We start from the raw sequence: 54,753 nt of genomic DNA, 5'->3' as shown, positions 1-54,753 counted from the left end.
GAGGCAAAGTGTGTAATCTGCAATGAATGTGTATTCATTAATTCCTACACACTAATTCATTACTGCTTGAATATTAGTCAATTAGGAGAGAATTGTAATGTCTGACTTTATCACTGTCTCTCATATCAGTGTATGTTTGACTTTGAGCTTCTTGACAGAGCCCTCTTGGCTCCAGCAGATGGGATCGGACCCACCTGAGTCCAGTCTCACGTGTCTGCTTCACATTACTGTTCCCAGCATCTGACAATGTGGCTCACATTATGGGAAGCTGAGCAGTACTGCGGTGAGATCGGAAATTGATTCAGATAGTGTGCATTGAAGGGAATGACCTAATTACTTGGCAATTCATCAGTTGCAGCAACCTCCCCAAGAGCAACTCACAAATAGACCCCCAATTGTTTTATTACATTTTAAGGGGTATCCCCAAAAATTGAATTTCCGTTGACAGATTAGAGGCCTTTGTGAGGTTTCCTTTGCTCCAATACCTGACATGAAGCTGAATGGTCCTGTAGTTTTGTGTTACAGCCCGTCCCAGAGTGCAGTGGGCCAAACTGTCAGTTAGTCCTAATTCATTTTCATGATCGATACTGCACCAGGAAAAGTTCCTGAATTAGGAAAGTAATTTCATTTTAAGGAGACATGGCATTAGTAGAGTATGGACGTGCAACAATGACTGTCCTGTTAGGGGAAAACTTGGAAACGGTCAGTACATATAGCTTGGAACCACTTCAAAATGGGCCATAATTGTGTCTTACAGAAAGATTTTTTTTACCAGTGATTCATTTTCTAATCCCCCTTTTCTATAGACTTCAATGCTGGGGGTAGAGATTCTTCATATCAGCAGTGCTTTGCCTATCTGACCATATGGTGCAATTTAAACATGCAGGTAAAGTTCATGTTTTGAGTATTGCTATTGTAGCTGATCTTGGTTCTTTTCATGTTACGCCCTCAATCAAAGTAGAGAGGGATAAGCTGTATTAGCGTTCTATGGGAAAGACTGTAAGAAAGAAAATGCTCTCCTTTCGCTGGATGTGGACAGACCAAGGGTGAAAAGGGTGACCGAGATCTTATCAGAAATAACCAACAGGAAGGAACAAAGCCTTGTCGACAGCGTTAACATTTGCCATTAGATTGGACACACACAGTCATAGACATAAAGTATGTACACACAAATGCACGCACACATACACACACACAGCACATACACAGATCACACAGACAGATTAATACTCTTGTGCACTAGGAAAACAATACATCTCAGTTGCAGCGGAAAAGATAATTGCCTGGCAACTCAGAGATTTCAGCATTGCTTCATTCAACCTCAGGGTCAGCGAGTGCATGTGGATTTAATTTCTGTGTGGCATCTTTAAGCATAAGAGTCACTATATGCCAACACAGCAGAAATACCTTGTTTTAAAACGGTCCGTCTCACCCCAGGAGAGACTCCCAACACAGTCCCCCTCCCTTCTCCTTGAGCTTGACGGGGCCCAGGGAAGGAGCCCCCAGAATGCTGATAAGTCCCCCCACCATTCACCGGCACTCTGGTTCATATTTTTGTGGAGGTCCATTGACTTTCTCCTTTTCAGGCTCCCTTTAATCCCTGGGTCTGTGTCCTCGGTGGCTCTCCACAGAAGGGCTATTATTCAGGGCCTTATTACTGCGCCCCTCGCGGCTTATCTCCTTCCTGGTGACAGTCTTTTCAAGCCTCTCCCTAATGACCTGGGGAAGCTCACATGCTCAACTTCCCAGGGCTGCGGGGCCCCGCTGATGTCAGAGGGGGCGGCCCCCACGCAGGGGCTCCTGGTCCAGCCAAAGAAAGGAGAGAGGCACGGAAAGGTCCTGCCACGGCCGCCAACGCATCACACATTCACACTTTCCACGCGTCCTCTTCCTCGTTCTCCTCGTCATGCAGGTGTAGAAAGCCGAGCCCAGGTGCAGCGTGGAGGAGGCGTCCTGCAAGAGGCTGGGGCTCCGGGGGACTCGGCCCATTCTGATTCAAATGAGTTCAGAAGCTCAGCTCCTCAAAGGTGGCGGCTGAGTTGCCATGGGACGGATGGGGTGTAGATGTGGTGCGTTTGTTTGTGATTTTGTTTGTCGTTTAGAGAGAATGAAGTCAGGGCTGGATGTGCCGCATCAAAGTGATGTCAGGAAAGTTTGCTGGCTGTAAAACAGTCCTTCTCGCAGTGTTTTTGCGCAACTCCCAGACAAATCAAATGATGCAATTTCGTTAGAAGTTCCAGACCTCATTGTGATATTCAGGAGTGTTCTGCTGGCCTGCGACGTGGTACATTCTGTATTCCTAAGCCTTGATTAAAAGTCTTCTATAGCCAACCATTCATCTTTGTCAAGGAGAGTAAGGGGATTGGATTGCATTTATATGAGTGAATGCTTTTCATTCTGCTTACATGGAATTCCTTGTCCCAGTAAATCAAAAGAATGGATCCCCAGACGGGACCTCTCCTGCTATTCAATCCATAGAACATACTAGATTACCTCCAACAACTCCTTCCAACGTGTACAAAACATTGCATCACAATCTACAGCAAATATCATGCGTGGAGGCTATTGAAACACAGAAACCTCCAGCTGCTTTTAGCCCGGCTTGCTCATTCAGATGCAATTTCACATCACATGGACGGTATAGGAATCAGTGAGGAGGAATGAACACTCCTTTTGGTGAGTGTGAGTGAACACGGTATCCTACGGGTGCACCTTCTAATTATCATCACAATCTTCCTGCCTAACCCCACAGGGGCCTTGGAGAGGTTCGAATAGGACATGGCTGTCCATTATGCGTTCAATTTGAGATGGGCCCCTGGGTGACAATGAGTGGACCGGCATTTCGGTCATCATAGGAGACATGCCACTGTCTCCCTTACACAGAGATCATGGGAAATGTGACACAGGTGTCTCCTGCCTCACATGGCATGCAGGCCTCTGGCCCTGAGGGCAGGGAGAAACGACGGTCCTTAGTGTTTGTGTCTCTGAATCGTAAACTACTTAAGACCTTGGGAAAACATGTTGGATTGGTCCAATTAAGAAAGTAATGACTTTAGTGAAGCTATTTACAGCACAAAAGGCTGGAGACATGCAAGGCAAGCCCTGGAGGACATAATGTAGGCTTCTGCTGAGATTTGCCTACATCCTCCTCCCCCTCCCTATGTCCCCATCTGGTTCATCTTTAGAGCTGTGAGAAAAAAACACTGCACTACTGTACTGTTCTGTGAGTGTGCTATAAAACATCTGAATGGGGAGGGTTAATGGGCACTTATTAATATCTATGAAAACAAACATATAAGATTTTGTGAAATTTGGAAACAGCTCAAGCAAAGGCGATCAGTTTGGTATGTGTGAAATAAGAGTGCGAGAGTGCAATTTGAAAGTATTAGCATTGTGTATGATCAGTTTTTGAGGTTCAACCCAAAACCCAGAACGACCACCATCAGCGTTTTAAACACATTAAACTATCATTTCACCCACTGAAAGCTTCCTGTCAGCAGAACTTGTGGAATCTGCAAAGCCTTTTGGTGTGGACCCACCGATGCCCTTTAACCCTTCGCTTTGAGTCTTCGTTGGTGCTTTTAGCCGTGCCTAAACCCGCTTTTAATTACCCCAAAACACTCAACCCCCCCCCCCACCCCCCCTCCATCAACAAGGTTGCTGGGGGGACAAAAGAATGCACAAGCACAAAAGTGAGGTAACACGGCAAATGCACCAAAATCTGCTCAGTGAAAGAACAGCCCATCGGTTGAAACCCAATCAACGGCAGCTCAAACCACACACCCAAAACTCCAACAAAGCATCTCCACATTGATGAAAAGAGAAGGATTATGCTCAGAGTGCTAAACGGGCCGTCAAATTTGGTGGCAATCCATTTACTGATGGGAATCATTGTAGCCTTGTACAAACTAAGTACCTTCCCTTTAGACTGTGTAAGTGCCACATTTGTAAGTGCTGTTAGTTCAGCCATATGCATCAGTGGTTGCATTTACGAGACGCACAAGACAGTAAAAAGGCTTAAATGTTGAATGAGGCCTCCAATGCCTAAAGGTATTTTCCACCATTTGCAATGACAGTTACATAAATACACAGTAAATAATGCTGTGTTACTATTATAGGAAGAATGTTCAAAACAATGATCCCTTTCGTAGAAAAACCTAAAAAAAAAATCTCACATGGAACACAGAAATTTGTTTGTTTATTTCTTTAAAGCGGATTTATATTTAGTGCGAGTAGGAAAAAAATTATCAAAACATCCTCATCATCTTGTCTTTCAGTTATTTATAACTGATTTTACTGACGTGAAAAGCCCAATACGGCACAAAACTGCGGTTTGTTTTCTGTAAATAAACGCAGCCTCTGAAGAACGTGATTATGAATGAAACTTACATATTCTGTTACCTTAATCCTGCCAAGTCAGCAATATATCCTGAGATCAGAGACACATCCAGTCTGTCCCCTGGGATGGACTTAACTGTTGTGGTTATGGATCCTGACAAGTCAGGTTGAGCTAACAAAGGCCTAGGGACTGCGTTCCTGCACTGTAACAACTGGCATCAAAGAAAAGGGGGGAAAGGGGGCGTTGGGAATAATGGAAAGTGTTTTGACATCCAGGTTTAAGTAATTATTGGATTTAGATAAGAGGGGAATTCCATCCGATGTGAGGTAAAACAAACAGGAGATTGCACTTTATTCCACCGACAGCAGAAGTCCCCCTCTAGCCAGGGGTGGGTGCTGCATGCTCACATTACATCATGGATGTAATCACACAGGGAACAATGGAAAAATGCATGTTGGTACAGTACTGTACAACCTTATAGCCTCCCTGCAGGGTCAGCATCAGGGCACAAGGATTTTATTGCACATGAGAAAAGTATCATTCTGTAATTTGTTACATTTTAACAAAATGTTAGTGTTAGTAACAAAAAAGTTAGTGACTAAACCATGGACTAAACCAATGGACTGTAAGTGAATGAATGTGTAGCCACGCAATGGTCTCTTCCTGACACCAAACCAACTGTGACTCAACTTGTTCCATATCCTCTGTGTCTGTGTGTTCTCTAATTAGAAATCTTAAGGCAAAATGCAACATGTAATCATGGCCTGGGAGGCACTGGTCTTTTTTTCCAGATGCAGGTGGAGACAAATACAAATTCTGTTAAAGCAAACAGTGAGTTTGAACATGCAGCTGCACAAACTGCATGCATGTAACTGAAATGAATGTTGCACTGTGTGAATTACTTTTGTAACATCTAATAGCTGTACTATAACTAACACTGTCAACATTATGGTTGGCTTCGCATATGGCCTTCATCCATTCTGCTTCTTTTGCCAATGCTCTGCTTTGCAATGAGCAGAATCTGCACAGCTGGTGCTCTCCCCTCCGACAGCAAGATGTGGGAAACATGACCTGCTGCTTTAGTTGAGGTCGGGACGACCCAAACACAGATCAACAAGTAAAGACACTCATCCGGGAAGTAGATAGCCGGAGAATAACATGTATACAAATGGTTGATTCAGGATGATCCATTTTAACCAGTTCAAACGCAAACTATTTACTTTCTTCAAAAAAAGGGGAAAGAATTGCTGTTCTTGGGCAATTCAAAGCAAAGAGTCTGGGTCAGCGAGTCCTGCACTCCTCTCTCTATCTCTCTTTCTCTCATGCTCTCTCTCTCTCTAACACTGTGTTGTGTCCCCCCCTCTGTTTAAACTGCCCAAAACTGTGTCTGTCTTCTCCCAGTCCCCAAGCTATCTTTCTTCTCCTCTAGCAATACATCAGTCTATATCTCCAGTCTGGCGCAGAGGGAGACAACAAAGTGTACTCTGTGCCCTTTGACCCGTCTGAATGGACATCAGAGGTAATGGCCTAATAACACCTCTCCAGACATCACAAGAAATCACTGCTCAGTTATCCACAGACATTATCCCTCACACACAGAACGACCCTCAAACTCTTTCCCCTCCATCCCACCTACAAAAACACACACTGTGAGCAAACGCACCAGCCCCCTCCTTCCATCACACTTAAAATATATGACCCATAAATGCTCTGGTGAGTATCTCTCTCTCCATCGGTTAACTCCGCGTTGATGGCATCTGTCTGAAACACCTCAATTTGTCTTCCTTAGCCCTGAGGACTGGTGTTACGGCTATGTGTTTATGGAGAGAATATAGCTTTACAACTGCCGATGAGTCCTCAGGATTATTTATGTACCTCTTGTCCCTTTGCACATCAGTCAATTATCACAATTTGCATCAGTGTCCTAGAAGAGCACCTGATTTTGATGATACAGACACTCCACAGCGGCATCAGATGTTTCTTCTTACTTGTGTCGGTGGTCCAGGCTGTCTGGTTGAAACATTGTGTTATCTGGGGCCCAGATCTGGCTCTCCCTCTCTCCCTCCCTCCCTCCCTCCTCTGTTGGCTGACTGGCTGTAATGGTCGCAGAGAAAAGGAGGTGTCCAGTGCACCAGAGAGACAGCAAACACAATCTTATCCAGCCTCCTTCAGAGCCGGCGGCATGCGTCCCTGATAGCATCTGTACACTATCAATGACAGACAGGGTGTGGCAAATCCAGGGCTTTGGGATTTGTGTGTGTGTGTGTGTGTGTGCATCTTGGAGGGGTTAGGGGCTGCTGGACGAACACTCAAGGTGATCTGTCAGGAATGGAATGGAAATGGCCGACCTCAGTTCACCTACACTATTTTTGTGAATGGGACCAGTGATGCTTTCCGAGAAGTCTGAGAGCGCGTGTTGAGACAACTTCTGCAAAATCCCATAACATTGCTTTTAAGATCTTATCACTGTATTAGAGGGCTTTTAGGGCATATGTATACATTGTTATGTCCTGCTGATAATCACAATATGTAAAAATTTTATTGTAAAATACATAAGATGTATAGCTTCAGCTGAGTTGCATTAGGGGCTTGAGTTGCATCAGATCTCATCTGGAATCGTGATAAGAAATCTTACTTCATAGTAGGCCTATCTAATCTCACTTGTCAATAATGTAAATTTATTTGCAACAGGATTACCAATATACGCCACCAAACCAAGATTATTATAGACTCCAAGCCGTGTGTATTGTTAAACTCATTTGCAGATCAGTCGACTCTGAGCAGGATTTGCTTCTCATCCAGTGACTGTTGTAATGATAATCCCAGGCCTATAATCTGTAGGATTCTGTTTCCCAACAGTGTCACAGTCTATACTTGCAGCTCTGTCCGCACACTGAGCCTGACACTTCTGCTGCAAGCACTTCTGCCTCGGCTTTTGATCTACTCTTCAATTACACCATGTAGCAATCATCTCACATCCCAAAGATGGTGATTGAAGTTAAAAGGATTCATACTGATAATTTAGCAACATACTTGGCTATTTTAGGCGGCTACACATGGGTACATTGAGATTTAAGGGGATTTACAACTTTGTTGCTTCTTGATTCTTTAATGTAATCTGTAATTCTACATATTTAATTTTTCCTGTTACTTTCCCCTGCGTATTAACTGCATTGAGCTACATACAACACAACATGCAATCACATTATGCCTTGTAATAGGCGGTGTTACAGCCCAACACCATGTGCGTTGCTTTATGATGACACCCTTGGATTTACATGACAGCTAAGTACTGGAAAATGGGGCCCCAGTGCTGAACATCCACAAGCCTCCCTTTATGTGCTAGCTTTTCCAGAGGTGCAAAGGTGAAGCGTGAGTGACTTGAAGCCTATTGAAAGACGCTGACCTTTTCTTGAGGGAAACACTACATGGGTTTAACATACAGACACAGAAAACATGACTGGATTAGCACATTTCTGAGTATTGCATATGAATGATGAAATATGTCAACCTGCCAAGGATCCCCAGGTTCAACTTCAAAGCATTACATACATGTTTGAATTTGGCGTTGGACTCTCAGTTGGCCAGAAGTTACACTGGCTGTGCTGTTTTGATCCAACTGTCAGAGAGAACAGACTCCCCATATGGACACACTGGGGGGTCAACAGAAAACAGTTTATTGCCATGCCTTTCACACACACGAACACACACAACCATCCTGTTCACCATTGTTGTGCTGTTTAATCCATAGAGTCAGTCCGAGGTGGATGTGCTCAATCCTCCATATCATCCACAGCCACCATTATTCTCAGCTGTTCTTATTTATAGTCCACTACACATTGCCACCAACGCAGTTTTCCCTATGGATAAAGGATAAATCTACAGGATTAGGATGACTCAGCATTTTAGGTGTTCTTATAAGAGCTTGCCAGGCGTTAACCCCAAGTGTTAACAATACACAAGAAAAGGCTTTGCTGTTGGGGATTGGGAGGGATGAATCGCGTGATAAACACTCACAATCTTCTCTGCGGTGAATAGAAATTCAATGTTCGTGCCTATGAGGGTCAATTATAAGATTTATGACTTAATTAAATAGAGAGAACACACTCCTGGATGGTTGCGGAGTTGTAGCCTTGATACTAATAATTTCCTGTATATTTATTATTTAATTCAATGCATTAAATACGTTTTCACAATGTATTTGTCAGGGCCAGAGCGCATATAGAGTGATTCTATGACCATAGACCTATAACTATCAAGGGTAAATTATAAAGATTTACTGTCCACTGAAGGCATTCACTACTTGTTCATTTTATTTGTTTGTATCAGCACAGAATCATGAACAGTAAACAGTAAGTACACTATGTATACAGTAAGACATGTTACTGTAATTGGACAGAGATATCTTGTTCAGTTAAGTGTACAGTACTCTATTGTACAGCACCAGTACTTTAAACAGATGTTTCTGGATAATTTCTAGTCACATTCACCTCACTCTACTGTAGCAGACAGACAACATGTAATTACAAACATTCAATGTGTATCATCAAATGAATACTACAGTATGTGTCATAGTATTGTATATTTTGTGTCTAAGGAAATTTATTCACACATAATTTCAGACACCAAAAAGCATACAGGCAAACTTTAGAACCAAGAAAGTTACAGTGTACGTCTTTGTGTCAAGCCCTTCAGTAATCTTCTTTACCCTTCCCTTTGTATAGCCCTTTACCTAATCCATCAACATGTCCTAGCAGGTTTTCAAGAAAAAGTGAGGAACAAATAAGGCGGAGCATTGTTTTATAGTCTGAAGAATAAACCACCTGTGGCTGTCTTTTGTCATTTGTGAGCCGAGCATATTCTCAAGGCCTCAGAGCTGGTTTCTTAGATCTGCTTTGAAGTTTGAGAGAAGCTCATTGTGAGTGATTGGAGTAACCACTCCAATTCACCTTGGGTTATTTATCCAACCAAAGACAGCTATCTTTTCAAAGTATTTACAGGATGACAATGTAAGGCAAAGGAAAAGGGAAAAAACCTAGAAAGAGAAAGATTAGAAAACAAACAAATTAGGAATCAGTGAACCATTAAGACAAAAAAAAATCTTTTGTATTTAGTAATGCCAGCAGCTTAGTAGCCCAGCCCACCTGGGGTTGAAACCCCCTCCACATCCTGAAACCTCTCAATGAAGGTTCCTCTCAAATATCTAGGTATTCCGGAAACCTCATGAAAACTTGCATGGCACAACGAGTGAGAAAGAAAAGGAGAGACCAACTCAGATGTCAATGACTTGACCCTTGATCTCTCACTGGCCACAGGCAGCCAATCAGAGTCAACCATTGTCAGTGAGGAAAAATACAACTTTTCTTGTCAGAATCTCGGGTCAAAAGATGAATTAATTAACAATCCTGTTTGCTGTGTCTTACATCTTGTGTTGAGGTTCCTTGTTGATGTCAGGGGAATGTTAGCAATTGCAACACATGTGTTGCTGGTCATTTTGTGTCTGTGAAACTGTGGATTAGCACTGACGAGCGTTGGATTACAGGGTCCCTGCTGGGATGTCAAAGGGCCACGCTGGCTGCTTTCACCTCCGCCCTCGGCGGAGCAAAGCATCAGTGGCAGGGGTTACCTACTATCAATGATTTGCTTAAAGAAGATCAGAAGGCCTTTTCAACATTCGGCGGTCACTATTGACCTGCACCACCCCCCATTCCCATGAATTACGCCCCAGTTATATCTTGGCGAGCCCCTACAAAAGGACCCCCCATAGAAATCTGACTCCAAACAATGGAGGTTATAGACTCAACGAGAATCACAATGCATCTCTCTGCAGCTCTGACCCTCGGGAAGTGAGGCATTGTGTACATACAAAAGAAAGTGGCAACTCTCATTATAAAACAGATATATGTTTGTAGCGGCAAGACAAAAAATGAGGCCATGCTCACTTTAAAATAGATCTACCAACCAGTATTACTTTGTACAAGTGTCTAGTGTATCTGTTGCCCATGTCTCTTGCCATGTTGAATTCAGGTGCTTGAGTGCATTTATGATCTCAAGGCTTTTTGCCAGATATCCCAGACTACACCAGAGTAACAAGTAGCCGCCAAGCAGTAGAGATGCCAGGGACTCAGGGAGGGTGTTCTTTTTTTTCATGTTGGTGCGCTCCACTGGACAGATAATTTGGGATTGTGGCCAGAGATTTCTGAGGAAATATGAGAGGGCAACCTCCTGCAATCAGGCAGTGTCGGTGACCACTCGAGTGCAACGTAACAGCGAGCTGCCACTCAAGATGCCGCCAGATCATTCTTTGGAAGCAGACTCCTGATGAGCTGTGTGTTTGTGTGCGTGCGTGTGTGTGCGTGTGTGTTTTTGCATGTGCATGTTGCATAGGCACAGGAAGAAGCCCATCCACCAAAACAGCTGCTCCAGATGTTTTCCTAGACATGCTACAGTCCACAGAAGAGGACTGGAGAGCTAGTGAGTCTTTACTGCCCATAACCTACTCCAGTTAGTATTTTTCAACACACAAGTGACCCTAATTTCTGGTTGTCATATCACCTCATATTACATGAATCCCAGTAATTTTTAAGGTCTGCACAACACTGTTTGTTTTCTAGAAATGTTTGTCATCATTTCAAATGTTTCTTTTCTTTCATTTGCTATGTAAACTGCTTTCATATTTGACGCATATCTACTTTCCATCATGTCACAGCATAGGTGCTAATTTTGACCACGTTGGTCAATTAGAGTTGTTGCAGGCTACTACTGCCCTCTATGTGTCCCATGGGCAACTACAATTCACTGATGTTTTCTCATTTGAACAAGATCTGCATTACTAAACCCATCGGTACAGTGTGGCAGGGCTCTTAAAAGTGGCAATAAACATTCTGAAGGCATACCAATAAAACACATTCCAAAACAAAAACTAATAAAAATCAATATATTCACCAAGCTGGAGTCTGAATGCTGACAGGGTTTTTCCATGAAGAAACTACATTCCTGTGGCCAAACAGTGTTCCAGTTTGAGAGGAGACCTCCTGCGGTGAACCCTCAATGTCCGTCAGTGCCACACTGCCAAGGGCCTTGTATGGACAGACAGTGGGCACACAGGCATACATTGAAGCTCCTCTATTAGCCCCTGCTGCTGTGCCCTTACCCCCTGTTGCTCCTCTCTCTGCCCAAGTGGGTCCTCCCATTCATTTGGCTCATTTGAATTCCAACATGGGAGACCTCTGATGAGCCGGGTGAACTGTTACGCTACATGACAAGACTTCTAATTAATCACAGGAACTGTACACATTGCCTCTTTCGGGTTGACTTGTGAACATAAATCTGACCCTTTTTTGCATTAGCGAGTTAGATGCGCCTGTACAAGACTAGTAGCCGCTCAAAGTACTACAGAGTATTTTGCTTTGTTGTCTTATTTTAGGTGTATATTTATGCATTCAAGCCTCACATGTTAAGCAAAAAAGCTTTATGTGCAGGAGAGAGAAGATGGCAGTGACAAATTCTGCATATTGTCGCTGTCAGGTGAAAACCCTGTATCTCCAAAATGTAAGAAAGTAAGAAAAACAGCCTTGTTTTAGCTTGATCACAATGCATTTTTTTACTTTAACCTGTGAATTTTCTTTTCTTTTTCTTTTCTTTCATAAAGCCCAAGAGGTCGGACAATTTTCTCAACCCTCTGACGAGCATGTAATCCTTCAACTGAAGTGAAAACATGAAAATCACCATAATTGGAGTTACATGGTTTTCACAGGACAGCAGTGTAGTGACGTTAGCAGTCTTTGTATCTCACCTATAGGGTAGCTAGTACTGTACTTTCCCTCATGTTTAACCGCTGTGGTTCCCTGGACATCACATGACTTCCTCTGATCACTTCCTCCACCTGCAGAGCTTCTCCCTGCTGATTTAAGCCACTCTGGCACTTCTATCCCCCCTGACCTTGTTCCCAAACGGCAGGGGATCTCCCTTCTGCTCTCCCTCTCTACCGTCCTCCCCTCCCTCCCTCCCTCCTTTCCACCCTCCCGGATGCCTCCCTATTCCTCCTCTCTCATGGCTATATTGTGAATCCCTGTGTTTTGAGACATAGTCGATTGCTTTTCTGTCTTGTTCCCTCATTGTCTCTCTCTTAAACTGTCTCTCTCTCTCTCGCTCTCTCTCTCAGGAGAACCCAAAGCTGGCCTTGCTCCCTGTCTCTGCGTGTGAACTCGTGTGTGCAGTGTAGGGATCCTTCCACTAAGGTTAGGGAGGCATGCAGGAGACTATTAGGCACTTCAAAGAGCCCCCTGTGTGCAGGTGTGAGGGCTGTCCCACACCAGTGCATGCAATGACACACACACACCCACACGCACACACATATAGACACACACACACACACACACACACACACACACACACACACACACACGCAACATTAATCTGAGGGCTAGGCGGCTTGTCAGTTGCATGCCCCTGTCAAACGTGGAACTCCTTTGAAGGTCCCTCAGGCACCATGCAATATCTTTACAATACAAACATCACACCTAACTGCTCACAACCTCGGGCTTGTATTTACACACTGATACAGCACACACACACACACACACACACACACACACACATACACGCACAAGGGGCAGGCACACTTCACCGCTTAGCAAGCACACACAATCACTTTGAGAAACTAACACAGATGCTCACAAATGCACTCACACACACAGTTACACACATAACTGTACACACACAGACACACTTAGACGCACATTTTTCACAAGAAACAACCCGATGAGCCCCTAGTAAGCTCATAAATTCAGTGTTATGTGTTCGTGAAAGCCTGTATCCAACGTCAGGAATAAAGGGGATACACACTTTTGGCCACCACAATTGCACTAATGGCTTTAATTATGCTGTTCCATACAAAATGACTTAATTGCAGTTTGTTTACACATGTGGAGAGGTCTCCTTTTCATGTAATTCAGACCATGTGTATGCATTGTCAGAAGATATAAAAAGTCCATTAGGGAAAAATGCAGTGTCTCTTAGTTCATGAATCACTAACGCATTAACAATGTGTGTTTATTATAAAGAGTGTCATAGTGTCATCCACCTATCCTAGAAACATAATAAACAAGCCTGTGTGTGACACTTGACTCTTGGTTTAGATTAGCCGTCCTCCACCCTTTTTGCATCAGCATGAACTTAAAAGACATTCATCTGTCAGCAATCATAGAAAAGTGCTGTTTTATCATTAGGACTGATGTTAATGATTTTCCTTCAAATCTGGAATGACAAAAAAAGATAGTCTTTGTTTTTGTGTGTGTTCTGTGCAGTGTCTGCTTCTGAAATAGTGACAGCCATATGCTTTGGGTCAGTGTTTCCACAGACTTCATTCTGCTCACCATCATTTCCCATATGACACACACACACACACACACACACAAATACACCAGAAAATGTTGTTTTATTTAGAAATGTAGTTTAGTTTGAGTTCATTTTTGCTAGTTTTAGTTGCATTTTGGTTAAAGTGGTCATGTCTGTATGGAGCGGGTTGGTAGTAGCGGTTTTGTGTACATAATGACAAAAAACTGTCCTTTGATGTGCACAGTAGGCATCAGTGTATTGATCACGTATTGATTGTTGATCAGGACCCATTCGTGACAACAGGAGTCTTTCTCCACCTCACTCACAGTAAAGCAACTGGCAAAAGACTAAAATAAATCAATTCATTTTTATTTAATTTCAGTTCATTTTGGAGGCAAACTTTTTAGTTTCAGTTTAGTTTCAGTTATTCTTTTCATCCGCCTAGTTTCAGTTTTGGTTTCAGTACAGTTTCGGTTTCAGTTAACTGTAGTATCATTCACACACACACACACACACACACACACACACACACACACAGTTCCATCTTTATGCTGTACCTGGGCCTCTCCACCCTACCCCACCCATCCAGCTAGACAACCAGGTCTTCCAATCCACATGGAACTGATCACAATCCAACAAACACAGTGCAAATAGCAACTAACAGACCATAAACAGATAAAGTGTTGCTAGCAAAGACAAAAACTGGCTCTCCAAGCAGGTTAAAAATAATGCTTACAATTATTTGCCGATGCTATTTGACACAGTCTGGTTTGATGAGATTGTTTGTTCCACCACTTGAACATAAAACATACAATAAAACATAAAAAAACAGGTGGACACGGTTGTTGTTGTTTTTTCCCTGCTGGACCAACTTGCATGGTAAGCAATAAACACACAATATCTTCCAGTACTTATTTTTTTATTCAGCCAGCTAGGATGCCCAACACACACAACATGGAACTGATCATACATCTGATCCACATCCAAAAGACCATAAACAAATCAGGTACTGCTACTAGAGAGAGAGAGAGAGAGAGAGAGAGAGAGAGAGAGAGAGAGAGAGAGAGAGAATAGAACATGTGGTCACTGTTCGACAGGTGAGGTCGAGACGGAGATGCACTTCCTCCTAAAATGTGAAAAATTTAACTCAGCCAGAGAAATCTACTTTAACAAGTTCAGCTCCCAAGTCTCCCACTTCAGAGAGCTTGATGATCAGTCAAAGCTGCGACTTCTGCTAGGAGAGGGAATCACAGCAGACCTAGCGGCTCAGTTTGTAGAAACTTGCCACAACCTGAGGAACAGTGAGTGACCAATACACTTTTATTTTATTTTATTTATTTATTTAATCATTTATTTATGTCTTTTTTCTTTTCTTTTTTTTATTAACATAATCTTAATCTCTCAATATCTTGAAACCCCACATATTTGATATTTTTCTCTTTGAATGTTATTGTGTACTGCATATAAAATGTGTGTAACCCTTGTTACCAACAAACATTAATTCCTTCACATAGTTTACTGATCCTCACTGTGATGGAGGCTCTGGGTACGGGAGCTGAACACGCACCAACCCAGTTCCTCTGTCCAGGCACTGACTCTCTCTCTCACACACACACACACACACACACACACACACACACACACACACACACACCTAGACTGATATTCATCTTGATGCTTTGGCAATATTGTCTGTGAACTTTCATGCCAATAAAGCACATTGAATTGAATTGAATTGAATTGAATAGAATGATGAATTTGTTTAGACTTCCAGTTGATCTGCCAAGCCGCACAATCTCCCCTGTAGTTCTCATTTCATCATGTTTGCTATGGATGTCTGTATTAGTTTAATGAGTAGCATTTGCATTCACCAACTGAATGCAATTAAAGTGATGAATGTCTGTTGGTTGTCCACTAGAGGGCACTGCAATGCTTTAGGCAAATGCACAGGATCTCTCTCTCCCTCCCTCTCTCTCTCGCTCTCTCTGAAATTCAAATTCAAAAATGCTTTATTGGCATGAATGACAATGTCAGTGTTGCCAAAGCAATGAGATGTACAAAACAATGTTGTATGACCAACAACAACAATACAATTTTTATTAAAATAATTGCATATCCAGTGGAGGATCCAGTGGAGAATCTCTTCCTCTCTCTCTCTATGACTTGGAGTTTCAAAAGTGGGGCACATTGATTAAACTCTTCCATTACCTTCTTTCACTGATCATACAGCGCAGAGTGCAGCTTTCTCAGTGCAAGTTTATTTCCGCATTGTAGGTGGAGACGTCAGCGGAATGCAGTGTTACGTTTGGGGAAGTTGCCCAATATCGGAAAAAACACATTTTGCTGGGCTGTGAACAAAACAGTACTTTTTATGGGTCGGCTACTCTCACTAGAGATGTTAAACGCCATAACCGCGCGGTGTAATAAGTGATGATATAATTTGTGCGTAATTGTCAGTAGCAGCTCAACGTGTTGCCGGTCTTTTCTCATATAATGAATAATGCAGTAACATCCGCTACTTACATTCGCAACCTCAACTATCGTATACGTCGCAGGTTGGCGGACTTTTTGGACCCTCAAGACAGGTGGAAAGATGTTATTGTCTCGATACGGAAGCCCAGCGGGGAGCCGAGGTACTCCCAGCATCATGTCAGGTAGGCGGTCAAGCTGGTGACACCCAGGCTGATTTCATGCACTATTGCGCTATTAAGCTATTTTTACTGCTTTACTGATCATTGTAATGAGAATGATTTATCATAATTTCTCTCTCTCTCTCTCTCTCTCTCTCTCTCTCTCTCTCTCTCTCTCTCTCTCTCTCTCTCTCTCTCTCTCTCTCTTTCAATTCAATTCAGCTTTATTGGCATGACAACATTAATAGCTATTCTAAATTATAAATAAATTCATATTTCTCCTTCTCTCTCTCTCTCTCTCTCTCTCTCTCTCTCTCTCTCTCTCTCTCTGGCCCACAGGAGGTTTGAAGGCCTTGTTGCAGAGGGAAGAAGTCCCACAGTTGAATTACTGAATGACTGGGGGACAACCAACTGTACTGTGGGTGAACTGGTAGACATTTTGAAGAGCCACAAGTTACTGGCCCCCGCTAGTGTACTGTTACCTGGTATGTTTCAAACTCACATTTAAAGTATGTGTGACATTTTCACAACTATATGTGTGTTTACTATACTCTCTATTGCCGGTTGATATAATGATTTAACCTATTAGCCCACACTGGTAGTGGTAGTCTGGTAGGTCTTTCCCGGGAAAGATCCTCTTGCACAAAGAAAGTGATGTGGTTGATTCTGGCTGCAGCACCAGTGGTTTGTTTGAGATAAATAGAAGAACTATTAAGCATGAGCAGCGATAGCCACCATGACTGAATAGACAAAGTAAAGACTGGTACCTACAGAAACTCAGACTTCATCAACAGAAAATCCAATGAAATAGAATTCACTGTACTGGCCGCACTGATTGATGTCACCAAGATAAATTACAAAAAAACAAAACATGAATCTCAGGGATTACCACTTTAAGGATTCAGACCATGTTTTTTATGTAATATGCCTTTTCATTTATTTATTTTTATCCAGAAAGTGTGATAGAGCCCGTCCCAGCAAAGACACAGCAGGCCTCTCCAGCGATAGAAACAGACAGTTCTGCTCCAACCAGGCTGCTGGGAGAGACAGACGGAGAGACTCCACCAGTCAGCTCTGCTCCGCCCCCAGAGCCTCCACCAGAGGACAGTGAACCAGGACACACAGGTGGGATATAGCGGAGGGTAAACCCACCCGCTCCCAGCTTACCCACCTTTTTATTTTTAAGCTGATCTTAATGATATATACTGTACGTTATAGTACACTCTGTGTCATTTTAATACATCTGTACTTTTCAGCATAACATATGTTAATGACAATATATTTTAACAAAGAAGACACACAGATGTGTTAAAAATGACACATCCTCCTTTCTAAGTGTACTAAGTGAGAAGTATCAGGGTAATATAGGTCGCATGAAAATTGTGTCCGAAGACTTTATTACCATTTTATTACTAATACCATTATATTGTTAGTGCTCTTTTTTATCCCTACACAGTAGCCCCTAGAGAGGTTGGCCTGAGAGGGTTGTATGAGTGTGACTTTCTATGCAATTAGTGCTACATCTATGCATGAAGGGGAGTTATAAAGTATATGGACTCACAGAAAATCTTCGTCCATGCTGTGACTTGTGAAACTTGACTTGTGAAACTTGTAATGAGTTAGTTGACCAGTAGGTGGCAGCATTGGGACTGTGGCCATAAACCTGTGTGACACTTTTGCATGTGTCCATGATTAGGTTTTACCAGTTTCTTGTACTATGAGCTGATGAAGATCACGGGCAACTTTGATGATCGTCCAGTGTCAGGCGGCGGGAGCAGACTGGGAGAGGGAGGCTTTGGGACTGTATTCAAAGGTCTCATCAACGACAAACCTGTCGCGGTGAAAAAGCTCAATCCAGTGAGTGACAGTATTCTTATAACATTTGATCTCATAGTTTTTGACACATAGATAAATCTCATATCTGTTATAATCACAATATATTCCTTTTAGATGGAGGACACCTCGCTGGACGAGCTGCGAGTTCAGTTCAACCAAGAGATCCAAACTTTGAAGGCGTAAGTTTCTTCTCAATCTGCCTCCTGTCCTGCATGTTGTCCTCTATGCCCTCTATATCCTTGTTATTCAGCAGGCTATTGAGTGACTCACAGCCATTACACTATTTCATTAGCCAGAGCGGAGGCGCGTGAGCCGTTTCTTAAGCAGCCATCTAAATCAAAGTAATGGAACTATAGAGAGTTATGGCATTAACAGAGAGTCTGGGAATAGTAGCTCAGCAGAGCAGAGCATCACCAAATACCTCTCTGTTTTAGACTGAATGGATACTTTGCCCTCAAACACTGTAGCTATTATAATGAATTGCGTTTTAAATGGGGTTGTTTGATACAGACTTTGGTCAAATAGTATATGTAAATACTTCTCATGGGTTGGTTCAGCAGCTTATCTCTGCGTGAGATAGGTGTGGTTTGCCACATAGTCAATGCAACAAGTGGCAGAGAGATTGGAGCATCACAGGGAAATAACATAGTCGTAGTATTTCCATAATGTCACATGCATTTCCAACCAATATGGTGCTTTCCATAAACACAGCTCATTGGCAATGGCTGTATAATCACCTGTTATTGTATAAGTACCTATTAATTTATTACAATCACCTGTTATTTTCCCACCAAGATGGCCATGTGGTGATATAACAGACTCCTATGAATATGGAAGTCAAACTAGTACTATTCCTTTGATTGACACTGCTTGAATTATTATTATTTGCATGCTAATTGACACAGGTCTGATTTGATAAGACTGTTTGCTCCACAGGTTGAAACATGTGAACTTGGTGGACATGGTTGGCTTTTCCGGTGATGGACAATACCCGTGTTTGGTTTACGCCTTCATGGCCAATGGTTCTTTGCTAGACCGACTGGCTTGCTCAGTAAGCACTCTCTACACTACACATCCTATCTTCTGGTACATGTGTTCTTATATTCATGTATTTTCAAGTCTGTGTTTTTTGTCCTTGTAGGAGGAAAGCCCTCCACTGTCCTGGCAACAGAGATGTTTGATAGCTGTGGGGACAGCGAGAGGCTTGGAGTATCTGCACAGCAACCACCATATCCACAGGGATGTTAAAAGGTACGTTAAGTATGCTGGGATTGTTTTGTCTGTTTGTAAATGATCTCATTGTGAATTATTAACATGAACAGAGAGAGCATTATATATGTGAATCAGATCACGCTTGATGTTTCAATGATCACCGTTCATATTAATCATTGTCAAATATTGTTTTCTTCCAGTGCAAATATCCTGTTAGATGAAAAGTTTGTGCCAAAGATCTCAGACTTCGGGCTGACCAGAGCGTCGGCCAAGCGGTCGTCGACAACCATGATGACAGAGAGGATTGTGGGGACTCGTGCATACATGGCACCTGAGGCGCTGAGAGGCGAGATCACACCCAGATCCGACGTCTTCAGCTTCGGAGTGGTATGCTGTCTGCAGACATACACACACACACACACAGATGGGGATAAAGTGGTCTATTTAAGGGATGGAGAAACTGCAGCTGCAATGTAAAACATAGAACACAACTCAGCAATTTACTTCTGCAAGGCTCTCCTGAAACTACTGACATGTACATTGTGGGACACAATGATTAAAGTATACACCTCTTCCTTTTTTAGTAGTATCTTTCATTATTTCCCATTAAAATATCAGAATTCAGCATCAGTTTGTTTTCTGTTTTCTGTAAAAAAGGTGAGTAGTATTATCCAAACTAAAGATGTCATCGCTGTATGACATCAATCGAATGTTATGATATGAGATCAGCACCCTATATTAAACTGGCTGACCCCACATAATACTGTAGTACAGTATAGCTTGTATGTCTTATTATGTCAGCTGTGGGAACACTGCAGTGTCTGTGAAGCTCGGTGGAGGAATAAAGGTTTGCTGTTGTCCGGAGCCATGTGATTAACCCCATCTCTCTGTCATCTACAGGTGTTGTTAGAAATATTGTCTGGACTCCCGCCAGCCGATGAAAACCGTGAGCCACAGTTCCTGGTAAGCAGCACAATAGGGGCTTTCACTTTCTATCGCGCCACAGTTTATCAATCTAGCGTATGAATTAAAGACGCCGCATTTCATTGGAGGGTTATTAGTTAGCAATCATCAAAAGTTTTATCAGTGCTATTACGTTTGTCAGCCTGTGTACTCAAAACTTATGTTGTGGTTTTACTGCAGCAGTTTATGGACCTCATTTAACTTTTGCATATTTTATTTTTTTTTTTATATGAAAGAATACTAATCCAGTTGCCTCTGCTCCCTGCTGTGGTAACTTCAGCAATTGTTCGGGTGGCAATACACAAAGCGTTCTTTTTGGGTAGTGTAAATCGGCAATGGAGATAATAAATGTATTATGTATAATGATAAAAGCAATAATGCTAAGGTGACAACTTCATTAATCTTGCCCTCCATAGTGTCTTAAAAAGTCGCCCTGTTTAACATGGCCTTCAGTTGGCTGTAGTGTGATTTGCCGCTCTTCCCTCCCTCACTCTCCCAGATGGAGCTGAGGTACGATATAGACGATGAGGATGAGGAGCTGACTCTGGAGGACTTCTTGGATAAGAAGATGAGACACTGGGAGCTGAGCCAGGTGGAGAGTATCTACTCCTTGGCCTGCAGCTGTCTCCATGACAGGAAGATCAGACGGCCGCTCGTCAAACAGGTACGGTCAGGAAATACACTATGGAAGTTATAGGTAGAAAATAAGGTCAAATATTTTGGATATAGATTGCATTGACAAAATGTTTATGTTGAGGGAGAAATGTTTATTTTTAGGGTTAACAGGGTAGTGTATTGATTAGGGAGAACGTCCTGGAGGTCCCCAGTTCAAGCCCCTACTTCAGTGCCCTTGAGCAAGACACTGAATCCCTAGAAGCTGGGATTCAGTCGCTGACCCTTTGAATTTCAACAAGGAAATGGCACTTTGCTCAAAATGAGAAACTCTTCTGTAGTCGACGCTGACCTCTCTGTGGAGGGGGCAAGCAAAAAGACAATTTCCCTACGAGGATCAATAAAGTATCATATTATTGCTATCATTAAACCTTATCACCTCCACCAAGGAGGTAATGTTTTCGCCTGCGTCTGTGTGTCCGTCCGTCCGTCTGTCTGTTAGCAGGGTATCTCAAAAAGTTGGTCACGGATTTGCACGAAACATAGTATGAAGTTTGGGTATGAGCCAAGGAAGAGGACATGGGTGTGGCATATCACCAAAAGGTGCATAACTGTCTTGCGGGGTGTGTATTGTGGGGTGTTGTCGGCCTTGGCGGAGGTCTGTGCTCTACTGAGCATATTTTCTAGCTGAAAACATAAGTTAAGTCGCTGACTAGGTTCAACTGCCTGGGACAGAGGCCCATGCACATTCTACAGGACAAAAATCACAAAGGAAATGCCTATGAAAGGATTTGCATGTTCACTTTGACCCTTCAGTTCAACTGCTGGGCCAGGGATGATGAGAGGAGAGAATAGTAAACACCCAAAAGCTTTGATGTGGAGCGAACAGTGAAGAATTTGAGACGGATAAATACCCCTAGAGCAATGAAGTTGCCCTCTGAATGAAACACAGGATTTGCCATAGCTTTGATCACACTCCTGTATTTCCTTTATCTGAGAGACATTCTCATTCTCTGTATGAGAAAGATGAGATGAAAAGGCTCATGTGTTGTTGGTCTGTCTATTTCAGTTATTACAATTGAAATCTGCCTTAACAGGTCCTGTCACAGCTTGAAGAAGTTGTCAGAAGCATTTCACCGGACTCTCAGGCACAGGAGACTGAAGCATAGCGTGTGAGAAGACGCAGGATTTCTGCGCCTGTCCTGGACGCAATGCTGCTTGCACAACCAAACTGACAAGTGTTGTCATAAAGTCCTTCTCAACAATGCTTTTGATAAAATGGATTTGGTTGTAAACTGTGAGCAATACAAAAAGACTATTTTGCACCATCTTTATTTTTCTAATAATAAACTATATATTTATCATGTGTGGTTGTCTTTGAATTATGTACTACATATAGAAAGAAGCCTGTAACTCAGTTTTTACTGTTGAGCAGTTGTTAAAAAAATACTATGTTGAAAGTCTTTTATGCATTATTAAAGTCATATGGTGTATGGTGCTTAAGATTTTAAAAAGGTTAAATAAATTGTACAAATGCTGCAAAAAAGTATTTATGTTGACAGTTAAAGGAAACAAGAGGCTAGATGCGTGATTTAAATATTTTATTTTTCCTCTTTAAAAAGAAAGATTTATAAGAAAACAATTAAGACCAAACATGATTTTTTTTCATTATGATATTTCATGGATGTAAAGGGATTTCCCTTCAAACATGAGGTGAGCCAGGTAGTTCGCCTAATATTCATCAGTAGACAAGTGAATGTGGCATACATTTTGATGAAGGTACTAATATTCCCTTTCCTATCCAGCTGCTGGGACTTCCATATTGTTTGGGAGCCAGCACAGTAAAAGTAGCTTCCTCTTAGTGGAATCTGAGATGTACTGATGTAATTATTTCTGGAAGCCCCTGTTCTTTCCACTATGATCTTCACTGACACTGAAGATCACCTTAACAGACAAGACCTTTTTTTTTTTTTTTTTTTTTAAATCACAGAGCATCACACAGCTACAGTATGTACATATACAGCACTTGCATAGAAAAATAAGTTTCTCAGCAGATGTGTTTTTTTGTCATGTAAACCACAGTTATATCAAAAAAGAAGTTGATTTTTCCAATATAAAATGCACTGTTAAAATGAATTAATGACATAAGTGGGATAATTCTATCTCTTTTCTGCTTTGGAGCGCCTCAGTCGTGCACACAAAGACGAATGCCTCGAAACGTTGGACATGAAAACACACAAATTGACACTGACTTAAGGAATGCAAGTTAAGAATTCAAGCATGTGAACTCATAATGGGGGATTTTTATCACATTGGCACAAATTCACATTAGTCGCACTAACATTTTTTTTTTTTTAAAGTCTCGGAGTCGGCAACAGCGATGTAAAAACCTCTCTGAGCTTGTTTGAGCCTCTTTGAATCATCCTAAAATGCCTCGTGAATGCAGTTACATACATATACTCATACACCTTCCATTTGGCAAGCTACAAATGGAAATTTTTGAAGTGTGTGTCATTGCTCAGTTGTCCTTGGTGTGCATAGTTCGGTCTCTGGGTGAACTCTGGGTGGGAATTTGAGGTTGTTGACTGAATTCATTTAAACAAAAGGTTGTGTCAAATATGATTTCCCCCATCACTTGGAATGTTCCATTGTGGAACGCATGTTGGAGGTGGGGGGTGGGGGGAGGCTGAGGTCTGTTTAGTCTTCCTCTTCACCATCTGCGGGGGGTCTGGTGATGCGGGGGCGGCCCCTCTTCCCAGAAGGGCCTTTAGGCTTGGCGAAGGCCTGTTTGTGTGCATGCTGCTTGGGATGGACCTCCTCATACAGGAAGTCACCGTTCAGCTCATCCCCGTTTTCGATCTCCAACTGGGAAAAAGAAAATGAGCAGATGAAATGGACGGCTAAACTTCAACTCACAGCTCGCAACCTTGAAGAATGTGATGTCATGCTGATGTCAAATAGCAGTTTCACCTGTGTGTGTCCAGTAGTAGGTTATAAAGCAGCAGTAGTAGTAGTAGTAGGTGTTATAAACTACAGTATCTTTGTATCATCCCTAAATCACTGTAGCACACGAAATACCGAATTCAAAAAGGTGAAACTGAAACCAATCTTCTCGATGCACAAAACAATTTGATCAGAGTTTACTTGCCAAACCGTCAGTGTATTCCTTCAAGACTGTGGTGAAACACATCATGCTTCATATGCTGTTAGCCACAATCTTTTAGCATGATAGATTACTTATTATTATTATTAGGGATTACCTTTTTCTCAATCTCAATCTGGAGATTGTTTTCCACCATGTCGACCAAGGGATTTTTGCAGCTGGAGTAGAGCATCCTCTCTCGGATGCCGCACTTGTAGCCAGGCATGGAATAAATGAAGACTGCAAAGGAAAGAAAAAGACCAAGATCGGACGGGACACAAAGTGCCATTTAGAGCAACATCGAAGACTTCAGGTGTACAGAAATAATGTGGTGTATCAATTTATTCACCCGTGGACTCCAAGTAGTCGCCTTCGTGGGAATGCTTGTAGAGGAAGAAGTGGTAACGTGCAGCGTCTTTGGGGATTCTCTTGGGCAGGTCTTTCACCTCTGTCGGCTCAGTGTTACACAACCTAATCAGCTCCTTTTCAAAGTCTATTTCCTGTTGACCAAGGAAGTGGAAAGTTATCCTCAAGGTTGGTGAAGTGTGCTTGTGACTGAAAGGTCACCGCTTTGCATCCCAGACCAACTAGGAAAATCTGGGTGGGGCCAGTGAATAATAAACAGTCTCCCCTCTCTTGCTGAGGTGCCTTTGAGCGAGAAACTTAACCCACAGCAGTGAGCAGTCAACCTTCCCTGGATAAATAAAATAAACATTTATTTTTTGTGTACTTTAATGAATAGCTTTTAGATGACCGAACAATTAGGACTGTTTAAAAGGGCACTGAGACGAGGCGGCGTCAGACCCAAGTGCCACAATTATTCCTTTGTACTAAAATCTGATCTTGTGACACGAAACCTTTGAATTTCAATGAGGCGAAATGAAACAATGGCACTTTGGACAAAATGAGAAACTCATTGTGTCAGTCTGTAAACAACTCCTGACCAAAAACCCTGTCATTTCTCCGAAGTAGTATCCGATGAAAGGCAGAGAAATGATTTGCTTATTCAAATTATTCACCTAGCAAAGGTTAACACCAAATGATTCAAGCAGGATTTGCTCCTAAGGACTCACAAGTTGTACATAGTTGAATTCCTTGTCCCTGAAACGTTCGAGTGCTTCGACTGCGTCTCCATGCATGGGGAAGGCCACTCCCTGCAGGGTCTGCTGCTTGGTGTCCACACTGATGTCCGTATGCACCTAAACACACACACACACACACACACCACAAAAACAAGAGGCACTTGAGTTGCCTTAATCACCATGACATATTGAACATAACCGCTTATGCTAATGAATTCATTAATTTTAATTAAGTAAATATTTCTGTGTCAACACACTTGTCTTCACATAACACATGGGTGGTATTAATACAAACTCTGTATCTTAAAGCATTCAGGAGCTATAGTAGCTTCAAGAAAATAATTTTTCTCATTAATATGCAAACGTATGCAGCAAGTTGCTGCAAAATCTAATCAGATCATCTACTCTATAGGGGGAACCCGTGGTGTCAGTATGAAGTTTCTATCATTTATTGTTCTTGAGTTATTGTGTTCACATGAATCTGCCTACACAGACAGAAACACTGAAAACAGAAACACACACACACACACACACACACACACACACAGACGCCAGCATGATGACATAATTGTTCCCCATATCATGTACCATGCTGGCGGAGCATAAACTGTTATGGACCAACCACTTTCAACATGTTCCCCATTTTACTCTTGAATTCAGCTCTGATTCTTGAATTCAGTCATGCGAGGGGACAAATCAGTGTTTTGTCCAATGACTATCGGGTTGCCAGTGGTGATCTTTGTATTCAAATGACTTATGGAAAATCAAAATAGCACATATAACCTTCATTTTTAGTGATAATATAAAAAAAATAAAAGGTTTACAAGTGCTACAAGCTGCTTGAATGCTGGAGCATGATGATGACAGATGAGGTGCTTGTATCGGAAGTGACAAGGCGCCTCCACAAAATCACGTAGAAAACTGGAAATGCTGGGGGGATTACACTGATGGATTGCATCTATTTTTAGAGTCCTGTTCCCACAAAATGAAATGCCGTGCAAACATGATTGAGCCTCTGATGTAGCTACCTCGCATACCAAAAAGGATTGTGGGTCTTTTATCCATCTGCTTAGTAAAAGGCAGCAGTCTCCAAGGCACAGCAATGATAAATATTTCAATGCCTCTTTTTTCATGCAAGCTGTACAGATTAATGGTATATTATCTTCCTTCAACAGCTGGTCAAGTGGGAGGAACACAACCCTGACTTCCCGTTTTTCTCTGCTGCTTTTAATTGACCATATTTTGGAGAGGGACTCTACTCCTCAAAGCACTTCCTTATATGGTATGGAAGACAGTTCTTGTTTATGTGGCAGACTGGGAGAGCAGCAATTAGAGTAGGCTGTTTCTTGAAAAGAAGAAGAGCTCGTTTGGCTTAGTTTATAGGGATGGTCATTCAAAATCTAAAAACTGAAACATCAAAAGCTGCTTTCTTTACTTTCTGTCTAGTGGCTCAAGCCCAACCCGAAAGTCCTTCACATCATGAGCAAAGTAAACACTGATTGCGTCATTTGCAGCATGCAGCCTAAACCAGTGGATCACATTACAGTATTTCCTGGTCTTAGCATTGCAGTCAAGCACAGGCCACCGGTCCGAGTGCACTCCCATGCAGAATCAGTGCCAAGTGCCGAGTAATTACTGCGCATCAACTTTTACATTTGGCTCTCCCAACATGAAACTACAAGATCTGTACATTCCTTAAGAGCTCTTCTTAGAACTTGCTTGCTGCTTAGCTTGAATGGGGTTTAAGGTTGTAAACCACACATTTATAGAGCTAGGGGTATGAGCTGCACACGCCAAATAGATTCATCTCTGCCAACATCCTGCTGTTCTAATGCATCAGCATCTTTGTGCTTTGTTGTTAGTGCCGGGCAAGCATATGCACACTTGTACTCCTGCTGACCTTGTGCTGCTTGAGAGGATGCATCACCGGCTTGCATATACAGCACTGTTTCTATAGGATTTTACATCACATACACAGGAGATGTGATTAGGAGGAATACTGCTGTGTGAGTTGATGTAAGCTACCCCCCCCCCCCCTTCCCCATGACTTGCTTTCATGCCTTTTCAAAACTGAAATAGAGAACAACCCTAATCCACGCCCACTTGAAGACATTAACACACTGACTTTTAAGCTCCCCTTTTAAACACCCAGAAACTCTGATCCCATTTCTCATTGTTATATTTAAAAAAAAAACTCATTCCGATTATCAATAGGCAATGGCATTTGTGTGCATGAACATCGTAAAGTACATTATTTCCTATAAGATAACCTGAAATGAAAATGATTTTCAGTAGACGAAACCTAAGTGACTGTCTGTGGGTTTGCTTGTGTGTGTGTGTGTTTGTGTGTGTTTGTGTGTGTACCTCACTAAGTTTAATCTGTCTCAGTTCCTCCTCTGCAGCAGTGAGGGGCAGCGGAGCAGCCTGAGAGGTCAGATATTTCTTGTAGCCACTGAAACACAAATCATCCTGGGGGAAGAAAAAAAAAAAAAAATCACACCACATAACACTGATGACTGGTGTAGTAATAATAGCTCCAATCATATCAGCTGTCATAAACACATAAGCTTAACTCCATTTCCTGAGGGTTAATGGAGCCTTTCGCAAAAATTGCATCTGCTGTTGTCTGATCAATCTGACCAACCTTTGTGGTGCCGAAAATCTCATCCTTGATGTGCCCGCCTCCAAACTCTTTCTTCAGCGTGGCTCTGGTAGCAGCATATAACATTTTATGTCGCACCTGTTGTCAAGAAAATGAAGAAAAAAAATTTGAGAATCTTAGGGAATTTATTAGAAAGCTTGAAAATAAGATGCTTGAGGAACATTTATGTTACAAATGTAAAGGCCTTGTGTGATTTCATCAAAAATGTGTTCTTTTATGATTACTTATTTTCTTGCAGACACTTTATCTCTGCAACTTCCAGACAAGCCTGAACCCGAGGCACTCTGCCTGGACCTGTAGGCAGGAATGTTGAGCTCAGCCATGTCTGGTAGAATGGTATTTTGTACTCGATTCGACCGTGCATTAGGCTGTTTGTTAGAGCACTGCAAATTGCCTGCATGGCACGTAGGCCTGGCATTGGTCTCCCTTGCAACATTCCTCCTTCCACTGTCACAGTAGCAACATTTCTATATCTATTTGTCATACCAATCTTGAATAGCCATGACATTATAGTCCAAGTGGTTCAGCAAGTTTCTGTGGAACTGAATGAATACAACGGCTTCAGTGACATTGTCTGAGACAAGGACATGCCAAAAGCAAAAGCTACATTTGCACAACAACAAAAAACAACACAATGAGGTAAGCCTACTTCAATTAAACCCACCAAGAGGGAGAATTTCAAGTTAGAGATAAGAGATGTAGCCTTTTTGGAAGCATCTCCGTAGTCTTTCTCCATTTACACTTCAAGAGGTTTGGTAAGAAATAACAATGATGCTCTTATGTCTAGGTGTATCCAGTATTTCAGCTTTAAACAAGCGTACAATTAATTGTTTTGAACATGGCTGATGGCTGGACAATACCTGAGTTGATTAGTATTTGGTTTGTTTTATCCTCCTAAGGTGCCAGATGCTTGAGGTTTGTCACATACGACAATATGACAGCTCAAATGTTTACACAATCCAAAGAAAACCATGTGACTCTGTGACTAACCGGTTACCTGACGCTACCTGAATCACCCTGGTGTGATGAACCCCACCCATCTGATACCCCAAGCAGAGTAAAATAGATGCTAGGAAGTATCTGAAACCACTCCTTAACCCCAGTCTGGGCTTGAGTTTCTTACAGCAGATTGGTCCGGTGACCAGGCCAGGAAGATCCACTCGTAGCCCTGGTTGTTAGTGGAGTCCAGCCGATACAGAATATAGCAGGGCAGGTCATCCTCCAGGAGCGGCAGCACCAGGGAATCATACTCTTGGTCCCACTGCTTTGACGCTTGCCTGGTGTCGCCCATCGTCAACTGCTCTGGAAAGTCGATGTGTCAAGGACAAACATTTCAGCGGTGCTTTGTGTTTGACATGGATTTGTTACTCGTGTTGTCATTCTAAAGGTCAGCCTTAGTAGATTTACAAGTTGAGTGTTTTGTTGGCAGAAGAAGTGTTAACACACAGTAAACACACTCTAAGACTTCTAGGGGTACTGCTTACCATTCTCAATCACTATCTTTAAGACTCGATATTGGTCTCCACTCTTGGCACTGGCAAGGACGTCCCTCACATCGTTACCCGCTGAGAAAAGACGCAGAGAGGGTCAGTCAGTTTGCTGTTGTTTATAAACAGACTTGAGTTGACGCAGCACAGACTTGGAAACACAGAAAATGTAGCCCAGGGGTGTGTATGTTTCAACCTAGAAGCTTCATGGGACCCAATAACCTTTGAAACATCAGATATCAGCCATTATAAAAAATACAATTATCTTCTCATTCAGCGACATATGTAATATCCAACACTGCTGCCTTTGAGCTGATTTTGATTCAAGCAGACTATTTGGGAAGCACCTCGAGTACTGCACAGCTTCCTACATTTGGCCAACATGGAAAGCAACACAAGCTACTGAACTCACTGTTACTCATGTGATACTTTATTGGTCTCCATAGGAAAAAAAAAATCTAATTTTGCATGCCTCCTCAGGAACAGCCTGGGTGCCATGGCCAGCTACAGTACAGCACCTCTCTACAACTGGCTGTGATTTAGTGTTTTTGCTGAAGGACACCGGCAGGGCGGAGGCCTGTCTAGACAGAGTGTGACTATGTCCAATGGTTAATGTTTGGTCTCTCTACCCATATAACTACCATGTCACTCTAAAAGCGGTCTCCTTCGAGCCGGATTTGAACCAGCGACCTAAGGATTTCAGCTGCAACACCACTACAGTCCTCCGCTCTACCAACTGAGCTATCGAAGGGACACTTTCCACACGGTGTCAGATAGCCAGAGTAAACGACATAGTCAACAGCTTTGCACCTGCACCGCTGACTATAATTGTGCTTTAGTTAGCAGTCAACTCATAAGCATGACTAACGTTACAAACTGGCAGACCATTGTTATTAACCAAATTATTATAAACCAAACAATGTCTGTTTCACACTGGGACAGGAACATTTCAAATAAAGATAAGAAACAATTCAACGGCTATGCTGCAAAATAGGCCATACGCCCTTCTTAATGTTTTTTTTGTAACACGATAGCCTGTCTGAGCAGGTACTACTAGGCTCATAGTGAATAACATCGGTTAACAATTTTACCAGGGCAGCAGTTTGTTTAAATGAAGGCGTTGCCCAGTCATTCAGAAGACTCACTACAGAGTAAGGTGTAAAAAGCTTTGGTGCCATCGTAAAAAATAATAGTACAGCCATGGTTTCAACGGCTCGTAAACCAGATAAAGAGTCAACGGATAATGTCACACAGTCCAATCAAATACGACCAGTGTTAAAGCGGGGTAGGGTAGCGCTGATCTTACACATCACGTTAGCTCAAGCTAGCTAGGAGTGGCTAGCTAACTTAACGCTAGCTTCCCGTTGCAGTGAATTGCTGCACGTCTTTAAAAGTTGGACGAGAATCACACACTCGCAGCGGCAAAAGAGTCCCGGAAAGGCAACGATAAAAGATGAGAAACGCATCTACCTTGAATGCCCGTTTGATGTGACATTATGTCTTTTTGTCGGACAGGAGACAGATGTAGCTGATCAAGCAAGCCAGGACAGAGAAGCAGGAAGTGGACTACAGCAACACGATCCGCCCCGAAACGTGTCGTCATCGACAGCACAATCACATGCTCAAACATTATTTTCATAATTCAGGAAACACTGGGAAACGTTCACTAAAATTTCCTAAACATATACATTTATGTTACAAATGTAAAGGCCTTGTGTGATTTCATCAAAAATGTGTTATTTTATGATTACTTATTTTCTTGCAGACACTTTATCTCTGCAACTTCCAGACAAGCCTGAATCCGAGGCGCTCTGCCTGGACCTGTAGGCAGGAATGTTGAGCTGAAAACACTGGGAAACGTTCATTAAAATTTCCTAAACATATACGCATGTATTTGTGAGTAGATATAGGTTGATATTCACACTAAATCACTGACAGAAAGTCTCTGCACTGAAAACCTATAATGCAATCTCGTATTGTAATCAGAGGTGTAGATGTAAATAAAAGAAAAAGGTGAGTCAACTATGTCTGCTTAAAGATTAATTGAAAATAGAGTCAGTAGTAGTCATAGATTTTATTATCAAGATAACAAGAAATATTTACGATATCCCTATAATTTCCCTATACTAGGGGTATATACCCCTACCCCCAATGCTGTTTGAGGATTGGGGGAAGGGGTTTTCATGCAGCACTGAAGAGCTGTTATATTTAGTTATTTTTTGTTTACTTAATTTTTTCCTAGGCTTTATTTAGATAGGCATAGTGTTCAATTAATTGTCTAGGCTATAATGTACAATACAATATTGTCATTATTGATAACCTCAACATGTTTAACTTCTGTTGGTTTGTTTTTTACTGTCTATGTCATTCAACTGCTGGCTACCTACAACTGAAGTTCCTTAAATAAAAGTCATTCTATGATATTCTATTCGTGCTGTATTTCTACAACATCCTTCTAAAAATATTGAATCACTCTTTGTCGTAAGGGTATGGATGCTATATCTCACAATAGCTAGGCCTACAATTAGACCTATAGGCCCACGTTTCATTTTGATGTAAGTGATGTAGCCTAAGTGACGAGGAAATTATGTCCGCTTCCCATGACACACAGTCCTATTTGTCGTGAAATCCTGCAACATCTGGAAGCCACCAGGCTTATTTTTTTTTCTATTGCTTCCTGTCTCTGCTGCCTGGCCATCCTCCCCTCAAAATAAATAAATAAATCAGATTTTATAGCAGCAGAATCATCCTGCCGCCAGTGGGATGCTCACATCTGCGTCAAGTTAGCCAGATGTAGCTAGACTCACACCGGAAACAAGGTGATTTTGCCTTCAGAATAAAACCGTACATTTTGTCACTAGAAAATAAAAGGAGAATAATTCTGTACTGGAGCTAAGCATTGGTACATTAGCCCCTGGAACAAATTATGCGAGAGCTATGGGTTAAAAGTGACTTGTTCAAGGTAGCAGAAACCCCTCAAAGTTGTTTTTTATAGAGCTAAATCCTGTGAATGAGTCTTTCAGCCTACGTATTTTAGGCAACACTATAGGCTATATATTATTTTTTATAGGTCTATATGGCTACGAATGGATGGTGAAAAGGACACTAAACATTGCATTTCCAATTAGGCTACTATAGATTCCTCTTTTTTCACTTTGATATTTTGTATTACTCAAAAACTTTTCAACACGTTCATCACCAAGGCTTTTATTTTGAAACATGTGACCGGACGTCCTATTTTTTTATTCGGTCTGACTTGACACTGGTGAAGCTCAACGTGTTGGTTACATTGCATTGCACTGATGGTATGCGTGCTGTGGGGATACAGTGCTCTCCATCACCAGCCCGGCGCATCTTCATCCAGAGCGGCTGCAGCATCCCAGAAACTCCCCAGTCCAGGGAGGGGGAACCCGCTGACAAAGCAGCGCCCGGCTGACCTATAGCCCGCCGGTGCATGGCCACCCAGCACAATGGCAGAGGATTTGGGGGTGCCTCTGTCGTATAGCAACAACAGGTCGCATGGATAATCCCCCCTCCACTGCCCTCCCATCCCATATCATCTCGTCTTTGGGATGATTAGAGCGCCGCCGTCGGCTTGATGTGGCAGAAGAGCCGTGCGGGAGCGGGGCTGCTCGTCCTGGCTGTCGACTGAGGAGAGCGAAACGCAAAAACGGCGTGGAGCAGGTGCGTGACGTGTTCACTGTTTTACCCGCGCGTCCAAAATAACAGAGGTGAGGCATTTGCATGAAGCCCGACCCGGCGCGTCCCAGATCTCGTTGTGCACACCAGCGTTGAAGTTGTGTAATCAGATAATTCCAGTCAAGCTTGTGTTATCTCCGAGATACACTGGATGAATGGGCTCGGTTTGCTGTGACATTTGACGGTCCTGTGACATTTGGGGGGGGGATGCGTGTGTTCACCGACTAATGTGCTTACATGGTAGCCCATTCAGAAATTGCCAGAATTGACACGGACAGGGGGAGACTTTAAAAAACTGCCAGAGCCTCTTCAGTGTATTTCCTGTTGTACTTTGACACTGGTCTTTCTTATTGGCCACTCCATGGCCAAATGTATTTTTTAAGGTGGTCCAGAGGAAAAGGAGAGAGTTAAGAGGATATCCCACGAACCTGATGATAATGATGATGAAGAAGATGAGCATTATAATCATGGTGTAGTCATGGTTCTTCGGTGTTTGCACTTTCTCCCTCTTAATGCACATCCTCACTGCAGAGTCCTATTACTGCCAGAATATTGCCATATTACACCATGCCATAATATAATCAGCAGCCAAGGTGGCACATTTTGACAAGACAAACATGATGCCTGCGAAATTTAATAGCCACATGGATGTTCCAGTATGCCAGATCTATTTCTGGGGCCATTACATCATTCCAAATGCATGCTGTGGGGTATTTTAGGAATTGGTGTCAGGGCCGGGAACTGGTTTGGGAGGTCCACTTCAAGACAGTCAGACCAGTCATTGGGGGGGGGGGGGGGGGGGGGGGGGGGCAAGGTGGAGTTCATGGGTGAATAATAGTTGCTGGGTTTTACAAATACAGCAGGCTGACTGCTGGGAAGTCACCCAAGCTCTGCCTGGCAGGCGTTCCCTACCAGAGCATCAACATAACACTGCCACGGTTTTGAGGGGAACACAAAGCAGACAGACTGAGTGGATAAGCCTTTTAAAAGCCAGCTAGCGGTTTATAGTTAAGCGCTTCAAGATTCTACCTTATCCAGGTATGACATGCAAACCTTAACTTGCTCTACTGACTGATGAAGTATTTAGTCTTTGAAGAACTTAAGCTGCTGTCCTAGAATAAGTTAATTTCCTTTGAAAAACAGTTCCTTGTTTAAATTGTGAATTCATAAGGCAAGAAACCTCATGTCAACAACAGACCTGTTTTCATGCGACTGATGCTTTGCTATGTTGGTGGGATCAGGACCTCTCTCTCTCTCTCTCTCTCTCTCTCTCTCTCTCTCTCTCTCTCTCTCATGTTTGGGTGATAATCTCAGCATTGATGGACAACCTGTCCCAGTGTGCAGAAATCTCCATGTGGATGTACTCTATTATTGGCACCAGCACTGAACTATCTGAGTTGTCTGAATTTAGCATAATCCCAATCTGGACCGACCCTCAGTGATATTCCTACCAGTAATCTCAGTCTGAGGGATGTTTTCACTCTAATCTGCCCTGCAGATTTGAGTGTAATGTAATCTGACTGAAAGAAGCACTCTCTCTCTCTCTCTCTCTCTCTCTCTATCTCTCCCCCTCTCTCCCTCACTCTCTCCCAGGTGTTCTGTGGCTGGGGGGCTCAGCAGGATGGAAATAGATGCCCGTTTTCGCTACTATTTCCAGCACCCGTGGTCGCGCCTGATCGTGGCCTACCTAGTCACCTTCTTTAACTTCCTCATCTTTGCCGAGGACCCCATCTCCCACAGCCAGACAGAGGCCCATATGATTGTGGTGGGCAACTGCTTCTCCTTCCTCTTCAACAAGTACCCGGGCGGAGGCTGGAACGTCCTGAAAGTGGTGTGCTGGATACTGGCCATTATCACGGGCCTGTTAGCCGGGAAGTTTATATTCCACCGCCGGCTCTTTGGTAAGTCATGCGCAGAATAATGCTCTGGAATGTGCAGAGTAATGGTTCCACTGAGGCGACCTTCCTTCTGAGTTGTTTTGGTCGTGGCTGTACATAAAAAAAAAGCACCTCACACTCTCCTCCTCTTCCACTTTTTGTGTGTCAGAATGTATTTCAACAGAATTATTATTTCTCCACACTCGGCTCTCATCTTCCTGTCTACGCTCCTGCAATCATCACACTTTTTCTACCCTTTTTTTTTCTCACTCGTCAGATCTGGGTCAAATAGTATTTGCAAATAATTCTTAGCCTTTGTTACACCCTGCTTCAAGTACCAAATCAGTGAGGTTGACACAAAAGACAGTACAAAGAGCGCTACAAGGTTGAGACATTCAAAGGAAAATATTAGAAAGTCATAGGATATATTGGAGTTAGATTGGCTCCAGAGTTATCTGTTGCTGCTGTGTATATGCATTATGCATATTGGATCAATGCATTAATGCATGATGCATATTTGAATTTTAAACAGGTTTGAAGCCTTTCGGTGTACAGTACAATACTTTCTTTGTTTTTTGGACAAGTTTTCTTTTATTCTGTGCACAGAGCATCTACAACCAACTGTGTGGCACTATTTGAAAGTCAATATAGTATGCTTCTCTGTGATTGACAACAAGCAGCTGCTCCTTTCGGCATTCCAAAAAGTTTAAAACAAATGCTAACAATATTTGCAAGTACTATTTGACCCAGGTCTGCTTGTTGCTCCCATGCCACTTACTTCCCTCCCCTCTCTCACCTCCTTGCTGCATTTCCTCTTATTTTTCACTCGCTTGCCATCTCTCTCCTCCCTTCTTACCACCTCATCTCTTGTGTCTTGCCAGCTCGCTTCAGCTCACCCCAGCTCACCCTCCTCTCACAAGGCTGTGACTCCAATCTCATGAGCCCCTCATTTGTTTAAGCTGTGCAGGGGTTCAGAGTGCTTCCTATGCAACTCACACATTTCATTTCCTACTCACTTCACGACTCACTTAGGCCCAGATATTATTGGCCACCCTGGCAAATCATCCTTGGATGAGCCATTAATGACTATAATTAGTGTGTGTGTGTGTGTGTGTGCGTGTGTGTGTGTGTGTGTGTGTGTGTGTGTGTGTGGGCGGGTGGGGCACTGTGCGAGTGATCTTTTTGCAGTCTCTTGAGTGACAGGCTCTCTCCTCTGAGCATAAATAGAAGGCCAAGAGTGCGTGATGACATGATACTCTCCATGCGCTCGCTGCAAATATAGAATCCTCACTTAGAGGGGAAATGGAAAATGCCTTTTCTGTACAGGGAGGCCAGTTAGCGGATCTGATAATGCCAGCTGTTCTATCTTCTCAAGTTGCAGTCTCTCATTCAATTTAATCTTTCCTTATTTAGGATCTGTGATATCAATACACACAATCTTTCGATCACTGAAAAAGAATTTCTTTAGAAAAAAAGCTGTATCCACATGTATTGCCTTTCATATCACAGTCAGCAAAAACATTGCCCAGTGATCTTTTTGGTCAATATTGTGCAAGCCTCAAAAATACAGAGTTTCTGAGTCCAGCAGCGTTTTCCTGCTAAGTTGCATGATTCTTTCATAATAGTAAGGTAGGTGCTTCATCACATGAACTTCAGTCAGTTCCCAGTGAGGTTTTACTCTAAGGGCCAGTGTATCCAGGTCAGGGCTCTACACTTGCATAGGCCCGAGGGGAGAGAGAGAGAGAGAGAGAGAGAGAGAGAGAGAGAGAGAGAGAGAGAGAGCAGCTCAGAGAGCCAGGTAGGACTAATGCACTTCAACAAGCCTCAGAACAGATGGTATGTGTGTGTGTGTGAGTGTGTGTGTGTGTGTATGTGTGTGGGTGGGTGTGTGGGTGTATGTGTGTTTGTGTGAGAGAGAGAGATGTGTGTGCGCGGGTGTGCGCGTGAGCGTGTGTGTACACATGTGTGAGCGAACAGGTCCATCTGTGTTTGTGTGTGTGTGTGTATGTGCTTTAGCGATTGAGTGTGCAAGAAAGGATAGATGGACAGAATCAGTGAGAGAGAGAGAGAGAGAGAGAGAGAGAGAGAGAAAGAGAGCTGGACGTTGAGAGTGGAAGAGTGGAAGTGTTCCGCACAACATTCTAGTAAAGCAGTTGCGTAATCGTAAAGTCAGGCTGTACATAAGAGCTGTACTATAGAACCAGGCCCACTGTAAGATCTGTCATCTATTATAGATCTTTCACACAGCACAAGCCAGTATGGCCGACCTGCTGCACAACATGGTGCCTCTAGTACACAGCCGCACTATCCACTATCTCCCCTGTTCTTCAGTTTTTTGATATGTAGGCAGGCAGTGGGAACACTTCAGTATAGAATGTGAACTTACGCTCAATGTAGTGTATAGTGAAGAGCTCTGAGTACCTGAAAAAGCACTCTACATTCACAATCTATTGCTTTTAAAAATGTCGGCAGTCATGGCCAGGTGTTTTCTGATGCCATTTTACAAATGCAATACCTTGCATAATTGTGGAGTCTAGCTCCTGCTATTTGCAATCATACTTAACTACATATCAATTTGTCACAAAATTGGAACCAGACATTGTTTTGCAAGCTGACATATTCCCTGCATCATTTATCATTTATGATGGCCTAGAAAATCTGAACATTTTACGGTGAATTACACCTCCTCCTCCCTCTGGCAATGTAGTTCTGCGCTAAACGCAGTATGTGATTTAGCCCCACAACAGCCCACTCAAACATAAATCCATTTGTGACACAATAGGTTGTTTGCAATCCTTATTTATTCCCTTTCATGTTTTTCAAATTCAGAATCAAAGGCGCTTTATTTGCATGAAATACAAAAGCGGGCTACTTATTGCCAAATCTAAGTCAATTCAAATGACAATTTTAATTCAAATGACAGTAACCAAACTTGACCACAGGATAGTAACAATAAACAATATATATTCAATAGATATGTCATCAAATTAGTAAATCAGACAAATGATTTATCAATCAACCAATTTATCTAAATACATACATTTTGCATTCTCTCTTGGTCATGCATTTTTTTTTCTTTTTTACATTGTCAATGGTTCTGTTGTTGTTATCCAAGGGAGTAGGCAGAGGTACAGTGAGTGTATTGTTGTGGATTTGCTTCTGTGATAGCAAAACAGATAGAACAAACTCAAGATGATGAATGGCTTGTGACAGATTATGTGGTTTAAGACTACATTGGAGGTTCAAGGAACAACCTATGTTGTTCTATTCAGCCACTCAAGGCTATGTGTGCTCTCTAATCGAGTGGGCGGTAGCCAATGACTTCTGGTCATTCAGAGGGAGACTGGCTGTCATTATGCATTTGTATTAAAACGTAGGTCACACAGGGTTTGTGTCTATGTCTAGCTGTCTATTTCAGTTTGCGTGTTGTTTGTTTGCAGTCAGCCATGGATTAGATTAAGGCACCTTTTCAGTTTTTATCATAACAATCTAGGACAATCTTCAGACTCCTTTAGGCCAATCAGGGGATCAGGGGGATTTGCAGTGGAATGTAGATATTTTTCACTAACAAAGGAAAATAAAGTGCTGGCATTTTGAAGAAACATGGGTTTCTGACAAATATACAGCCAATGCAACATAAACCCCATTAAATGATAACATTTGGTCATCATTTTAAATCCCCCTTTGTGTTTTTTATTCAGATGCCATACAAATACAAGGCCTTGGGTTCCTTAGGAAATACAGATTAGCAGACATTGTGATTTAGTGTGATGAGACTCCAAATGCAGTAAGTGGGACCAAGACAGGCAAAATCAGTCAAAAAGAAGGGAGGAGGAGGGAGGTACAGCCACACCTGAATGCTGACTGGTCTCTAGGCTTCCCAGCAATCCGCAGCGCATCACCTCACACATTGCACTTAATAACACAGTCACAGCATGCCATAATAAAGGCAAGTTTATGAAATCAAGTTTATTTCTAAAACCTATTTAAAACAACCATCTTAGACCAAATTGCTGTACAGAGGATACAAAAAACACTGCAGACAAGCAACACAAAGCAGAAAGACTAAAATCACTTGCACAAACACACACACAGGCAGATCAATCAGAGTCAAAGGCTAAAAAAATAGAGATGAAATAGAGGTTTTGAGATTAGTTTTGATGAGTCAATAGAAGCAGTGGACCTCAGTCTGTTCCATAGAGGCAGCAACAGCGAAGTCACGATCCCCCGTAAGCTTAAATCTAGACGGTGGAACATCCAAGAGCGATAAGCCAAGGGTCCAGGAGGTGAAATGAGGAGGTAGAAGATCAGCGATATAAGTAATGCCAAACCCATTCAGAGCCTTAAAAACAAACATCAGAATGTTGAAGTGGTAATCCACAAAATTCTAAAAAATTGTTTTTGTTTTATCCTGGTGACATCTTTGGTGATAAGCAGTCATTGTTGTGGTGTGTTTGCTCTGCACTTCCCAGAGATCACTCAGTGTAACTCAGTGTACTGTGACGTCTTCCTTGGATTTTCTTTTGATGAAGTTTGAGTTTCTGTAGGTGGTGCTCTTTTCTTTGTCTGTTCAGCCATAGTGGCTATCGCTGCTCATGCTAACTACCCAGTTCTTCTTTTATCCATTCTGAACAAACTGCTGTTGCTCCTGTTGGAAACGTGAAAGACATCACTTCCTGTATGCATCTATTTCCCAGGAAAGACCCACCCGACACTTGGTGTTCAGAACAGCAAATGTAAAAGCTTCCGTGAACTGGGTATAGGTTGAATCACTATTGTGTTATATCAGCAACCAATAGAGTAGCAAAATAAACATTTATTCATACATTTTTTTTGCAGATTATTACTTCAAAATCAATTCTGAAACATACTTGGAGTCAGTGAAGAGAAGTCAACAAAAGGGTGATGTTGTTCCTCCTCCTGAAGCCAGTTAGAGGCCCAGCAGCAGTGATCTGAACTATTTGCAGGCAGGACATGGATGACCGACTAATACAATATACAAGGAGTTACAGTAATCCCGGCGGGAGGAGATGAAGGCATGAATGAATTTTGGAGAAAGTTCTAAGCTGAAAAAAGATGGCTTTCACTGAATTGACTTGGCCACATCAAAAATCACAACAATATTTCTGCCGTAACATCTCTGTAGTTTGACAGAATCCGGGGGTCCAGGTAAAACAGCTGAGAATCACTGTCATTGAGCTGGAGAAATGTTTAGATATAGTAATAACAAAGGCTCCACATGAGGATAAAACTCTCCATCACCTTCTCATTGCTTGTTTTCCCCTCTGCGATGATGCAGCACCGCAGCACTCAGGTTTCCTGTCCGCCTTCACTGTAAATAACTGCCCATCTCCATAATGAGGAAGGCGAACTGCTTCTCGTTCCCTTTTGTGCTGCCTCAGTCCCTACAGTGGATTAACATAATACATTCACCTATCTCTCTCCAAGGCTGTGTGAATTCTAAAAGGTAAATTGAAGGGTAATTTCGAGCCACGTGGAAAGCCATCCTAACCGGATTAGGCCCTACCTTGCATGCTATTACTGACACTTACACTGAATCAGACATTGGCCGTTCATCTTTGCTCTCGAGTCACTGGAAGCCTCAGAATAGTGTGAACAGAACAAGAGAAGACGACTGTAATGTGAGATTCTGTTTGCTTTGATCACAGGCATGGGAAGTTAACATCAGTGGCCCCTGCTGAGCTCTGTGTGTGTGTGCGTGTGTGTGTGTGTGTGTGTGCGTGTGTGTGTGTGTGTGTGTGTGTGTGTGTGTGTGTGTGAGAGAGAGGGAGAGAGTGAGAGAGTGATATCTTTGGTTGTTCTGTAGTTGAGTGCCTCTCCTTGCCTTTCCCTGATCCTGATGATTGTAGCCTGGAGGATGCCATCTGGGTTCTGTCATATGTTATTACTGTGCCGTGCAAGGGCTGAGATGGCTTATGTATGGCACTGTGGCTAGGGGTTAAAGTTAAGTGTGTGTGTGTGTGTGTGTAGGAGTGGGTGGGTGGGTGGATGTGGGGCTGTCTGTGCATGTGTGTGTGCGTGTGTTTGCGTGTGCTTGTATTTGTGTGGGTGGCTGTGTTGTGTTTGAGTGTGATTGTATGGCAGTTGAGAGTGTGTGGGTATCTGTGTATCTGCATAGGTGTGTACAGTCAGGGACTATTTTCAGTGTCTGTGTGTTTTGTGTACAGTGTGTGTATGTAGTGTGTGTTTTGTAATGAGATCAAGCAGTTTCAAAAGTAGGCAAAACAAATATCACGCAACTCAGGAATATATGTCAGACACAAATAAATGCACAGGTATTTGTATCTGTAACCTACTAGTTGAAAAAAATGGAAACTGAATTAACATTTGTGAATAAATATGTTTATATTTTCATATATGCACAATGGACAAAAATGCACATAGATTTGTATCTGTAACCCACCATTTCAAAAACATGTAAGCTGAGTATATGCGTCAACTTTCATTCATATATCACGATTTGTACATAAACAGTTTTTAATATTTTTAAATATACTGTATATTTTAATATTTTCACACAAACATATCTATTTGCATTAGCTTAACTGTATTCACAGTCCTTAAACTTAATTGCATTTTTAGATTTAAATATATTTGTGAATCTCCATCTATTTGTGTGGATACTTTTGATGCTGTTCTTGCACCTGTGCAGTATGTCGCCAAGGAATTCCAAATGCCAGCTTCAGCTGCATGGGCTGATCCTCTGGGATCCAAGTATCTGCATGGTTATCTGCCTCATGTGCTGGATGAGAGTACTGGAGGAGTATTCAGCCTTCTACAGCATATGGCACTCTGTAGAGCAGTATGTTTTACACTGTCCATCATGTTGGGCCTCTCCCTATTAGTTGGCCTCAGAAGCTGCCCCCTCCTCTGTAAATAATAGATATTGCTCTGGTGCCAGGGCACAGCTTTGCCCCCACAGCTGTAATTTAAAGTGCTGCCTCACCACACGACGCCGCTGTCTAGATGTTGATGTCTTTGATGCATTTCAATGCAGTGTTGATGTGTGTTTATGTGTGTGGTTGTGTTGCTGTTCACGAATCCACGGCACTATCCAACACTCCTGCCGTGTCTACAAGATGTTGTTTTGAGTGGGTGTGTATTTCTGCTGTTAGTTAGTTCAAGAGAATTGTAACTGCAGATTTGTTAGTGTCGTGAGTGTCTTCTGTAGCTCCCAATTCAACAGAATTACTTACACAGAGATCCAAACAGGAGTCTGGCTCGATTCAACTACAAAATGAGATATTGATATTTTCCACAAAAAATATGGTATGAATGCTGTACTCATTTTACAAAAAAAATATAGGTAATCTCTACTCTACCTATATTTGTTTCACAACCACAAAGATGTCATTAAACATGGGCTTTGCTCATGGAGTGAACTCCCTGCTCTGTCCATCTGCTTGCAATAAAGGATAAAACGCACAGGTGTTTGCAGAGCAGAGAGCGAGACAAAGACAGAGCAATAATGACGAGAGTGGGCAAACAAAGGAAAACAGCCAAAAGGAAATTGCTTATTTACTTAAAATGTATGAGTCCTTTGGTCTGGAGCCAAACCATAAATAACAAAAGGAAATGATTCAACAAGCTGCTGACGGGAACAGGTACAGTGGTTTGGCCCAGTAGCCGGCTCTCTGTGTCTCGCCTCCCCGTACTGCAGTCTCCCGGTGCAGGGAGTGCTGCTGTCACTTCCCACCTCTGATTTATTATCCAGACACCCAGTTACAGGGGGCTACAGCTCTGGGGACCCTAGCGACCGTCGTCATGGCTATTCCCAAGCCCGCGGTGACGCTCTAGCTCAGCGACACAGCCGGCTGTGTGATGGATGGGGTTGCGGTTGTGTACATGCTAAGATCCAGGCAAAGCCATAGCTCAGGCACTCTGGGTTTGTTTTTGAGAGAGAGCGTTCATTAGGATCCCTAAGGACTGCCAGTGTGTTGTTCTTATGCTGAAAATCAAAACAGGATACAGTAGACCTACACATTGGACCCTAAAATGTGTGCTCAACTGCATGGCTGTAATAGAAGGAGTGGGTGCGATCGAAAGACAATGATATCAATGGTTGAAGAATCAACATTTGACCAAACAAGAGCCATGTTTTGGTTTTTCAAAGCCCAGTGTTTGCTTCTTTCATCGTGAGTGGTTCATTTTGATCACCTTTTTCCATGTCTAGTGTCTGGTTCACTGCACTACAAGCAAAATATTTGATCAGGAGGTGTTTGTGGGGTGTTTGCAGGGCTGCGATGATAAGACCACAACAGGATTTAATCCCACTGCTGTTAAAAATGAAAAATAGGATGTTGTATTCACTCAGCTATGCTCTTCTCTTATGATACTGCTCCAGAGGTGATTTAAAGTCAGACTTAACCGCACAGGGACCATGAATCAATAAATCAGTACATTCAATCAATAACTTATACTTTTCATCTCAACTGAAACATAAATTGAACTCCATTAGGAAATGATTTTAATCTCTTTTGACAATGGCTGTCAATGAGGAGTGGACTGTATACTAATTTCACTATATACAGCTGTAAAAGCATGAATGGGGATGAGACTGCTGCCAATTTTTACTACTATGGCTACTAACATTGAGTCTGACTTTACCATGGTCAATGTATAAATTCAAATATGAATATCTAAACAGAACAAATGATATATGTTCATTATAGTGTTCAGTGTGCAATTGTGTGAAGATTTTATTACAATATCAGTAAAATAAAAAGTGTTTTTGTTATGCGAAACATGCAGTGATTTTACCTAGATTTGGCATTTTTTCAGCTACAGTAATTTCTGTAAATTCCATAATAATACAGTTTACTAGCATATTTTTGGCCAAGATAATTGCACCATTAACATTTGACACCGGCCCATGCCTGATAGTGATACAGCCAAAGGCACTTAAGTTAACAAGTGAAATTAGCCGTAAAATCATGCATCAAATCTACTCAATCACCCAATCACCCCAACCCTCCTGCTGGCTCTGCAGCAGATTCTCCTGTACTGGTCTCTTCTCAAGGCCAGCAGCCTCCTCTGGAACTGCTCACTAGCCAGGATGTACAGCACTGGGTCCAGGCAGCTGCTCACGCTGCATATCGCCTCAAAGAACTCGTAGGAGGCGTAGAGGACGCTGGTGTTCGACGGCGTCACCTGGTCGCGGATCCTCATGAACACCAGGGTGATGACCATGACGTGGTAGGGCACGAAGGAGACCACGAAGACGAGCAGGGCGGCAGTGATGAGCCGCATGGGCTTCCCTCCCGCCCGCTGCTCTCCTCTGCGCCTCCTGCTGCTCGGGAGACGCCTCAGCACACGCACCGTCATCGTGTAAAAGGCCAGCATGACGCTGAAGGGCAGGATGAAGACCACTACTGTTCTAATAATAGTGATGGTCTTGACGTAGACAAAGGGGCCCTGGATGTGGTCCATGCACACAGTGACATTTCCTGGCCGCCGGATGGCGAAGGTTACAAACAAGTCGGGGATGGAACCCAGGACCAGCACCACCCATGTGCAGGCTGAGCATAACTTGGCTTTACCCACATCCCACCACCGCAGAGAGCTGATGGGGTGCACCGTCCCAGCGTACCGGTCGAAACTGATGAGAGTGAGGAAGAGGATGCTGCCATATATGTTGATGTTGAAGCAGATCTTCTTGAACTGGCAGAAGATCTGGATGTCTTTGAGGTAGGGCCTCTGCAGGCTGAAGTAGATATTGAAGGGGAGGGTGAGGATCCAGGCTGAGTCGCACAGGGCCAAGTTCAACAGGAAAATATTGCTGGTGCTCGACGTTTTCCTGAAGCAAGTGTAGTTGATTAGTGCTGCTACGTTTCCCAGGATGCCCACAGGCAGGGCGAAGGTGAAGAGGATCAGCAGGACATAGCAGTACCACTGGCCATTCTCAAACTGGCTGCAGAACGCCGTCGACTGGTTCAGGTACTCCAGGAATGGCTCTGAGATTTGGAGGAAAGGAGAAAGAACCGATTTTGCTATTACTCTCATTCACGTTTTGAGAAGTAACATTCGAGAAATCCTGTTTGACAATTAGCAGCCAGACCTGAGTCAAATAGAATTGCCATATAGTTCTTAGTGTTTGTTTTAATTTAATACCAGATGGGGGTGGTTTACAGCATGACAACAATCAGGCAAGTTGTCAGTAAAAAAAAACATATTCTAAATTCACTTTTTAATACTTTCTGTGATTGTGTGAACCTTCTGGCACTCAATGTAATGTCAGGCTAAAACAAGCACTAAGAATTATTTTCAAATATTGCATGACTCAGTTTTCTTGCCACCTAAAGACTGATGCCCTCTGTGAGGGACTGACATAGATGATGATTATAATAATTTTTTCAGACTCATTATGGTAAGATTGGAAAACAAAAGCTCATACACACTACTTATGTGCAGGCTGTGCACACTATAATGTTATAATGGTATACTGTTACACCCACCTACTGTAATTTAGTTTGTATCAAACACCGTGGATCTTCTGTACCATCTGGCATAAAAAATACATCATCCTTCATTTTTAGTAAGTTTTACTAGTCTGCCATACGCTGCACTCTCATGAAGAGTATTCTGTTCTGTTCACCCACTCTCTCTCTCCCAGAGCCGTCTGTATTTACAATACAGCCCGAGCTGAGCTGGCTCCATAGTCTCCAAGCATCACCAGTGTCTCCAGGAAGCAAATGCTTGAATGCCTGCTGCGAACAATGAAAGAGCTCGGGCTATTGATCTATTACCTCCAGTATGGCAGCCTCTGCCCTTAATCAGAGATAGTGCATTCATTTTGCCCAGCTGAGCGAACGGTAACATTTACTTTGATCACATTTCAGCGTAGACTCTGTCTGTCTTTCTGACTCCCTGCCTGTCAGCTTCTGCCTATTTGGCCAGTGAAAGAGAGAAAATGGAAACTTTTTATATTCTAGTTTGTGATGACGGCATTAACACTATGCTGTATACTTATTGTGCTATTGATGCCACAGTTTGACAGTTACACAGTTATACACAGTTATACACAGCTGCACTATATGCACTATAAGTTTATTTTTTTAAAATGTATACAAACATTTGATGAGCCATACCTCGTGTAGAACATTGTTACTGTGTGGTCCCTCTGTGTTAAATAAAAACAGGATTTGCTAATTAAAGTATTTCAGGTAGACTGTTCTTACCCCCTTTGGTCACCGCAGAGTTGTTGATGAAATGTGGTATCATGATGAGTAGAGGCAGCGATCGCGTCTCTGCCTCCTTCACTCCACCTCCACCAGCTGTGAGCTTCTCATCTGTCTGGAGCTGTCGGTGCACTGCCTTAACTGTGACTGACGCGTGTGTTTGTGTGTGTGTGCACGTGGATGTGTATGATACATTAAACACACAATAAGACAAAACTAACATCTGAGATCATACATGTGGGCATATCCACGTGCCTGTGTGTGTATGTATGTTGGTGTGCATGCTATGTGTGTGTGTGTCTGTGTGTGTGTTGACACACACACAGACACAGTGACCGATGGCCTATGCTAGTTTCTACCAAGGTGTGTTTGTATTTCAGCTGTCTGGCACCAAGGCTCCTGTGTGTCAGTGGACTGGATTACTGCTATAAATTCGGTAGATACTGCGATGGCTTTATAGCCTGAGAGTTCCCAGAATCTTATTATCTCATTATTGGTCAGAGAAGCAGGCTTGAAACCGGAAGGTCATCAGTTTGAATCCCCGGATCGCCTGGGAAAATCTGGATGGGGAGGGAATTTGAAAGACTAACTCTTTGACATTACTTAAGAATTACTGTCAAGTTATCCTTGAACAAGGCACCTAACCCCCAGTTGCTCCAGTGGAGATGCTCAGAGGGTCTTGTGACAGTAATTGGCTGCTGTCCCTGTCCATTTCTGTGTCCTGTCCAGTGTAGTGTGTGTCCGATACCATTAGGTGGCTGTTGCCTTATCATCCCATATCTATGTATGAATTACCAATACCAAAGTTTTATCGGCTTGTTGCCTTTATTTACATGTTTTGAAAAGAGAAAAGTGAATTATTGGCAAGGTTGTAAATGTAGCACAGGCCAATAGCCTTGACTGTATAATGCTAATTTTTTCAAGACTGCACACAGTCTGACAGCAATACACCATTTGACAGTCTGAATTGCATTGCCTTTTGATCACTGTTTATTAGGGTTGAATGATACTGACAAAAAATCTAATTGTGATTATTTGACAGAATATTGCAATTGCGATTTAAACTGCGATTCATATCATCACAAGTTTTTCTTGTCATACATTTTTTAGAACTTTAAAATTGTTTAAAGAAAAGTGATTTTGTTAAAAAAAATGATGATGTTGTGTGCAGGATTTACTGAGTTTGAGTCTGGTGAAAGGTTTTCACTAATATTGTACTTGATTCATCGACCAAAGATTCCCCAGAGCACTAAATTACCTTGTTCAGAAATCCATTTTGGACGCCCCTCTCTATTAAGCAATTAATTGCAGTCTCTGCGATTTGGAAATTGCAGAAGTTTATTGCGATTTCGATCTTTTTTTCGATTAATTGTTCAGCTCTACTGTTTATCATGTCATTAGGTAGAATGTATTCATGGAATTCATTGATTAATTCAGTATTGTCTTGACGACATTGTGGATTAGGATTTATACTGACAGCACAATTATTAATGTGGAGATCAGGATAATGTAGTGATAAGAAAAGTATAATGCTACGTTGATCTAATGCTGCGTCTATGGCCTTGATAGCTATCAAGGCTACATTTACAACCTACATTTACAACCTTGGAAATAATCCCCAGAGCTGCAGTTTTTTCCAGACATGTAAATAATGGTGGCAACATGATTTAATGCCCTCATATAGACTGGGGTTATATTGGACAGCTCCCAGGTGTGAATATGTGTAACTGTTTGAATTTGAAGTAGGGTGATGCTGGAAAAGAGCATGTGTGCTCAGCAAAACCTTTCCCTGGTTAAAAATAATAATAAAAAAAAGGTTTAGGAAAACTTTATTTCAGAAAGTGTGTTATCAGTTTGCAGAAGCTGTAATGCAAAAACGGCACACTGTATTGACTGTAAAGGCTCTAGTGCTTATCATAGTGTGAAATACATGATGAAATACAACATGATGAAATGTGCTGCTGCCTGTGTGCGTGTATGTGTCTGTCTGTCTGTGTGTGTGTGTGTGTGTGTGTGTGTGCGCTCACTCCTGCTGCATCTCCATAGACCTGCCAGTATGTCAGTGTACCACCACTAGATGGAGACTAGGTTACATGTTTGATTTTCAGGAAACAAGTTGAACGAACATGGACACAATCTGAAGACAGAACAGAAAATCATTGTGCATACATGGCTTCGGAAGAACAAGACTTATGTGCATTAGTATTCAATATAAAAGCGTGTTCATCTGCATGATAAACATGAACTGCTCTGTGCATGTGTGTGGGTGAAAGTGAGATAGAGATATATAGAGTGTCTGCCTGCCTGCCTGACCAGTGTGTAGGATACTGTATTTGTGTGTGTGTGTGTGTGTGTGTGTGTGTGTGGTTGCTCATGTATATTGTTGTTGTCCCCTGCTGGGCTGAGCCTCGTAGTAGAGAGCGCTCATGAATCACTCCTTATCGGGGTGCGCTACAGTGGGGAGGTGCGATGACTCAAGCGGCCTGGCTGAATAGTCTTGAATCACCCCCTAGTTAAATCCTACCCATATGGGCTGTGAGAGGGCTGCCGTGCTCGCTGGCGCAGCTAGTCGCTTTAAAAGTCAGATCTGCCGATACACACTCTGCACCTACATCCAAGCCGAGGCTCATTGGCACTGGAGGCAATTAAGTTCACCCATGCAAGTCAATTCAATTATGCAGCTGTGATGAGCCCTGAAATACCACAGAGCAAGACGTATGGTATGGCTTCGCACTAGGCATGCATACTTGCTGTTGCTACAACTTCAAAAATATCGCTGTTGAATGTTGTTATGGAGGGAATATTCATGTTCGTATTCAGTGCAATAAAGTTCTCGATAGGTAAATAACAATAGTTCAAAATGTCACTGCACATCTATTGGTTTCTATGGCGTTAAAGACACATCTATACGATACACTGTGTGCCCATGCTTGAAACTACAACAGGAGGTTGGTATTCATTATGACTGCAGATTAACCCGGCAAAGCTCTTCATCTCCATAGGAATCTCCACATCTTTGTTTTTATGGGCGCTGCAGAAAGACTAAAGTGAGCAAGCTGAGATTGAACAGCATGTAAAACTATTGGAGAGTAAACCGGCCAGGCTGTAATGGGAAAATAAATGGAGCATTCTGCTTTGCTGTCTTTCTGGCTGTGTGTATGTGGACACAAACACAAAGCGCTCTCCCAGGGGCTGTAACTCAAAGGGAGGCTGGCTGAGCTGGAGGAGAGAAAAACAAAGAGTTGTTCCTAGGAAGATGGCTGCTTCTGGCACGGGATCAGGGCTTGCAGAGTTTAAACGGAGGGAGAGCCTTGAAGTAGACTATGTAGCATAGTGGAAGTGGGGTTGAAATAATAGCTGACCTTGGTCAAAGAGGATTGCTTGGTTCTTTTTTAATTCTTAACATTTAATTTAACATCCTTGGAGATGGGTGGGGTTTACCACATCAGGATTGCTCAGATTGTGTCAGAAAAGTATAAATTGACCATAAATTGAATAATCCCCTGTAGATTTTCTCTCACTCATGCATTGTGCTAAGTGCCAAGAAGGTTTGAAAATATAGCAAGAATTATTTGAAAACCAAGGTCTGAGTAATGGTGGTAGCAATCTGAGCACAGACTGGAGATTTGGAAGGAGGTCCAACATCATGTGGTAAATTGCTTTTGTTACATGAGCAGTGTGGGAGGTAGATCAAGGACTCTGACAGCTGTTGTATAATTACATTACGCATACCTAATTGCATCACATGTGTTATTTTTCACATCTCTCAGTGACTTATACTTATGTAATGATTTTTCATCTCAATTTGACCGCACTGTAAAATTTGTGAATTACAGTTACATATTTTTTTTCTGCTTGTCACTATGAATAATCAAATCAAAATTGATTTGTCATACTGATAGCGAGGCACTGAGGACTCATGCACCTTCAGTAGTCTTTTCAAGGTACAACACGCTGACAATTGCCTTATAGAACTTGTTGTCTTCATGAGTTTTGCGGAGTGGCGCCGCCAGAGGACAAGCTTGTATGATTATGTATTCTGTGCAGAAGGCTGGGTATCTGAATCAATCTCATGCTCTGCCAGAGAGATTTTTCCCCATAATTTGATTCCAAGCCAGGAGAGTATAAAAAAAACACCACAGGTCACAAATGTTTGAATAATCGCTCTAATCATGCTGAACACACCTTATGAAACACAAGAGAGCATCATTCCAGGGGCGGCATGTCCACCAGGCGCCTGGAAATAAGTGTGCGTTGAATATTCTCTGTTGGGGTTGGTGAAGATAGTGATTGTTAGTGTATCAAGCATACACCGCTATGGAAATTGGCCAGGAAAAGAAAATTACCTCAGGGTAGGGAAGTGACACTTCAAAGTGGCCTTTAATCATCATTTCATTGCCTAAAGGGCACGTGTCTGACAGAATAGGACATTATTGATGTGTGCAAGTAACTCATATCCTTTCATCTTCATTTTGTGGCCATGTTAGAAGGTTGACTGCATGCGTGCTGTTTGAGCGGTCGCTGACCAGCAGTGTCCTTGTCATGCCTCCCTACAGGTCGATACCTGCGCCTCAAAATGTTCCGCGAGGATCACGGCTCCTGGATGACCATGTTCTTCAGCACTATCCTCTTCCTCTTCATCTTCTCGCACATCTACAACCTGTTCCTGCTGATGGCCGGAAGCATGGGGTAAGCCCTTCAATCTCTTTTTTCCCCTTTTCCTCATTCTCTGCTCCCATTTGTTAGAGCCACTGTACGCTCCCATTTGGCCGGTGTGATTGATCCAAACGTCTCGCCCGAGCAGAGACTCAATACCAGTCTGATCAATCAACCCAGACCTAAAATCACACATAGAGTAGGTGAGGGGAGGGTGTTTAATCCTGAAAGATCACCTTCAACACCCACACTTATTCTCCCGTGATCTTGACTTTTTTTTTTTGACAGCTCTGGCCAAAAACCAAGATGATTCGCCTTGTCTCTCCGTTTCTGTCCTCCTTTTCCCTCCTGTTGCCCCGGATTACCTACTGAGAAACCACCGCGCAGAGCAGAGCTTGACACCCACACATCAAGTCAGTGACAGGAATCCGTTTACACATTTGCAATGTGTCCATCCGGGGGAAGGAAAACATGCCCTTGAAGCCAGCCAGCCAGCCATGAGGTCGCCGGGGGGTGATTTACCTTTTTGTTTGTTTGGGCTGTAAAAAAAACAATGTGGCAGGTGTCTGTTCAAGTGCAAGCTGTCAAGAGGGAGGCCAGGGTTGTAATGGGATCTGTCCATATAATGCTTTTTTTCCATATTAACACCAGGCTTCCACTATCCATAAGGCAGAGGCATATGAAGGCTATTAGCTAGCAGGCAAGGTGTTGTGTTTTTCTACAGCCAGAGGGATGAGTTTGTATAATCAGCCCATCCGTCACTCTGGCCAGCGCTGTGACACCAGCATCCATCTTGTCTGCTCTTTCTGGTTGGCCGAGGAAGGGAAGCGCATGGCTGAGCAGAGGGGCAGGTCCGCCGAGACGATAAATGTTGCTCACTCAGGAAAAAGTTACATTTGCAGTCCCACCGAGTGTGTCTGTCACAAAGAGGATTCCTTTTTACTTGCTCTCATTTCTGCTTTGAAATGCAGAGAAAGAGAGCCTTTTTTGTTCTCTCGCTGCATTTTTAAAATGTCAAGAATGTGTCACTATATGACATCCAGATATTACTAAGAGGAAAATAATGAGTTACTCTGTCACTTTGAGAGATGTACCATATAATTTATATGCTTCTAACATGCATGAGTCACGCATTCCCTATTCATATTAGCTGCATCAGTTGTCTAGATGTAGCAAGTTGCATCCATAACAACCTATTAAACAATCAAATAGGCTGGCATAACATTAAACCCCATCCATAATAATTTGTTATCTGTGTGTGATGTGTAGTGACATCGGTTATTTGACACTGTAAAGCTCTCCTTGCAAAGACAGATGGTGCTGTTGTAGCAAGCAAGTGAGCCCAGCCTGCCAAGAGACCTGGTAGTTTTCTGCACTCATTGCCCCTCTTTTCCCCCATCCCTCTTTCCCCGTTGTTTTCTTTCTGCTCCAGTAGTGTGTCCACCGAGGACCCGGGCTCTGCCAAAAACCATTAGTGTTCACATCTCTGTTGAGGGCCGACATGTAAGAGCAATGTTCACACTCTGCCAGGACGCCCCTCAGAAGATGGGCTCCCGGCTGGAATAGCACGGATGCAGCAGAGTTAGCAGAAAGGCGACAGAGGGAGGGAGGGAGGGGAGGAAGGGAAGAGACGGAGGAAGGTAGGATGGAGAATAGAAGTACTCCGGCCCTGATGATGCAGTGAAACTTAAGTCTTTTGATCCGTGTCCAAGCCCTTTTTGCACCCCCCCCCCCCCCCCCCCCCCCGATTCCTTCACCCCACTGCGAGCCTGTTGTAGTTTTCTCTGTGCCACAACACAAAGGAAAAGTACAATATCCCTTTATGGCAGTAGCCGCCCCTCTGTGGGAATGAATGGTATTTTTTCCTTTTCATCTGTACTGAAAGGACAGGCCACTGTGAGGTATTATTACTGCCAGAGCTTTTTAAAGGGTAGGTATTTTGGCATGGGTTAGCTGAGTTTGACATCCAGCCATGATGGTGCGCTGCGGGGGAGGCCGTTCTGGTGGCTGGTGCCTGGGTGTCCCACACACACTACACATTGTTCATGTCTCACACCCCAAGTTAGCTGTCTGGACATTTATGTGTACGTGTGTTTGTGTGTGTATGTGTGTGAGAGAGAGATTGTGCGGGTTTTTTGTGTGTCTGTGAGCGGGAGAGAGTGTATATGAGTGTGTGGGTTGGAGAGAAAATGCGTGCATGTTTGTGTGTGTGTGTGTGTGTGTGTGTGTGTGTGTGTGCGTGTGTACGCACGCGCCGTCCCCCTGCTGTCTCCCTGACCTGATGCTGTATGCTGCCCGTGCCCTTCGCTCATTAATATGCTTTCATTTTCTTTGACCTTTCAGTTGGTACTGCACTTGATTTAATTAAAACTAGCAATATATTCACAAGGAAAGAAGATAAACTACATAATTCGTTATCTAGTCATGACAGTAGTGGGGTAAACAATCATTGATAAGAGATTCAACATGTATAATTTTTTGCATGACATATTTATTCATGATTAGGCATGGAAAATTGATTCTTCAATGCCATTATCTTTCAATTCAAAGAGATTTTCAGGCTATGTGATCTTACACATGTGCATGCTGTACAAGCTAATGTTTAAACAGGCACTTCTAGGTCAACAGCTATCAACCAGCGTGCTACCTAGCTTATGTCATATCAGGAAAAAGCCCGGCCATTGTGGCTCCCAGGGGGCGGTAATCCACACTTGTTACCAGGCCCTCACATCTGGGCTATTTGCATTTTAATGTAACTGTCAGATTAGGGGGCTGTTTGTGTGAAACCAAGGGAGTGTGACCGCCCAGGGAGTTTGACGGCCTTCGCAGACGTTCTGTCACACCGCGCAATCCCATTCCAACATCTTACGGCACCATTACCAGCAGAAACCAGCCCCTAATTAGATGGTGTTATTTAATTAAGATGGCCCAATGCGTGGCGTACACATTAATCATGCCTAATTTAGAGAAAGTGGGTGGTAGAGTATGCAAAGTTGAGTGGGGGGGGAGCGTTGTGTGGGGAATATAACAGAGAGCTGTAGTGGGACGGGGGCCAGAAAAGCTGTGTAAGGTGGATGGAAGGATGGTCCATGCTTCTTTTGTCCTTACCCAGTGGAGGATGGATGGATGAATGGATTTCAGAAGTAGAGATAGGACAATAATCAGTATTACTATATATTGCGATAAAAAACAGTAACGGTTATGACACTGCCACTATTTTATAACCGAGGCTCTTGTCATTGATGATTTATTTTCCCCAAAGGAGAAGCACTCTAGTAAACTGTTGCATTCATGTTAAAGTGGATGCAGGACAGTTTAACTCAATTAGAGAGACAGTTGTCTTTATTTTAGATGCTGTTATTTGTATTTTTATTTGTGTTGTTTAAAACTCTCCTTACAGTTTCTAAGCTTAACCAGTTTCTATAAGCTAAACTTGATATAAGCTCAATTTTGTCAAAATTTAAGAAAAAAGTCAAATGTCTTGTAACTGATATGATAAATTAGTTTTAAGCAACTGAAGCATATTGCAGAAGTTTTTTTTAATCTTTTTTAATAATTATCAAGATAATATCGTATACCGATTATAATTTTGGTGAAGGTAATGGTACTATGAAATGTTCATATTGGCACAAGCCTAGTCAGTAGGGATGTAAAGAAGGAACAATTGAGCAAAGGAAGAGGATGGAGGGAGAGATGCAGTTAGTGAATATCTTTGAAGAGGGACGGGTATGACAGAGAAACCCTGAGCAGGATTAGAGCACATGTTAGAGTATTGTCTTTGTTTACCATGATCCCGCTGTGCTGCATGCATGCTAGTCCCCCTTGTCTGTCTGTTTGCTTGTCTGGCGTTGAGCTGGGGTAATACCATGGACAAGTGGATTTAGAAGGCTAAATAAATAGCATGTTGTGTAGATTCCTCCTGTTGCACGCAGTCAGAGACGGGACTTCCCATTGCTTCTAGCAGTACATTTCTAACCGGTTCGAGGATCTGGCCACTCCACAATAACAGACAACATGGG

At 42.7% G+C, this 54,753-nt stretch overlaps 4 protein-coding genes and 1 non-coding gene across 5 annotated transcripts; 2 read left to right on the top strand and 3 right to left on the bottom strand.

Annotated features, from left to right (window-relative positions):
* The first annotated feature begins 16,012 nt into the window (after window positions 1–16,012).
* On the top strand, window positions 16,013–22,333 carry irak4 (interleukin-1 receptor-associated kinase 4). The gene is made up of 11 exons (XM_071533044.1): window positions 16,013–16,332; window positions 16,648–16,793; window positions 17,263–17,433; window positions 18,005–18,165; window positions 18,259–18,323; window positions 19,081–19,195; window positions 19,286–19,395; window positions 19,557–19,743; window positions 20,257–20,319; window positions 20,819–20,983; window positions 22,029–22,333. Exons 1-11 carry the CDS (start codon window positions 16,172–16,174, stop codon window positions 22,098–22,100), a joined length of 1,416 nt encoding a protein of 471 aa, XP_071389145.1. The 5' UTR covers window positions 16,013–16,171; the 3' UTR covers window positions 22,101–22,333.
* Window positions 22,334–23,627: 1,294 nt separating this feature from the next.
* LOC139655609 (twinfilin-1-like) lies at window positions 23,628–30,865 on the bottom strand. Its single transcript, XM_071533055.1, has 9 exons — window positions 30,775–30,865; window positions 29,302–29,382; window positions 28,941–29,119; window positions 27,800–27,895; window positions 27,520–27,624; window positions 25,147–25,272; window positions 24,423–24,573; window positions 24,192–24,313; window positions 23,628–23,796 (listed from the first exon to the last, which is right to left on the bottom strand). The coding sequence occupies exons 1-9, from the start codon at window positions 30,797–30,799 to the stop codon at window positions 23,629–23,631; spliced, it is 1,053 nt and encodes a 350-aa protein (XP_071389156.1). The 5' UTR covers window positions 30,800–30,865; the 3' UTR covers window position 23,628.
* On the bottom strand, window positions 29,967–30,055 carry trnay-gua (transfer RNA tyrosine (anticodon GUA)). Its single transcript is given in 2 exon segments — window positions 29,967–30,002; window positions 30,019–30,055. It is a non-coding gene; the product is annotated as a tRNA-Tyr (tRNA).
* A 3,759-nt stretch (window positions 30,866–34,624) lies between the features above and the next one.
* LOC139655628 (transmembrane protein 117-like) lies at window positions 34,625–50,933 on the top strand (the record flags this gene model as incomplete). The annotated part of the gene is made up of 3 exons (XM_071533078.1): window positions 34,625–34,904; window positions 50,635–50,767; window positions 50,825–50,933. Coding segments are annotated over exons 1-3 (522 nt in total), but the record flags the coding sequence as incomplete, so codon positions are not given.
* LOC139655589 (P2Y purinoceptor 1-like) lies at window positions 43,854–46,121 on the bottom strand. The gene is made up of 2 exons (XM_071533033.1): window positions 46,079–46,121; window positions 43,854–44,854 (listed from the first exon to the last, which is right to left on the bottom strand). The coding sequence occupies exons 1-2, from the start codon at window positions 46,119–46,121 to the stop codon at window positions 43,854–43,856; spliced, it is 1,044 nt and encodes a 347-aa protein (XP_071389134.1).
* Window positions 50,934–54,753: the final 3,820 nt, after the last annotated feature.

Source organism: Centroberyx affinis, unplaced genomic scaffold (genome assembly GCF_046629955.1).
Source record: "Centroberyx affinis isolate AG114_WGS23_722 - 3 ecotype Tasmania unplaced genomic scaffold, CSIRO-AGI_Caff_v1 ptg000158l_1, whole genome shotgun sequence".
In the NCBI taxonomy this organism is placed as follows: Eukaryota; Metazoa; Chordata; class Actinopteri; order Beryciformes; family Berycidae; genus Centroberyx; species Centroberyx affinis.
The sequence above is the reverse complement of the archived record's forward strand: the minus strand, read 5'-3'. Positions and strand labels throughout refer to the sequence as shown.

Coding starts and splice junctions, on each gene's coding strand:
- irak4 (XM_071533044.1), top strand. CDS start 16,172: ATGAATAATGCAGTAACATCCGCTACTTACATTCGCAACCTCAACTAT. Junction 18,166..18,258: donor CGGTGAAAAAGCTCAATCCA/GTGAGTGACAGT, acceptor TATTCCTTTTAG/ATGGAGGACACCTCGCTGGA. Junction 20,320..20,818: donor ACCGTGAGCCACAGTTCCTG/GTAAGCAGCACA, acceptor TCACTCTCCCAG/ATGGAGCTGAGGTACGATAT.
- LOC139655609 (XM_071533055.1), bottom strand. CDS start 30,799: ATGTCACATCAAACGGGCATTCAAG. Junction 27,896..28,940: donor GGTCACCGGACCAATCTGCT/GTAAGAAACTCA, acceptor TCTTGACAACAG/GTGCGACATAAAATGTTATA. Junction 24,314..24,422: donor CGACTACTTGGAGTCCACGG/GTGAATAAATTG, acceptor TTTCCTTTGCAG/TCTTCATTTATTCCATGCCT.
- LOC139655589 (XM_071533033.1), bottom strand. CDS start 46,121: ATGATACCACATTTCATCAACAACTCTGCGGTGACCAAAGGGG. Junction 44,855..46,078: donor CTCTGCGGTGACCAAAGGGG/GTAAGAACAGTC, acceptor TCCAAATCTCAG/AGCCATTCCTGGAGTACCTG.